Source organism: Daphnia carinata, chromosome 1 (genome assembly GCF_022539665.2).
Source record: "Daphnia carinata strain CSIRO-1 chromosome 1, CSIRO_AGI_Dcar_HiC_V3, whole genome shotgun sequence".
NCBI lineage: Eukaryota > Metazoa > Arthropoda > Branchiopoda > Diplostraca > Daphniidae > Daphnia > Daphnia carinata.
Genome location: NC_081331.1, coordinates 8,637,996 through 8,708,626, shown reverse-complemented (window position 1 = coordinate 8,708,626; position 70,631 = coordinate 8,637,996). Strand labels below are relative to the sequence as shown.

Genomic DNA, 70,631 nt, shown 5'->3' with positions numbered 1-70,631 from the left:
CAGCAATTCAAGGTTCGATGGCGGCCGCATTTCATGGAAGTCAACACATTGGTTGCTTTTTTCACTACTCTCAGGTATATTTATCTTTTGAATATGTTGCAGGCACTTTAATTAATTGAATTTTATTCAGGCTATCTGGAGAAGGATACAAAAGTATGGCCTGCAGTTTGCGTATAAGAACCGCGCTGTCATAGGGAAATACGTCAAGTAGCTTATCGCGCTAGCGCTTTTGCCGTCGGATGAAATTTTGGCCGGTTATCAAGTAAGAGCCTGACATTTTAAATTGAAATTTCGAAATTCTTACATATTTTTTTTTACAACAGAATATAAAAGCCTACTATCATGATGTTCTCCGCCGTGAAAGTGCAGCAATTCAGGCAGCAATAAAGCAACTGAACAACTATTTCCTTAGTTACTGGATTGGTGAAAAAATTATTCCGCAAGTCTTCAGTGTTTATGGCCTGGTGAACCGGACAAATAATTTGGTGGAATCGGGGCACAGGTGGCTGAATGACCGCATGGGAAAATCCCATCATAATGTGTGGGATTTCATCTGTAAGTGGGGCGTTAGAATATTTTTAAATGCATTTAATATGTACAATTCAGAAAGATAATTTAAACAATTCATATTTTTTAGATTTTATCAAGGAAGCCGAGGATTCTAAAGCTCGTGATTACCAAGCCGAGTCAGAAAATATTCGTACAACTCGACGACAACCCCTTTCGTAGCGAAAACGGAATGAGGTTATATAAAAAACGAAAAGGATTTTATTGAGGGCGTCATCTCTATGCGGGATTTTCTAAAAAAATCCAGGCATTTAACTGAGCCAGACGTAAGTTAGCATTTAATTTGTAACTTATAATTTATCTTAATGGCGTTGAATTATATTTTCAGCTGATTACACAAAACCAAGCCGACTCGACTGAAAGGACAACAATTTAACCCAGAAGGCGATTTTTGGCTAGAACTGTTAGAGCGCCTGCAGTTAACCACGCTTCTCCTACAGTCGAGCCAGCCGACAATGACAATGATCCTTTGGCTAAAGCCGAAATAACGCCTGTAACCAGTCGGCCACGTCTCATCGTTCACGTACCCCGTCACCTGTCAGCAGACGGTGATTCCCCAATTACGCCTCCCAGTCGACGATGTACCCGCAGAAGATAAAAATAAAACCTGTTTTACTTATTGTCTATCATATTGCCTATGGAAGGGGGGCTATTGTTACGTTGAATAGGGGGCATTAGTTAAGGGGGCATTAGTTAGGGGGGGCATTAGTTTTGGGGGGCAAAAGTCGGGGGGCAATTGTAGCAAAGCCGGGGGGCATTTGTCGAAGGGGGCAATCGTCGCTATCCCGACAGCGTTTGGGTGAACAGTCTCTCTTATGGGGAATGTGTGTAAAGCCGATCTGCTAATTTCGCACAAAAACCCTAGTTCATTGGAAATTTATGCTAACTCTGGAGAGGCTTATTTTTCAAAACTAATTCATTCATTCGATTCAGTTTTAATTCTGAATCGGATAGGTTAAGACGCTGAAGAGGGTGCAATAGTAAAATATAGTGAAATTAGGTTTTGAATAACCAAGACAATGAGCTGTCAAAACGAGACATCCTCTATTCAGGACTGGTAACTTGCGATCGAAACTCACCCCAAACATAAGATTTGATTTTTAAAATTGTATTATACACTTCTATCTTTAAGCAGCCAATAGGCCATAGTTTCCCCGGTAAAAAAACGAACAAGTAAATGGGATTGGAAATTTCGGGGGGAAAAAGTATTGAGATTCCCACAAACATGTCCGAAGTTGTAAACCGACAAAAATTGCTTTCAACTTATCCATTCCCAACCAATATCGCTGTAATGATGTTCGAGACTGTTCCTTAACAATGCATAAAATTTTTTACTACGGTAGAATGTATATATTGTATATTGTACATTGTACATATACTCATTTGTTGGGGTGGAGGGACAACAGTTTTCGATGAATTTCTCGTTTTGTACCTCGGAAGATGAAATAAAAAAAAAGAAATTACCTTTAAAAATGTAAAAAGTTTATTACCTTGGAAGTTACGAAAAAGGTGAAAGGATGTAAGTTCATTTTTAAAAAACCGCGCTGCTGAAGCCAGACTAGATTGTAAATCCCTGAAACATTTTTGTGCTACTTTTGACAAGTAATGCCAAAATCGTATAAATGTCCTACATCAATCGATTTATTTTTGCACTGTGCGTCGATTGATGTAAAAATATTGAAAAAAATCAAAAAATTTCAATAACCGTTTTCTCGGTATTGTAATTTGTTTTATAATTTGCTCTTTGGATAATTTGCGTAACCACCTTTTAGTTTATAATTCGCCTAACTGATGCCCTAATAGAACCCTTATCAGTTACCATTCGTAAAGCGAAAAAATGTATATTTTTTTGTCCCAAATTAGCAGGAACCGTGCCTATGTCCCAATTCGCTTTTTTACCCTGCACACGTACGGACATCAGAACGAAATTTCGCTAGTTGACCTCAGGCGAGATGCTTAAGGTAGATTGCTCACAGTTTTGTGTGAGTGTATCAATCAATGTAACATTAAATGAAATGAAATCTACAATTACTTACAGCGTATTGGAACATGTGAAAACGACGATTTTCAGTCCAGTACAGTATTCCATCGATTTTAAGAAAGATTTTCGTCTTATATCTGGATTGAACCACTGCAATACGTGTCTCAATCCGACATTGTAATGCTGAAAATTACTTCTTGAAACATTATGCTATAGTTACCTATCACCTTTATCAAATCTGAACCTGGTCTTTCCGCGCCGCAAACCGATACAAACCGCTTACGACTCATAAAGACTAAACGTTGCATCAGTATATAACAGTTTTTTTTTCATTCAGCCTCCATAAACTAAACGATTAGATAGATATCTACAATAATTTTTTATTTTAAGTAGTAGCTCAGCAGTATAGTGTTGGATTCAGACACGGATTGAAGTGTTTCGATTCCGATATGTGGCGAAAATTATTTCTAAGTGCTATAGAGTTGATCAAGACCAAAGTGGGCGATGGAGGGTGGCTATCTGTTTATTAGACATTTTTCATCTTAGCCGGGGGGGGGGGGAATCTGACAAAAAAAGAGTATACACTACTTTTTCCAGATACTTTTCATAACACCTGGGACATTGACAAAAAGGTGTCTATACTTAAATTACCCAACCCAACTTATAGGGGTTTTGCGCCAAACCCGCCATAACTCTATTTTAAAAGGTAAATAATTAATATATTTTGCCCACAGATGGCATTTCCAAAATTAATTGGGGTTTTCCTTTTTGCATCCATCAAGGCATCTCTCTTCACATCCCATGCATTAGCAATGCACTTTTGACCATCTGCTCACTTCTCGTAACTTTTCTTTTTTTCTATGACAACCTGGAATTCAAAAAGTTATCTTGCGATTAAGTTTTCTTCACAGATTATCTTCAATCTTTTATTCAAAGCATCAATTCCTATAGAAGTAAGATCTTTAAGGTACTATCTAACAATAATTCATGAATTTACATATTTACTAAAAGACCTAATTGATCCTCTTCGGTTTGTCTCAAGCCATGAAACAGATTAGGATGGTCCTCATTCTTAGCTTCACATAGGGTAACATTTTCTTCTGGAACACATGAAACAGACTTAGGAAACTGATTGGCAGATATTCCAGCACGGTTTTCCTTTTTCAATTGAAGAACTATTGTTTGAACACACCCCACTCTTTCTGTTTAAAAGACCATAAGTCCTTCCTCCCAATCCAGTACCAGGTTGTTGAGCTCTTTTCAATCTTTTCTTTAAATTCCTTCCTACCTGAAATTTCTTTCTTTCTTTTTTGTTTCTCTAACTACTGATCAGTTTTCCAATTATTCTTGGTTGAGTTCACAATAAGGGAAGCTTTTGGAAGTAATTTTAGGCCCATTTTGACATTTTAAATGATGCAGCCCTAGTAGCACATCGGCACCGTTTTGGCACCGTTTTGGTGCCGGGATTAGGTAGGTCAGGTACCGTTTTGGTGCCGGATTCCCATCGAATTCATTACGAATTCGCACACGATGTCCGCCCCCCCAAACACCGGAAAACCGGTACCGTTTTCACACACCATGTACGGCACCAAAACGGTGCCGTTATTGTAACCGAAATGACAGATTTTTAGGCAAATCGAAAAAAAGAAAAGGCTGTGGCTGGGATCGAACTCGGGTCTCCCGCATCACAACCGGATGTTCTTTCCACTAGACCCTTCTAATCTTATTATTACTACTATTTCCGAACTATATAACTTGGTAACCTAGAAAAATACTTAGTTTTTTTCAACAGGTCACAAAAAGAATTTAATAAGCGTAAAGATGAAGTCAAAATTAAGTTAAATTTAACTTAATATAAATAATTAATTATTAACTTATAATCAATAATTAGTTAAATTTAACTTAATTTCGGTTTAACTAATTTTAATTAATTTTTGAAATTAATTTTAATTAATTTTTGAAATTAATTTTAATTAATTTTTCTAATTAATTAACTTAATTTCGAGAACGAAAGTTAACTTTCGTTCCCTCATAAGTAATTAAACTAATTATGCTAAATTTTTTTTTATTTTCAAACTTAAGTTTGATTTGTTAATACTATTATTTTTAATACAAATTGTCTATACAACATAATACAATAGTTATATTTGGATTAATAAGAATTTTAAATTCTTTAAATATCCTAAAAAATATTATTTTTTAATGTAATTTTAGTTATATGAGTATTTTTTTTTATCAGATTCTTTTTCTAAGAATTGCATCATCTTTCCATTTCGCTAAGGTTTATAATTATACCCAAATAATATGTTTTAAATTTAATATACAATTAGTTGGCTCATTTACTAAATTTTTTTAAATGAGCACAATATTTAAATGGTACCATTTTGGTACCGTTTTGGTGCCCGAAAGGTGTGTCGGCTCTCTCCGTCATCTGCGGAACGTTTCGGGTGCCGGAATGGTACCCTTTTCATACCCGCCTTGAGGATGCCTTAGTATCCAAAAACGGGTCCCATTTTGGTGCCGTTTTGGTGCCTGAAATCGGTGCGGATGCCTTTCCGGTATGTGCGGCACCTTTCGGGTACCGAAACGGCACCGCGTGCTACTAGGGAGACGATGGTTGCAGAAGACACTTTGACAGCCGGGTTGTTGCCTTCTTCAGTGGCGGTGTGTACTGGTTGGTGAGCCAATCAAAACGCAGGAATCGTGTGCCGCTGGGAACCCGAACGGTCGAGTCAACTCGCGGAGACCATGTTGTTCTATAACCAGGTACCCGATCACAGTCATCTATGGTCTATTCATTCATTACCCAAACTTTGACGGTCTGCGAAAGCCGTATAGCACAACGGTAATGCTGTTCGCATTTACTTTTCATGCTTTCGAATTACTTTTCCGTCAATTATTCAATATCAATTATTCAATATATGCTTATTAAGCCAATTGAAGTAATATTTGTTTGCATGTTTTAAAGTGCATCCCATTGATTCCCGCCACCGAAACACGAATCTAGTTCAAAATACAGCCAACAGCGGCGCTGAAACATGGCAAGGGAAAAATTGGTTCGATAACCGTGCCGGTTCCATAGCTAGGCGTTTCTATAAGTGGACCGGCACTTTACCAACATATACTCTCTTGCGTGTAACAATTTGATTCATAAGGTTTGTTTTCCTGATGCATTTTGGTTGTATATAAAGAATCGTGGTCAATTGTCGTTTATGCCCGAAACTGGTGTATTATAGAATAAGCTTTATGTATATACAATACCCACAAAGATTTTACCAGGTAAAAAAAAAAACTCACTGTTCTGTTGAAATAAATAATAGTAGAGATTTTCTTCATTGTCTTCCGTTCCAAAGCCGGAATGTGGAGTAGATCTCAGACATGAATTAAAACTTTTTGATGTGCATGAGCATTTAGTAAATGGCCCTGGGAAAAATCTTATATAATTTTCGTATGTAACCTGTTCATGAACAATGAAAAGCTAGCTAAATTGGTTACTCATATACCAGGATCCAATTCAAGAGGCAGAATAAATGCACAATAATGTGTAGTAAAAGTACGCAAATCTCGTACATGAAACTGACAACCCTTTAATAGGTAAAAAATGCTATCGAGTGGGATCTAGGTAAGTTTCTAAGCGACTGTATATGTTATCGGTAATCTTCAAAGGATTGGTGAATTATAGAACTAAGAATGCAAATTACTTATTCTGTTTAGGTGCAAAAAGTAGGATTTTTGAAAGCAATGTGAGGCGATCCCCATTGGTACATTTCAATTGAAATTCGCCACAACTCGACGACCATCTCTTGACATTCATATGATTTTCAAACAAATAAGCCAATAGTTTTAAAAAAAGAATCTCAGATTATTTCACACCCGAGAATTTATGTGTAAATCTACGTACTTAAGTATAGAATGCAACTGCAAATCTTAAAGAAAATTTAGCCCTGGAGTGTTTCCCAATATTGAGAATGCTGCCGGTAGGTCAGCAAGTATGGAGAGCCTTAGATTTCAGGCAGCTGATGGTAGCTCAGGGTAGAGCTTAACAGCTTCGTGAGGAACGCAAGCTGGCCCGTCCAATGGCCAGTTGCAGGCTGTTATATAGTCATCGTATACAAGATGAACAGGGCATTTAAATATATGTACCGTATACTGACGAATCCAACGATCCCAGTAACATTCGTAAAACTTTTGACAATCAGATGGGTGACGGAAGAGACCGGCTCGAACACATACCTCCGACCCCAGTGTTTCGTTTCTTGCCGTCGCTTGGGCAATTGTAATCTTTTCCAAATACCTGTTACCATATTCGATTTCGGTGATGGCCCCCAAGCCATCGCTGGAAATTTTCTTCCCAGAAGACGACGTGATTGCAGTACTTGCCGATGTTTCGCCATTAGATTGAACAGTGATGCGTTGATTCTCCGTCTTAACGTTGACTCTGTTCTTGATCCCTTGTCTATTATTTAACTTCAAATCCTTGACTGAAGATTGTGGTTTAACTGATGCAGCATGCGCATAAGACTCGCTACCAACCGCCGGGCGGTTTGCTCCAACGCTGTCTGTTTTAGTGTTAAAAGCAGACGAAGAGGCAGTGGTCCATTTTTCCAAAATAGCTGCTTTGTTGGTTGACGGGACTTTAACCGTGATTTTTTTGTCGCTGTAAGATGTGTTGACTTCATCTGTTGTTGGTGGTGAAGACACTTTGTCGCGGTAAATAGAAACAGGGCGTGATGTCGTTGCATCTGACTGAGATTGGCGTGTTTGATAATCGACACCCGATGTCGCTTCCGCCTTCCGCTGTTCGTCATAACCACGGTCTGAACCTTTGTATTCAACATGACCAATCGCATCTGAAACGTCTTGTTGTTTGCTACTGGACTTTCCGTTTGCGATGCGACTGCCAGCGTAAGAAATTTTGCCGTTCGAAACTCTTCTGTTGGCGTCTGAATCTGCTTTCGGCCTCACACTTGCAGTGCGGGATTGGACCACGTCTAGTTGAGAAGCATTATATTTATTTTTAGTTTTTACATCCTCCTTCAACCCGAACGTATGATCTCCAAGCTGACCGGACGTCTCGTAATCATCCTGATACCTGGAAGTGGGTGAATTGGTGTTTTGGTTACTTTTTCCGTGTACTCCACCGCTTGAACCGTCCCATGCTGTGCTGTGCCCTGCAACGTTGTATCGTGTTGCACTCACTGCAGCAGGAGCTCCGTATGTCGTATCGCGTAGCCCGCTGGCTGATTTGTATCCTGCGGAACCTTGTGTTCTACTTCCAAGACCTCCTCGCCGAGTGTCATCGACGCCTCCTGACCCTCGCGTTCCACCGACTCCACCTGTACCCCTTGTTCCGTAGGTTCCACCTGTTCCCCTTGTTCCGCCAGTTCCACCTGTTCCTCGCGTTTCACCAGCAGATCCAGTAAGTCGAGATCCACTAACCTTGCCCATTTCTTGATATGCTTTCATCGGTTGTTTGACGTCGCGCATGGCATTGGTAAGTGATGAAGTTGGTCGTCTGCTGGGCGCTTTTGTCGTTTTTTCACTTGGAGAACCTCGATGGAAAAGATCCTCTATATCCCATTCCGTTTTTTTAATCGATGTTCCTTGGCTTTTCTCACTGCCGTTTTGTTGTACGGATAATGCCACGCCTGAAGAATAAGATGAAGTAGTTACTTTAGTCTCGCCTTTCACGTAACCATTTCCATAATCTTGATGGACTTGTTGCGTTTTGCTAGATTCAGCATTGGAAGCATACGAAGGAGTTGTGTTCGCAGTCGCTTCATTCGTCTTGCCCTGCTGTGCGCTGACACCTGCTCCGGAAACAGTCTGTTTACTGGTCGGTTCGTTGTAGCCATGAACAGCGACTGACGCGAAATTTTGTTTCCGATCATATCCCTTAGCATGGTTCTTAACTGTGTTAGCTGGATAGGATGGCTTCTGTTCATCTCCTGTCTCTTCCGCTTCAACGTAAGGGACAGTCAATGTCGAGGAATATCCATTTTTACTCTTGTCATCAGCTTGCTGAGAATCGTAAGCAGAAGGCCCTGATGGACGAGGTGTAGGCGGACCGTACGGTTTGTTCAATTCCATTGGAGTAGGATCTTCGTAGATCGGCGCTGACACGCTGTAATGAGATCCAGTGTCGGCTTTGACGGCAGGAGCGGGTTTTTCGTAAGTAGAAGGCTTAGCTTTATCGACAACCGTCTTCTCGTCGTGGATACGAATGTTGGATGTGTCAGTGCCGCTGAATGGAGTTGTATAAACGGACGTAGGGCTTTTGTAGGCGGGGGGTGAAACTTGATCCACTGTAACCGATGCTTTGTAGACGGAGGTAGATTCGTCGTAGATCGGGAAAGAGGTTTGGTGGACAGACGCTGTGGTTTTATAGCCGGATACCAGGGGTTTGTAGCTAGGGTCCGCAGCTTCGTAAGCTTGGCTAGGTGGAGTTGTGGACGTTGCTGGATAGTATGGAATAGATGCCTCTTTCACAGCTGTGGTGGTCCCGTGAACATGCACGCGAGTTTCATAGACAGGAGCAGGAGATTTGATGGCAGAAGAAGAAGCTTCGTAGGCGGGAGTAGAGGCTTCGTAAACAGGAGCGGGCGTTTGGTACACAGGAGCAGGCGCTTGGTACACGGGAGCAGGAGCTTGGTACACAGGAGCAGGAGCTTGGTACGCTGGAGCAGGAGCTTGGTACGCTGGAGCAGGAGCTTGGTACTCTGGAGTAGGAGCTTGGTACGCTGGAGCAGGAGCTTGGTACGCTGGAGCAGGAGCTTGGTACTCTGGAGCCGAAGCATGATACGCGGGAGCCGGAGCTTGGTACGCGGGAGCCGGAGCTTGGTATGCGGGAGCAGGAGCTTGATACGCGGGAGCCGGAGCTTGGTACGCGGGAGCCGGAGCTTGGTACGCGGGAGCCGGAGCTTGGTACGCGGGAGCCGGAGCTTGGTACGCGGGAGCCGGAGCTTGGTACGCGGGAGCCGGAGCTTGGTACGCGGGAGCCGGAGCTTGGTACGCGGGAGCCGGAGCTTGGTACGCGGGAGCCGGAGCTTGGTACGCGGGAGCAGGAGCTTCGTAGGCAAGAGTAGCGGTTTCGTATGCAGGAGCAGGAGGTTGGTAGACAGGGGCAGGAGCTTTGTAGACGGGAGAAGGAACTTCATAGACGGGAGCTTTATAGGCAGGCTCAGGAGCTTGGTAGACGGAGGCAGGAGCTTTGTAGGCGGGGGAAGCAGATTTGTAGCTGGAAGAAGGAGCTTCATAGGAAGGCGCAGGAGTTTTGTACACTGAAGCAGGAGCTTTGTAATCTGGAGAAGAAGATTCGTAGGCAGGAGCAGGAGCTTGGTAGGCTGGGGCAGGAGCTTTGTAGGCTGGGGCAGGAGCTTGGTAGGCTGGGGCAGGAGCTTGATAGGCTGGTGCAGGAGCCTCGTAGGCTGGAGCAGGAGCTTTGTAGGTGGGAGCAGGAGCTTGGTAGCTCGGCGCAGGAGCTTGATAGCTCGGAGCAGGAGCATGGTAGCTCGGAGCAGGAGCTTGATAGCTTGGAGCAGGAGCTTGATTGCTTGGAGCAGGAGCTTGGTAGCTCGGAGCAGGAGCTTGGTAGCTCGGAGCAGGAGCTTGGTAGGCTGGAGCAGTAGCTTTGTACGCGGGAGCAGGAGCTTCATAATAGGACGCAGTATCCTTATAGGCTTCAACAACAGTTTTGCTGGCAGAAGCAGGGGCGCCGTTGAAACCACCAGAAACATTTTCGGTAGAAACATGAATTGGATAGGGAGAATCTGGTTTCTTTTGAGCCACCGCAGGAGCCTGGTATTCCGATTTTTCTGGTTTGTGCGGCATGTACGACGCTTCTGTAGTGGGAACTTGATAGGCCGGTGCGCCGTCTTGGTATTGCGAATAACGTGAATTGTCTTTAGACGCATCTTGTGCCGTGGCTTTATACGAAGATGTGGAACCTTCAAACAAATTTTTAGAATACCCAATCGTCGCTTGAAAGTCAGGGAAACCTGGCTTACCTGCAGTATTGACCGAACCAGCATGTCCACCACCGGAATAACCGTCATATTGTCCGCGTTCGCCTTCTGAACCTAGACCACTAGAATACCCTGGAGATCCGTCTGGTACTTGTGCGCCATCTTTGCCTGTTTGGACTTGACAAGATTAGATTGTTAAACTTCGGCTGTAATGTACCACAATAATAATAATAATAATAATAGTTAAAATAATAATAAAAAAATAATAAAAAATAAATAATAAAATTAAAAGCGAGAGAAACAGTTTAAAGAAAAGAGCTTACCTAGATAACTAGAAGCGCCAGTGAGCCCAGCGCCCGTGTTGTAGCCAACGGTAGCATGCTGAGTTTGGGGAGAATAAATACCGGATCCCTGGGTGGGTGCAGCATATTTGCCAGTTGGATCAGAGTAGGCAGACGGAAGGCCACTGGCCTTAGACCAAGTTTCGCTGCGATAAATATCTGATACGCCTTTCCCGTATGACCCTTGTTGTTCAGCAGTTGCGCTAGCGCTAACTGACGTAGGACCACGGGGATAGCCTGATGTTTGCTCGTTTCCGTGATATACTGGTGAGTACGGGGCATACATATCTGAGGAAGCAGATAATTGGGAAGAACCGGAAGATTCGTAAGTACGCTGATTGGCAGGGGATCCGTGAGAGCCAGACGGACCATGTGAGCTGAGCCCGTAGCCCGTATTATATGCGGGTGTGGTAGTTGATGAGTATTTTTGTACGTAAGACGATGGGGTCGTGCTCACTAGGTATTGCTGCTCAGAGGAAGCTGGTGAAGCAACGATGATACGGACAGGAGTAGATTGGTCAGCAATCGTTGCGGCAGGTATAGCAAGTACAAGTTTGGCTTGTTTCGCGTTTGGCGATCCTGGATAAGTTTCATCTGATGGATCTCGGACAACTAGTCCGGCCGATTGGCAATCAATGCAACCTGTAGAAGCAACGATTTCCATGTACGGCGCCGGGCGTGGATCCTTGTAGAGACCTTCGCCAGTAACCAATTTTCCACTAAGATAACCAGGACTTCCAATGGCAATACTACCCTGTTGTGGCTTCGACTTGACAACGTCGACATTGCTGGTACTTCCGACAGCGTAGACTGTGCTGGCGCCTGAACACTGTGGTACGAGCCATGGCCAGTTACAAATCAAATTCTGTTCGTCGAAAAGAAGACCGAAGGGACAGCGAAATTCGTATTGAGTGAATGGAGAACCATCTTTGGCGTAGTCACGGCATGCGAAGAACCAGCGACAGTTCTCGGGATCGGCAAAGTAACCTTCCCCTGGACAAACGAACTTGTTCATCGGGACGGGTCGAATCTCACTGGAACCTCCACAAGGAGCTGCTTGCGAGGGCCATGTGCAGACTTCGTACCTTTCGTCGAATACTAACCCTTCTGGACAATCGTATTCGAAAACTGTGAAGTCATCGACGTACTGATCAAATTTAACGCAACGATAAAAACGGCCGCAATCCTCTGGATGGCGATAGTAGCCCTGGCGCGAGCACTGCAGGCTGCTCTCCAACGGTTGGCGAATGACGCTTGATTCTCCCGAACGGCTGACTATCCGAACGATACGATACGGTGAGGCCTTGACACGCTCGTTGTACAGTGGACTGGATAAGGCTGTCGCAATGGAAGAGACGTCCTCCTGGAGACTGTTAGCCAACTGGCGCCTTGTCCGTTCGCCGGATTCTTGGTAATGGAACAGGTCGTAGTAGATTTGGACGATTGATGGCTCTGTACTGTTGGAATTACAGCCGTGTGTCAGCTTGTCGTCCATGTTGGCTGGCATCATCGCCACACCGGCAACATCACGCAGAAGAAAATATTTTGCCTACAATTGCAAACGTGATTAAAACGTAAAATTTGTGACATTTTGGAATAAGCCTTTCAAATCTGAAGCTCACCTTAATCTGGGCAGCTATTTCGTCGTCGAAAGCGATCCAGTCTCCATCCTCTGAGTAGGCATAAGTACCTGTGAGATCATCATCTCTCTCGACGGTCCAATTTCCCTTGCTCAGCAATGAACACAACTATGGGCGCAGTTTAAGGAAATAAATAAATATTCTCGGATTTTTTTTTTTTACGACAGGCGTAGATTGATGAGACACAATAGAAGCTAGCATATCAACGGCCTAAAAAAAACATACCTGTTCCTTGCTAATATGAAGAGGGTCTCCGACTATGGCCGATCCCGGTAGATTTTGGTGTGCATCTCTCAGACGAAATTGGACGGCAAAGGTTGGAATAGCCGCCACCACTCGATCAGATGATACGCCGAGGCTTGCCACCAAATCCAATACAGAATCCTTCATTTAGATTCATTGAACGGTGAAACCAGTTTCATTTACATAAGTGACTACAAGCCACTTTATGCACAAAAGCAAATCGATTACCGTGTTCAAGATATCAGAGAGTCCCATTAGACGGCTGTGGTGATAGGTCACATTGTTCGCATCTGCCATATCGTGAGTAGCTACAACGAATAAGTCGGCAGTTCTAAAAAATGCCCACAAAAATTTAAAAAAAAATAAATATTAATTTTAAAAATTAAATGAAGTTGTCGACACAACTAAGTGTAAAGCCGTGTGTCTTGTTAACGCACCTTGCCAAGGGCTTTAGATCGAAGGCCTTGACCAACAATTCCGGTGTTGTCGGTAGACGAAGAAGAATCAATGGCCGGGTTGCATCAATGGCACCATTCTCTTCTACGTTTGTACTTTTGGATCACCAAGCAAATGAAAATAGTGTAAAATTTCGTGCACTCAAGAGAATCCATGCGTTTGCACGTCACCAATATCTACCTGTTCATGTCGCTAGTGGCATCCGTTTTGCTAGTGACGATTATTTTTTCCTGAAGAACCGCATGCAATTCCTGAACGGACACACGTAATTGCATAACAACAATTGTTTTAAGCAGTTGAGTTACAATCGAGGCTTCAATAACTGCCAACCGTTAAGTTCAGTCAAGACGTCAAAGAATCATTACCTTCATGAAAAGAACGAGGTTCGCTTTGTCTTTCTTTGAATTCTCGTCGATGCTAGGCTGGTGCCAGTGAATTTCTACGCCTTCGATGAGTAGGTCGTCAATCATTCCTGCTAGACTGGTGGCAATCGACTGAGCGGAAGAAATCGGCGAGAAATCTTCCGTTGACATGGTTAGCGAAAGTACGCGACGTAATCGGCCGCCATTCCGAGAGCCACTGGCTTTCAAGAACGCAACTAATTCTGTGAAAACCGCAAAATGAAAGGACATTAATGGTGCCATCACCTTCTCGCTCAAACCATATCCATCCCCCTTTATCGTCTACTTTCCACCTTGTCGGTTATGAACAATTCGTGAATCACCCGTTCTCCAAAATATCATCTTAATAGTGATGATGTAACATTGCAACAGGCTTCTGACACAGACGGCTGTACAGACTTGCTCAATTACCTTCATCTAACGTGACGCTAGCGTTGATTAGAGTATTTACGGCGAACGGCACGACTAGATGGGAGCAACGACACACATCTACGTGCGTTGGCAGCGATGTGGAGACATTCGCGTAGCACAGTATAAACTTGTTGGGCTCCTCAATTCCATTGCATTCTTTTTTTTGCGTGTGTAAAATAAGGAGAAAAAGAAGTGAATGTATTCTATTAAAACATGTTGGTTGACAAATGCTAATTCTTGAATAATTTAAAACTTACCTATAGACGATCCGGAAGCAAAGCCCAAGACAAGACATCCGACGAGAATGAGATACAGACGCCAGTTATCCATTCTTCGTCTGCGCCACTTTGGTTTGCGATGTTTTTAGCACAAGTAACCAAGTGTTTAACGTTGCCTGCAAATAAGAATTCTGGTGAATGTTAGAAGTTTAAAACAAGTTCCCATTCTGAATGTCACTTATACAAAAATAGGGCAATCCGATTTTTTTCTTTTTTTTGCAAGTTGCCTTCTAGTTTTCAAAAAGTGGAAAAACCCAAACGAAATTAAGTTCCCTATGAAAAAAGATGCACCATAAAAACTAACTATATTACCGGTACTGTCACGCCTACAGTTCGGTAAATCGTTCAATTGTTCTTAAAAAAGTAAACTATTGTTATGTTTTTAATACTTAGTTTTGATTTTCTGCAATTGAAAATTTTAATTTTTTTTTACTCGAACTAGCATTTCGCAATTCTCTTTTGATATCAACTACTTGACAATCGCAAGTGCACTGACAGCAAGAATAAAAGAAAAAATTTTTTTTTCACATATGACTATTTTGTTTTCCAAAAGCAATTTTAGAGCCACTTTTCTTGTTACGAATTGGCCCGAAAGTAATGCTCCGAAGTTAATGATTTTTCTTCGATTTTTGGAAATGTGAAACTTACAAATCCTTACCTTTATTCCACTATTCTAATCTGTTAGTATTTGATTAATCGTAACGCAATCTGATAGCTCAACAACATGTACTAGTCTAGTTGGCAGTCAAACAGACGGCTCGTTTGTCTCTAGACGGTCAACTCCGGTTTTCTACCTTTTTCTCGAATATTATGTATTGCTGTTTTCAGAACTGGAATTTTATCTGCATTCCGCTAGAAAAAGAGTTTCAATTTTTAACAGTGTGAGAATGACCCTAGCAAATCCTGTCGTTCAGTCTTTGCTGCAAGTGTGCCCTTCTCGAAAATGAAATTGAAAGTAGAAATTGTCCAGGCAATAACTTTAACAAGCAACTGTAGATGTTGTGCTGTGAGCTCATAAAGCAAAGCTGGATGGAAAAAAGGAGAAGTAGTTCACGTGAGTAAAACATATCAAACACTTTCTCGGCCAACCAACGTTATGTTCTCAGCTAATATGACCTTCACTTAATCGCAGACGCTTCCCTCCCTGCGAACCGCAAAACCGTGTCAGCTACGCCTACGCTTTATAACAAAAGAATTACCCGTCCTCGACAACCGAGCATTCTCTTGGTTTTCTCTTTGCATTTATTTTTTTAGAAAGGATAGAAGTTTATTTTATTATCTAAAAACTTGCATGCAGAACAAGATTAGGTTTCATAATTTTTTGAACCCCAAAAATGATTCAAGACGAAACTAATCTCATGGTGAATGCCGAACAGGGGGCAAAATTAGAAAAGGTGTCTGAGAACATCAAATCCCTAAAACTAAAGTCGTCAATAAAATGCTGCTCCCTGACGAGACCGTGTACCACCTTCACACAAGCTTGCAAAACGGAAAGCTCTTGAACGTGCATGAACGCTAAACACTTTCTAGGCAACATTCAACAAAAAAAAAAAAAAACCGTGAAGAGGAATTGCCCTTCGTGGATTTCAAAAATCATAGCCAATTTCGTACTGGTGGTATCCAGGTCAAAGAGTTCCAAGTATTGTCAATAGCTACTGAACGACGGGAAAACTTCTACGCCAAGGTCTATTATATCAGAAATTCACCTACTGAGAACAGCAAGCAAGCTTAGGGCAGATGATGGTAGCAGTGAAAACTGGTCCAAGGCTGCATGTTTCCAATTGCATAAGATGACTGTTAAAAGGGGAGAGGTCGACACGATCATATTCCAGTTTTCACTCGGAATTATCAGCCTATCTTTTCTTTTCAACATTTCTACAGGAATTTTTCGAATAAAAGAAAAGGTGGTTTCGAGTAACAAATGTTTTTGATTTCCCTTTTTTTTTGACGGGAGGGTCGGTGGAGAGACGGGGGGGGGATACGTTTAAAACGGGGTTTTCGATGACCCAACAGATAAAGAGAAGTTTAAGAACGAAATTTGCTTACCCGTACAAAGACGATGAGTGGCTGAAATTTAATAGATGAGGAGACTGGCAGAGTTTTGGTTAGGCCAAAATGTTGTGATACGCCTACACCACACGCTCACATGCGAGATGAACAGGAAATCAAAGATGAGTTGATATTTTGATTTCAGTTGCTTCTTCGGTATTGTTTGGGTTTCTCGTGGTTTTTTTTTCGTTTTTGGATTGTTTTTTCGGCAAACGGCTAGCGATCAAGGCTCTCCCCGCTTTAGAATATTAGGGGGCAATCCTTTTTGATCCAACCGGCGCCACGAAAGAACTACCTCAACAACGGACCAAGACGAGACACGAGCGCAAAATATACTGCCTCGTAAGAAGCGAAAGGGTTTCTGAGCATGATCGCGCTAACCGTGCCCTGGTTTAAAAGGTAGCGGCTTCGGTTCAAGCCCGGCCCCTTTTGTTGTTGAGTTTGTTGTCTCTTCAACAAGCCAAGTTCCAGTTTTTCACCTTCACTTTTCAAAGGCGAGGCAAGGCATCCAAGTTGCACAAGGCAATGTCATATTTTCCAGACTTTAATGCACAAGCCTAAGAAGAAAATCTTTTCTTTTAGCCCTGGACCTATCAATGAGGAGAATCTCTTCTTCAATTACAGAATCGAAAAAGACAAATCAATAAATAAATTACGTAAAATTATGTAACCTGAAATAACATAATGCAAATTAATAATAATAATGACAACCATAATAAGACGACAACAATGAAAAAGAACTAGGAATAGGCTACATTTTGCGTCCTTTTATTTTGTGCGTATTAGAGCCTTCCTCAGTGCCGGCATCTTTAAAATAATACCTTATTGTAATTTTTACGTGGACAAATTTTGCAGATTTCCCAAAGGGTGGTGATCTCAAGAACCAAGGCGACCAGCTTCGACCGTTCAATTATGTCTTCTGCATGTCATCCTGTGCATAGCAGTATGTTTTGCTTTTAATGCTGCGTATCGTGATGCCCCCCGCCCCTCCAAAAAAAAAAAGAACACGAGAGTATCCAAAGCATCATTAACGTAAACAATGTATATTTGGAAACTGTACTTTTTTTCCCCGTAAATTTTCAAATGTTCTACGTTCAAAGCGGATGGCAGTGTTGCTGGACAATATCAAATGAGACCGTTATTGCCTTGATCAGTACCCCATTACTGTGCATTAAGATAGAGAAACTCTGAATTGTAAAGTTGGCTAATATGTTAACCATTCGAACGAAGGTAAATGAAAGTTACCTTAGAACACGAAAACGTAATCCAGATTTTACTTTTGTATTGCGACATATCACTGCCATCGGCTGTAGGCAATCTGACAATACAGCGAACTTCTGGGTAAACTTTCGAGTTTTTTCGAACTGCTCGGAGCCTCTGTTCAATGCAGGTGACGGCGAGAGGCATAGCAAAGTAAAGTAACAAGTAGCTAAGCAACACCAGCCATGCGCCCACGTTTTCAATTTTATCGGCGACGGGACTAATTATAGCTTTGTAAAGCGACAACTTATAATGCCTTAATTTGGCTCCAAACGGAAAAAAAAACATTTATGAACTGTTGAAAAATTGCAATTTGAAAAGTTCAATAAAATAAAATCGACATAACTCCGATTGTGAGAAAGACAGCTGAAAGAAAAAAACATAATGCTCTTCACAAAAGAAACCACAGTCCCGAAAGAAACGTTCATTAGGCTGACTTCATCCAACTTAAGCGCTAAACGCGCAAGTATTTTCAAGGGGTAAATTTCGGAAAAAATTAGGCTTTCATTCAAGGAAACGCGAAAAATTTTATCCGACATACATACACGAAGAGCATAGTAAAGGCATCAGTTTTACCTACATTGGGTGTTCCTTTTAAATTTAGAGCAATTCTAAATTGAAGCACTCTTGTAACACAACGATGTAAGGTATCTTTGCATCTAGAAACAAAAAATCTGGAAAGCGGGTGCAGGCGCCAAAACCTGTAATAGTCGTTCTAGTGGAAAATCGAAAAACACCTTAAATCGTAATATTACAATATCGGTAAAACAAACAGCAATAGGGCAACATAGCTGTATAGTAGCGTGCTCCTATATGTATCCTCTCGAAATTAGGATCCGTTTGTCGATTTGAATAACGATTGACGGAAAACCAAAAATAAATAATTGCGCTACAGGTAAACACGAAACTTTATTTAAGTGAAACCTGAATTCCACCAATGTTTCGTTGTGGTTATTTAGCACATTCATCGATTTTTTTTATTTATTGTTTTTTTCTTCGTTTTTTCTCCGTTTTTTTCTCGCCCTTCATTTTTTGACTATACATTTTATTTCGTACTTTGTGTTAAGACGTGCTTGCTGACCGCTTGCACACGATAATTAGAGTGCTACAGAAAAATAGTGCTCTCACCACATTTAGGTTACCTTGACTATTTTGGCAAAGCATCAAGCTCGCCTTGTTGGATATCATATCTGTCTTTCATTTAACCTTTTGCTTTCCACCGATTTCCCCCAATGCCAATATATAATTTCGGCAAATATGAAACCTACGCCAGAAGCCTATAAGTTATTATTATTCCCACGGCGTATATTATTTGTGTAGGGCCGCTGAGATTTTCCATATGACTAATAAATGCTCAATTGGCGGAACAACTATGCGTGATTGTTATTGCCTAACGTAGCCGTTTTACTGCTGATTAAGGAGATTGGGCATATTATACAAGTCTAGGCGATTTTTAAAAAAAAGTAATTGATCGGATTTAAAATGACAACGATTTTTTTTAAATTGCGCACTAAAACTGTGATATTATATTTAATTTAATTTAGTATACCAAAATGGAGCCTGTGACAGCCAGAATTTGTCAAATGCTTCATCAAAAATTAAGCAAGAAAATAGCTACAAAAAGAGATAACATAACATAGATACAATAACACATAACTAGACACAAAAATAATAATCAACAAAAAATAAATAAATAAAAAATAGAAAACCATTAAAATAGAATGAAATAATACAACCAAACAGACAAACAGCCAAGCGCATCTATGACAAAGAAAAGGATTGCGTCATAGAAATTCCGAAGAGACACTTTTTGATTTCAAGTTTATCTGTACGTAACTAGGTTTCGTCAGTACCATGTTCACGGAATATGTAGATTTCATTGGCCTCGACCGACTCGTGATGGGCTAAATTTCCAAAGTGTATTGAGTTCACTAAAATGACTGGCTTTTTTGAACACTTTGATGAACTAAAGAACCAAAAATAGACATTATGAAAACACGTATATTTTCTTAGCTTAATAGCCAATTTTTCGAAATTAGAAATTCTCTTCTTCTGTGAATAGACACTTTTGTTGAGATGAAGCCGTGTAGTCTCCACTGCCGGGCCATTAAAAAATTTCAAGACACAACGAATATTGTGCCTACAGGATGGCGTTGGAACGATTCGAATTGAAAAAGAAAGGCAGACATCGGGGGATTCTCACCTGTTGACTTCTAGATTGCCAACAGTTTAGCACTTCACCAGTCGCATTGACATTGCCACTGGTCATTCCGAACCGAACTACGCGAAGAAGTAAGCCTACGGTTTATGAGTGTATCAAAGAAGACGCATTAAATGGTGAATGTTGGTTTTAGGTAAAGAGCAATCGCGTTAGGTAAAGGACTTCCCGGCGCGGTGGCAGCTGCGCCGGTAGCTGGGGTAGACAGACTGTGGCAGCGGGTTGTATGACTATGGGTAGCGCAGCATTACTTAAGCCGACCTAAAGCCTGGCGTTATAATTAATAAGAACGCCAAGTAGAATGACTATTGTTATCATACTACAGGACACACGTAACTTTGATTATGCTCCTTTTCCTCAATTCTGAACCCTAGGCCTAATTCACACATACTAATTGTAATTACGAAAGAGACTTCTGAAATTATAGATCCCCCTCTCTCCCTCTTTCCTGTCGTAATTATTATTTTTTTCATAAACCCCCTCTATATACACGTCCCGTAGTAGCCTATGGGGAGGTCGCTGATTGTGACGTCAGAGCTTCACGTGATTAAAAATAAAAAAACGCAATTTCTCCTCTAAGGCTTGTTTTCTAAGAAACATTTCAAAACACACACTTGAATCGGCGACGTCAAGAAATACCGAAAAGAATTGTTTTTAGTGAAATGAAATATGCCTGTGAGTGGAAAACGGCAATGTGATGGAAGAGCAAAAAAGAATCAAAATTTTTGCGAAAATCCAAAAGAATCCATAACAAGAAAGTGGAATGGGAATAAAGAAGACGAACCAAAGGGGCAATCGCAAGCAATTCTAGAATCATCACTCTCCAGTCATTGTGATGTCTTCAGTTCAGATATATTCATCCTTTGTTTATTAAAAGCAATGGTTTTACATTCGAGAAATAATAATCGCGTACACGGTGAACCACTTGTTTGCGTGGGAGGTCACAGTAAGCGTTTCATCCAACTAGAGAAACGAGAAACTGTAGTTATTGGACAGCTCCGTTAATGGGACAAAAAAGGCAAATAAATCGGTGGGATCAGATGACTTAAAATAAGATAAAGATAAGGCAGAAGGGAAGATGAAATAGCTTGGCAGCCAATCTCGTAGTTGCTGTTATTGCAACAATGATCTTCCTTCGCTTGCTGCAGGGTTCTATGAGATTAGGCAGCATGGCCTTCGAATCAAGCTCAAAAGTTCTCCATGAAATGTGAAAGAGTTGATAACTTTGTATATAAAGACAAGCAAAGGGGGTTAACTGCAGCCATAGATAACATTTTACAGACAAGGAATTTAATGAGCCCTGCATAGAGGCACAACAAGACGACCCCTCCCATGCACATCTCCTATAAAAGAACATTCAGTATGGCCTGTGCCATGCCCATACTTGCCAATTAACATGTGCTAGGTCGTCCGAAAGTGTTATTCATCAGTGTACTGTAGCAAACGAAACGGTATTCTTTTGTTTCGTTGCTCACATGTGCCTTTCTCTGCACCAGTTCGGCCTCCTACTATGGAAAGAATTAATACACGAGCCAAAAAATTTATAATAGCATGAAAAACGCATTCGTTAGTAATGTTGCTAACAGTGTCACCAGCACCACTGTACGTGCACCAAAAAGAATTGCTCCAATTAAGCGTTTTTTCTGCTTAGAATTGCCTATTGCCGATTAAAAACCGAACCAAAAGAAATGATGACCCGTCAAACAAGTGCAACGTTGAGAACGTTACATGGTGTCGTCATCAGTGCGGATATCGAAAAGACCCATGCTAATACAAGCGTGACATTCCTCGTCACACCAAGTGAATGTTGTTTTGTGTAAGGAGCCCTAAGGCTTGTTCATTATTTCATTTCGGTCTAACGCTTTGTCGAAAATGCGTTTTTTTGCTTTAGTTACTAGAAAGTCGGCTCGTGTTCAATCGGATATCAAGCGCACCCGTTCTTAATTCGTTGATTGGAAAATTGATAGATAAAACCTGTTGTAATTCATTAAGCGAAGATTCAATCAATGTAATACATAAATACATATGCTTACTTTCAAATTTTTTTAGCTACCGTGATTTCTAGTTTTGAGTCATTATTCAAGTAAGAAAGTGAACGAATGGTTACGGCGATATAACTGACAAAAACGGGAAAACTATATTGCTGGCCAAGTTTGTTTCGACAACGGTAGAGTTAAGGCGGCAGTTATTTGATAGGAAAATTGAAATAAGCAAAAACAAAACAAAAGGAAGAAAAAAGAAACAAAAAAAAACAGAAAGGAAAAATAAAAATAAAAACAAAAACAAAACAAAAAAAAGATGACTCCTCCTAAGGCGCACGGTACTAAAGCGTGCCGTATCAAGAGCGTGCGCAACTATCTCTAAGGTCATCGAATTTCAAAGGGCAGCACTCTGGCAAGCCAATACAAAACGTTACCGAATTTTAAGTATAACTCGTGCATTCGTGCCGAGAAGGAAAGTAGGATACATTACGAAGCATTTGCTATCTGACAACAATATTGGCTGCAGTTCTACCAACGACGATCGATCCAAGTTGGCATTTGCTCAACTAAATTTCTCTTTGTCTTTTTCCCTCTCTCTCTCTCCCTAGAGCATATCTATCTCAAGGGTGTTTCGATGCAACAACCGGCCTTTACATATTATATATTTTACCTGAATAAAGAAATGGACGCCTTTGGGGCTACCTGGTGCGCACGAACGCGGAGGTAAAGCGTGTGCGTACATGCCTTCCACTTGCTTGCAACTTGCACCAGGAAAAGTGAAAGTTGAGGGCTGGCAGAAAATCAAAATACCAAAAATGAATGTCGTTGCCAATTAATATTACGATTTAACTAACAGCACGGACGAATTGACAATTCCGCCAGCCACGGCCAGCACTTTGCCTGTTTATTTTGATTTCAATGTACCTACACCTAGTTACGTATGCAGCTGGATCTCTAAAGCTGTTGCTTCCAACTGAACCGATGCTTTTTTTTTCAGTCGTCACGATTCTTTAGAAGTTTTAAATTGATATTTGAAGGCTAGTATGTTAAGGTTGCGAAATAAGAATTGGTCTCCTAGACAACCCCCATGTTTCATAGGCGGCCTGAGACAATAATAGCCAAGCGAAGACTACCGGAATTTTGTGGTAGAGATGGTTAAAGCTATTTCCTTCCGTGGCTCATTCTAACAATTTGTCACAAGTAAACAGACAGACCACCGAGCCATATTGGTTCCACGTAATCGCATTCTTTCACTGGGCTATACACACACACACATACACACACCCACACACACACACTCACACGCACAAAAAAAACAACAAAAAACAACAAAAAAAAAGAAAAAAACAAAAAACAAAAATGAAACACCAACTATTTGGCTACGTCATCAAGGCCGTACGGGTGTTGATTGGCACAACCGGTACTGCTTTGACCTAGATAACACTGGTAAACTGCAAATGCTAGTTACTAGCATATGACTTTAGCAGTGGAGACCTCGAATGCTAAATAAAATCCTTTAATCTCATCATTTTTTTTTTTTTTGGCAGCTGTTGTTGTTGTCATACTTTTAGTTTTTACTGTATCAGAATAAGCCAGTTGTCGAGAAAAAAATCGATCCAAGAGTAAGTAAAGAGAAGTTTGTTATTCGTATTCAAACTGGTTTTTTACCGGCCTTCGCTCAGTTTACACTATTGCTGTAAAGGCCAATCTGTTGGGTCAATGTCACAGTTCTATCTCAGCTCGGCTCAAACTTGTTTAGAGAAACTTCAGTAGTTACCCAGTTAGGTCACTCTTAATAGCTTTTGTTCTATTTTTCATTACCAGCAGAATGTGAAAAAATGTCTCTGAGAGAGCCCTTAGCTGCACACTAAGTTCCGGAATATTTAATATCTTTTTACGGCTTACGCACACTTAGTAGAGCTTCCTCTCTGCTGTTAAACAGAAGCCGGCTTACTGTCAGCTAGTACGGACTTTGGATACTGCACAATGGTTGCCATGTGATGCAAGAGAAAAAATAAAGCCTGCCATGCGATTGCATTATTGTTATGTTGACTGCAATTCAGTTATGTCACATTCCCTGCGTTCATCTCTTTTTGGCCATGCGATATCACTTTGCATTTGTTAGAATTCACCTTACTATTCATTTTACATACATTCGGTAAATTAGTTTGGTTTAAATATTTCACGAAGCACTCTGTTGCAGTCATGCTTAGCTGTATGGGACAAGAATGAATATTTCTTCCACTTAAATTGTTTGTTAATTAAGCACCTGATTTCAATCCCTATACGATGTTGTCATGTGCGTCATTCATAGAAGACAAAGATGAGTACGCCGCTAAAAATGAAAATACTGAAGCACAGCATCTGCGTACTTAGTAAGAGTTGATTTTCTGGGTTGTAACGGGTTCTGCTCCCGATTGTAGCGGTGAGGTGTGAGTGTTCAAGTTTTCTGGATACGAGCCAAATTCTAATAACAAATGTGAGCCAAAATATTTCCTACGGTGCTCCGGGGTCTTATTCTTGGCTCACTTTTGAAAACACATCTAATTCTCCATGAAGACTGCTACGCCAGAAATCTGGGGCAGGCGGACGTAGCAGTTGCGTAAATTCGCCCTAAGAATTCGAAACTGGCCTTTTACCTTCGAATGCGGTCGTGTTTCAAGAAAGAGAGAGAGAGACAGAGAGAGATAGATATATATACAAAGAGAGAGAGAGAAAGAGAGAGAGCGAGAGTGGTACCTTGCAATAGAGGGCCCAGTAAAGAGAGGGGCGAGGTGACATCGGTGTCCGTTTCTAGGTGAATTGTGTCATGCTCGAGGCTCCGAAGGGAAGCAAAGTTATGCCACCAAACTTGCTTTATAAGGTTAAGTACTTCAAGCATCGGCGTCGGCATAGAACTCATGTAGAATGAGTCCCAAATGAGCTGAATTGCGCATCATTTCAATTACTGAACCTTACAGGCAAACTTAGAAACAGCTTTTAATAGAAAAATATTTTCACGAGTTTATAGTTTTCGCAAATTACGATCCGTAGCTGAACATTTTTATTTTTAAAGGGACGAATTGTTTAATATTAGGCTTTATACTTCCATTGCAGTCACCATTGAGTTAATAATTAATAAACCCTTTCTTTTCCAATCATTTAATTGCTTGAACCATCTTTAACATTCCTGCGACATTTTTTTTAGTTTGCCAATGGAAGACGTGTCACTGAATTTGTGATAAATGTAAAATTGAAGGTATTCACGTAACGAAGACGCACTTGACCACAGCTACGAGAAAATATTATATTCAGTTGGCATATCACGTTCGTAATTATCAATTTTACTGAATGACCAATGGAAGTTGAATATAGATTTCTTGACCTCTACTGCACGTTAACACAAGAAACAGTCAGTTAGTTGATGGCAAATGAGGAAGTACTATTTTCCTCCATTCTTCGTGCCAGCGGAGATTTTGATAGACTTTCAGATTTTGTCTGTAAAATTGTCGATTCTCCTCGTTATCTCGCGGAAAACCATGGAACCAATTCAGTAGTTGGTCAGCTAAGTCCCCTGCTCAAAAACATAATCGGTTTATTTGATAGGCATCAGAATCAAGGTAAAAATATCACCTGCTGTCTTAAAGATCATCCCGTTTTCTTTATCCGTAATCAGCTCATCTAAACTGAAAACGAAGAGACAATTTTATGAGCAAAACAACAATGCAAAAAAACAAAAGAACTTTTGTATGCCAAATCAGATCATTGTTAATTAACCAGTTGTATCCGACGGCGCAGACAGGCAAGCCGCATCCGAACATGTCGACCACTTTCATCGGTAAGTCAAAGCCAGATGAAGATGTATGAAGGCATACTCCAAGGTCAGCACTGGCTGAAACCATGACGGCATTAAAATAAGCCACAAAAAAAATTGAATAAATAAATAAATAAATAAATAAATAAATAAAAAACAACAACAAAAAATTGTTACAATTACTATTATTAGAATACATAAATATGTGTTTTCCATTTTAGTTTTACCGATGAGCTTTGGATAATCTTCTGGTTCGAGCCAAGGGGTGCAGATTTCTACATGCTGCCACTGCTTTGCTTGAATAATGTTGCTGTAGTAACTTTTTAGCGGTCCTTTTCCTGTTATAACACACATCAATGGCGGATAATCCGACGAATTGACCGATCGATTTAATTCGTATTCTGCACGAAAAAAATTGCAAGCTCTGAAAACTTCAATCATTTTTATTAAAAAATGTATATACCAACCATCCAGTGCATCGAGTAAAATAGAGAAATCCTCATCCTCCGTCCAAGATGTGCTTGATATAAGAAGACCAGGGCGATCTTCACGTAGTCGGACTTGGCCATCGGCGAATCGTTCTGTTAAAAGGGTGTCATCCGGTCGGCTGGAGGAGAATTCATGATAATCCTTTCCCAATTTGAGAAAAAGTTCATGCTTTTCTGGTAATGAGACAGGTTGGAAGATCTCGGCAGGCCGATCATACAGCGTAATGGCACTAGAAGAAAATTCTGGTAAAAATTACACAGCAAATTTACAACTGAAGGTCAAACTTATCACCTACCGAACTCCCCAGTTTTGCTGAAGATCATAACTCATAGCTTTTGTTACACAAAAATTTAAGTTAGCGAATCTTCCAAACAGAGCTTCAATATGATACGAAATTCTTGTGAGGATATGGTTTGGACCAATAACAAGTCCCATGATTGTGTATCCTAAGAACATCAATACAATAGCACTTGACATAATTTTCAATAAATTTTCGTGGTTTTCAAATACAATGTTTACTACTTCATAAGTACCATAATTGTGCCAATCAATTATAAGCTGAGATCTACGAAGTCTGGAAATCAACCAACAAATTGGTAATGTAGGAACTGACGGAGGGTTTTGGACAAGATAGAAATTTGGTTTCGGTATCCACAAGAGAATCCATGCCAAGAAACAGGTTTGCCAAATAACTTTGAGGAAGTAGGAGATGAACTTCGGTAGAACTAAAAAAAAATTACAAGTAAAAAATCTGATGGAACAAATAAACTCTATTACTGTAACTAAACACTGGAGGCTGCTTCATAAAATGAAATGAAATTCTAGAAGAAAACAAAACATCCGAATAAGGGGATGATCCGCTATATCCTACAACATCCACATCATATTCTTCTTTTGCTAGTGACAAGGCATGATACTGCATCCTTGGGCTCCTCCCTACATCTCCTAATACGATAACGCAAGCACGTTTCTTTGTCATTCTCGTTAAATTTCAGTACGATTCCTGTTTAAAGACGGATAATGAGATTATTCATGGATAACCACGAAACAGCACAAAATCTAGTTTTTTTTAACACATACTTCTTGTAAGCCATGTACCCAAATTTTTTGCTGTTAGATTAGTGTAATATCAGCTCACGTCATGTATTTTTGAGTTACTTACACAGACATGGACTTCTAGATAGAGAAAAGCCAAGTAAGATTACAATTATGCAAAGAAGTAGGAATGATTTTGCTAGTGTTGCTAAACGGACCTTGTAGCACAAACTTCGGGGCAGAGTAAAGTGCAGACGCGGACTAGGTAAACTGCGGATTTTTGGCTGCGGACTGGGCCAAAAATTTTTTTTCGATTTTTCGGGGATTAACGCGTAAAATGCGGGCTGTTTCATTAGTGCACTGTGGGAAAGGGCGGACCAGCAGGGTAAACTGCGGACTGCTTTTTCCGACGTGCATCATAATAACCAAGGATTCCAACTACCAAGAAATCCGCTATCGTTTACATCGGTATTCTATTTATCAAAAATTGTAAAACAAACTCAAATTTTCATTGAAAATTTACATGCTATATAGAAAGCACACAGTAATAGAAAAGAGCAATTTTTATCACAGGGCTAATTATTGATTGGGTAAAAATTTTGTACAATGAAACATAAAATTTAATCCAACGAACGGTACACTTTACGACAAATGGAACCCCCCCCCCTGCAGCGCAAAATGGACTGCATTCATTTTCCTCCAATAAATTTTTCAGATATTATTGTACATGATTTTTTTCTTAGTTTTATACATATCTGAACTTTAGTCAATATGGTCATTTTCCCTGAAATTCATTTTTTTGTTAGTTTGTTGAATTTAAATTTGAATTTGAACGTTAAAGACAATGTTGCAAGCTATTTTTTTTACTAAGCCAATTTTTTAAAAGTATATAATAATCCATATCAGACTTGCCGCGATCGCGATCAAAAATTGATCGCCGATCCGATCTCCGATCAAAAAATTGATCGCCGATCCGATCTTTTGAAAAAGATCGGAGATCGGATCGGCGATCCCAAAAAATTGATCGCGATCCGATCGTTTTTAGCGATCAAACTTTTCGCCATCTAGCTGTAGATTTTCAGCCGCAGGGTTCTATTTCACTGCTATTTATGCGAATGCCAATTGAAGGAAACTGTTTAGTGTTCACCCTCAATGGCCGCCAGTGACTGTCGCTGTGACAGCCAATGCTATTTTCGCGAAACAGTGTAAATTTTTACCGTTAGATGCTGCACAAAAATGATCGCTAAAAATGATCGGCAAAATTTGATCGCCGATCCGATCTTTCGCAGTTTGATCGGATCGCCCGATCCGATCAAACTCAAAAGATCGGATCGGAGATCGCGATCGGAAAATTGATCGGCGCGGCAAGTCTGATCCATATATAATATTATTAAATGTTTAATAATCAAAGGCCATGGCTAAAAAGTAAATAATAGTTTAATTGCAAATGACTTTAATCTCACGTAATTGTAATTATACTTTTCTTCTAAAATAACAATATCTAATCACCCGATAAACCGAGCAAAAATATCTGTACAGTAATCACAGTTAATTATCAATACTGTTTATTGAGTAAGAAGAAAAAGAAGTAAGGAAGAAAAAGAAAAAAAGGAGTCCAAACGCCGCTGGCATGGTAGTCCAATTGTCGCATAGTATAGGGCTGGCTTGGGGCGCATTTTGGCGTGTATGTTAGCTCAACTTTTCAACGCATTGTATTTTTGCGTCAACTGTCCGGTAAATGGCTGAACTAGCTGATCATTTTGGCGCCAAGTTCGTGGGAGGTTAGTTGAACTTTTTCGTTGTCGCGATCAAACGTCGGGAGCCAATAGTCCAAATGTCGCTACTCGCTGGACACATGTCCTACGGTCGCGAACAGCCCTTCCAAGTGTCCGGGTACAGAAGTCTAAGGGCAAATTTTGGCGTCAACCTTTTGTTGAACCTTTTTAGTTCAACTTTTAGTCAAAGTTGACGCCAAAATCGTAGTTCAGTGCTAGCTGAACCGAAGGGGAGGCATTGAAGTTCAGCTGAAGGTCAACGGTGGTCTGGACCACCGTTGAAAAAGTTCAACTTTTCCAGTTGAACCTCCCACTGGCGTTGTCGCCAAAAAGGTCATCTAGTTGAACCATTTACCGGACAGTTACCGACCGCAAAAATACGTTCACTAAAAAAGTTGAACAAAAAGTAGACGCCAAAAGCGCCCTAAGGGCGCATTTTGGCGTCCTTTCCGCGTCTGTCATGCAGATACTCTCGGGCAGTTCCTTGCTAATTAATTCCCTATCTTCCAGCAGTTCAGCTCTAAGGCCTCCGAGGGATTCGGCCCGGGATGAAGTGCGTAATGGCTCCGGCCACCTTATCGGGCTATTTTCCAGGGCGGGCATGCTGTCTTCCCGTAGTTCCCTTACTTCCTCTTTCGCCTTGTCTATTATCTCTTTTATTTCCCCTTCTACTGTTTTCACTATCGCCGGGATATGGTCTTCCCACGACAAGTTCTGTCTTGCTTGTTCGATTAGCTCCGCCGCTGAGTTTAACGCACCCGTACTGCGTTCGTCGATGGACTTGATCATCTCTGTCATTGATGACAACTGCTGTTCCATGTCTTAATAACCCGTAATCTTGTTTTCCAGTTGTGAAACCCCATTGGACATCAATTATAAGTTACCCTTTTCTCTATTTGTTCGACCTGCGAGTCGTTCGAGGACCCCGAGATTTCGGCGCAGGCTGCCGCCTGTCTCGTGTTTCTCGCCGGTGCTGACATGCTGATCTTCAAAAATAACTACAAGGTTTTTTTTACTATGTATTGTATCAGTTGAGGTACAGTGATGTATAGATATATTTTAAGCGGAGTAGGGGGACCGCAGGATTTCCTCTTCGTCGGACGAGGACAGTAGGCCCGTTCGTGCGAATTTCCTCGCCAGCTGTTTGTTGATTTTCTCCACCCCGACAATTCGCTTCTACTTGCTGGAAGTTTCAGTGGCGACCGACTTAGTCTTCCTGGGTGAGGTGCGGGTTGGTTCCTTGGAAGGACCGGGTTTTGGGTCTGTTAACCCCTTGATCTCTTCCACTAGATCTGCCGGTACTGGGGCTGGGACATGTAGGGCAAGTGACGCGGGGCCCAGCTCCTTGATCGCCTTGGATCTTTCCAGGGCTTGTTCCCTTCTCAGGAGTTCTTCTTTGTCCCACCTGAGCCGGATGGTTTCAAGCACGTATCGCGCGTGGTTTTCTGCTCCGCGTCCTTTTGGGCTGCTGATATAAGTAAGTGCGTTCATCTGTACACTAACACAACATGATTCACCAGATATTGAATCAAATTAACGTTAATCATCTTGCCGGAGCAATGTTCGTAGTTGGAGATCTCTCCTCTTCACTATGCGCAGCGACTTGGAGTACAGGTTCTCTCTGTTGAGGGCTTCGTCTGCTCTCAGCTGGTCTTCTTCTCCTCCAATCGATGTTCATTTTTTAGAACCGGTTGATGAAGTTTTCATGTTGTAGAAGATATTTCTCCTGAGTTTCGCCTACCAAAATAGGGATGAAAGTCTGGTAGTTCTTTTCCAGTCTTCTCATTCTATCTTCGGCTAGTTCAAAAGACATCTCTGCTTCTCGTAGTCTATCTTCTTCGCATGCTTCATCGTAGTTCTTCAGGTCCTTGTGAAGCTCCTTTTCTAAAACATCAATTGTTAACACGATGGCTGCCTGCGTCAACGATTTCATGGTAGCCATCTTGTTGTTTGAGTTTCAAGGCTGTCTGAAAAATGAATCTGAAAACAATTATTGTGGGATATCCCAAGGCGAGTTTTCTTTCTGAGAAAGCAACACGAGAATGGATTTAGGAAGGGAAAACGAAAGAATTGCATTTTGCGATATCGCACCAGTTTCACAACAAAGGCTAGCTGTCCTTTTCTTCTATCACAAAATCTTCTTGATTAAACAACTATAGAAGTTATACCATGAAACAAAAGAATTCTTAGTTGTCTTCAGGTAATTCCTCTTCTTCCTTAGTAGTCTCCCTTCCGCATTTGGAGCACGTACTCTTTTCCTACCTCCTTTTTCTTCAAAGTCACCACCTGGCCTTCTTCACGACATTCAATCTGTACCTTCACCTTTTCTTTCTTTTATTCTGGTACACCAGCTTTGTCAGAAAAAAAGTTGGCAACGACGACGTTCCTGACTGGTCGTATGGTGTGTGTTGGTTGAGGCACAGGAAATCGCGATGGATGAAATCTTCTTGTCGGCTGTAAGTGGAACTTTGGACCAAAGCTTGGTGTTGGATGTACGAAAGGTCCTGACGGAAGGCAAATATCTGGGTAAATTGTTTCCTCTGGAACTACAGGTGCTGGTTGTTGTAGATGACGTGGCTTGAGAGACTCCAGATATCTGGCCTGGTCAGTGTTTGACTGAATGTTGTGACTCCAATGGCGTCAAATCTTGGCAGATACCGGATTGCTACAGCGTAGAAACCTCTCTCGTAGTAGTCTAGTTTGTCATCTATTGTTACTCCAGGTGGGAGAGGTTGATATTCTCTCGTAGGAGTGGGGTGAAGAGGTGCAGGTCGTTCCCCAAACTTAATTTGCGCATGAAAGTCCCCAAGTCTTCTAATCTTAATTAGATACTGTTAAGAAAGGTTGGTGACGGGTTTTAAAGTGTAAATCTAAACTTAGTTTACGTTGAGACTTTGGGTATCAGCCCAAGTGAACGGCCCGTATTCTCTATTCATGGCAAGGTATAAGATTTCTTGAAAAATAGCTGTGGGGAATGAAATGGTTGTTAGTAAATGTAAAAGAAAAGCTTAAACCCTTACACTAGTTTAAGGTAGTGGCCAAAAAATTTCCTTAATCCGCGTTTCTTGCTCAACACGTGTGTGAGTGTAATACTCAAGCAGCCTAAACGTCTAATTTGGATGATTTCGTCAAATTCAATTGGTTCGAAGGACCATGTAACGTATTCTAGACCTAAGGGAAGCTTTAAATTAAATTATCACTTAATACCTTAGTAATACGTTGATAGGGAGAAAAACACTGATAGAGATTTCACTAGCACCTTATTTGAATTTTTAGAAACTTACGAAAGACGTCTGCTTGTGACAAGTGGAAAATTAAGAAGGGTCGGCCATTGCCGACATCGGCCACCAAGAAGGCTCTGTTAAACAGCGCCCCTAGCGGCATACACAAATAATATTAGAAATAATACAAGCTAAATATAAAAAACAGCAGGTCTTCGCACGGGCCTTCCGGATCTAGAAATGGCCTGGTTGCTCTTCTGTTCAGAATCCGCAACACGACCGTCGTATTGAGCTACGGCTGGAGATCGGTGACACACTAATGATCGACAGATCCGTTCCCTGAAACTTAACAAAAGATATAAAAATATGCAAGACGAATGCGAAAATATGCTTATGCAGCGGGAGCCGGGATGCGCGGGCAGGTACGGCAAGTCCAATGAGGTTGATGGCAGCGGTGTTCTAGGTGTCATGGCCGGACGGAAAGGCTGGACAGCGGGCGGCGAGTTAACGGCGGCTTCGGTGAACAGGCGGGCAGCGATACGATAGCCCAGCGAGATGGGCAAGACGGGCAACGTAACACTTTAAAGAAAGAAAAAAAGTTACTGAGTTAAGTTGACGCGATGATTCCCGGACTCGGTCCAAAATTGTGTGTGTATTACGTAGGCCTAATACCGGCCCTTCTATACCCATAGATCAAAACACAAGTTTAAACGTTGGCCCAGAGGTCACCGCTGATCTTCTTTCTTCTGGCCGTGGGAGGGTCCCTTCCTACTATACCCCAACCTTGCTATCCCGATGCTTGAAGGGTTTTCCCTGTGGTTACAACTTGTTTCCTACCATTGGTTTTTAACATCCGGTTAGCTCTTCTATCACTTGAGACCGTTCTACAGATATGTAGAAACAGTCACCATATTACAAGACCACTTCCCGGGCTACCGACCTTTTATTGTTCGTAATTTAGGCGGCTCAATCAACTTCCTTTCCCGGCAACATTTAACCCTGTGCCGTCTTACGACGTGTCTCTCCTACATCGCTGGTCTTGGCCTAATTCTCCCGCCTGGAGTTTTTGTCTCTTCTGTCGACGATTTCTCCGCTCTCTGGCCCGTTATCCTTGCTGTTTCTGTGGGCGTTCTTTTTCCTCCTTAGTCTATCGGTCTTCTCTGTCTTCTGACCGTTTCCTCTTCGCTTTCTCGCCGTTCCCTGACCGTGGGTCAGACGTCGGAATTTCCGACAAAGGGCGTGGTAAAAGACCCGGCATTTGTTGGCTGAATCATCGATACATAAAAGTCTGATTTATCGATAGTGTCTTGCATGTGTTTATTTCAGTTTTTACAATTGTTTTCTTTGCAGTTCCAGGTATGGGCATGATTTGCGGCTTTTATTGATCTAGGATCGATCTATGACCCGACCTGTGGACCGGGAACTAGTCGCTTCGATGTAGGAGCCTCTTTTACTACTTCTGTAGCAGCCTGGTGTGTGATCATTATTGCTGTCGGTGTCGGGGCATTGTCTAGTGCCTAGATTGGACGGCATTGCTAACATTAGGTTGGTCCAGCAGATTGTAGACAGCTTGTCCGCTCTTGTTTGGCTGGGGGAGTCTCTCATAGGCTCTTACAGGCTGTGTCGGGCGTTGAAGTCGCCGCCAATGATGGTGTTGTTCCTTTAATTTGATACAGCTGGTCTAGTTCCTCTACGTCGCATTTGTTCATTTTATATGTAGACTGATATTATGTCCAACATTTCTTTTTTCCCATCGTTTTCAGTTGCAGACCACACTTTTATTGCTTCTACTGTTTGAAAGTCTGGCTGCTGAAACACAGTGACTTGGAGAGATTTGTAGATCAGTATTGCGAAACCTCCACCCATTTCATTTTGAACGGTTTTTTATTCACAACATAATAATCATTGAATTAAACACAGAAAATGACCTTGTTTCTGATATAACTATTATCTGAGGCTTGTATTTGTGCAGATGTGCTTTGAACTCAATTAAAGTATTTTTATGGGGCATCCTGGATTGTATTTAATCACTTTAATAATTTTTGGGCAGTTTAGGCATTTTCCGGATTGTCTCAGTCTCTCAAACTGTCAGTTTCTTGTTCGTTGGAGGTGTTTCGTTTCTTACATGTTTGGCAGCGGCCTACCTCGAGCGAAGAGTTGATGACCCGATATCTACTTTCCATTTCATTATGTCTCGTCTGGTTCCCTACTCCATTGCTTTAGTGTTGATGCTGAGGAAGAGTTTTATCAGTACAGGGAGAGTTTCTCCAGCTTAGAATTGGATGCTAGTTGGCCTGCTTCGTGCGTTGATAGCGAGTATTCGACCTGATTGACTGTAGCTCCTCCATTCCATTCCTGGCCATCCTCTATTTCGGTGCTTGGAATTCGGAGAGCTGGGCATGGATTCCGTGGAACTTCCACGACCTTATATTTTTTTCATTTATGGTTCTCGTCTCAGAAAATAGGTTAGGGATCGCTTGCGGTAGTCTAGGGTCTCGTCTAGGGAAAGGGTATGAGAGATCTAACTTGGTGTGGATACGGTGCTATCGTGGCCAATTTTATCTTCTGAAGCCCTTGGTCTTGGGCATGACAGGGAGCTGTGGATGCTTCCTCTCACAGTTGATGCAACTGGACGGTGGTGTGCAATTGGTCATATTTTCTTGTTGCGTTCCACAGTTGTTACACCTTTTCTCTTCTCTACAGTAGGTGCTTGTATGGCTCAATCTCTAGAACTTTTTTAGCACTTTTGTACGCGAGGGATGTACAATATGTACCTTGCAATTAACATGATAATTAAATTGACATTGACGATTGGGGAACTATTTCGCACCCTCTAATGATGAAATTACGAATACATCACAAAAAGTTGTCAGTCTGACGTTAAAGATGTTACGTTTACTGGACTTCCATATAAATTACGTCACACTCTTACAATTACGTTATCACAGCAGACATCAATTACTGAGCAAGGAGATAATGATTTGAAATTGCTTTTATAGTGATGCATTAGTGATGTGGACTACTACCTGGTGATATGTATTTGAAACCCACGTAGTAGTTTTAGTTTTCTAATTGAAGTACAACTTATTCAATTGTCAATTTTAATCGAACAGATTATGAAATCAGACAATTAAATACTCATGGCAAAAATACAGATAGCCAGGACATGGCTACTACGCTGTTTCATTTTCTAATTTTTTCCTAAATTCTTCGCGTCACTTTGAATTGGCCTTAGAATTGGCTACGAATATGATATTAACGCGAAATCTTCTATCCCCGTCGCGCGATTTCAATTTCAGTTATTCTTTTTACGATATTCTTTTAACGTGCCTGGCAGACTTGCCGCGATCGCGATCAAAAATTGATCGCCGAGGGAAAGAATGCAAGGATGTACAGATGCCTATTGAAAGGTTGCAAAATGAAGTGGAAAAAAGATGGCACACCGAAACCCCTATTAGTTTTCAATGATACAAGATTTAATGCCAAGAGACACTACTTGGTATGTACTATGTAATCATTTAGCTATACCATTTTCATTCATTAATTTTTTATAATGTTGATAGTCTCACGATCCTGACAATTCACTTGGCCATATAGAGAAGTGGAGAGCTGCTGTGGACAAACTGCAGGGAAATTGTGAGACTCCAACTAAAAATAATAATCCAACTGTAAGACGTATTGCCACCCAAACTGACTTAGACAACTGGATTATGGTAATATGTATTATTAATTAAAAACCCAGACTTGTTAACTAATTATGGTTTTTTGTAAACGGAATTTTCTAATACAAGACATGTTACCCTTGCATATTGTTGAGAAAATTGGTTTTCAAACCCTTGTTTTGAGTTTGGCGCCGCATTTGCAATTACGTGGGCGAACATTTTTTACCAGTATGTTGGAAACAAAATACGAAGAAGAAAATTACAACTACAATCTGCTCTGTCACTGTGCACTGGCGCTAGTGTTATCATAGATGCCTGGACTTGTAGAAGACGGTCTTACCTTGGAGAGACAATACACTGGTTCAGTAGCCAAAGCTTAAAAAGAAAAAAATGTACGTCTTGCTACTCACCGTATTTTTGGCCGCCACACATTCGACGTTTTATCCAAAATGATTGAATCAATCCACGAAGAATATAAAGTGAAGGACAAGTTACGTGGCACAACAACAATTCCGGACTACGATTCATTAATTCAAGAAGAAGATGAATATCTAGGTATCGAATCGGATGTCGAAGAAATAATTTACTTTGAAATAGGAGAGATCCTTGATGATCCTGTGCTAAACCTGGATGGACTTACTTCTGGAAATATTACTCTTCCAGTGCACCATCGATTCGCTTGTCACCTTTTGAGCCTTGTTTCTAAAGTTGACGTACAGAAGATGCAAGATTATATGTTCCACCGACTGACGACAAGTTCCATGGAGAAGCTTCAGAAAATTTGGAATAAACAAAATTCCAGTTCCCTAAATTCAGATACAATTATTCATCACTTAGGTCGACTATTTATTCTTAAAAACGACACACGACGGAATTCAGAATACTCGGCCATATGCTGTTTCGTTCGCCCGATGAAAAACACGCGGGATGAAAAAATTATTTGAAGAGTTCAGCATTATCCCTCTTACTCCAAACGAAGAGCAATTTTTGAAAGAATGTGTTACCGTAATGAAGTCCGTCGCTGAAGCCCTTGATATTCTTCAAGCCGAAAAGAATATTGCCATGGGATTTTTATTACCAACTATTTCAGTTTTGAAAAACAACTTGAAATTGTTTAAGGATGATGCCTCTATCATTCACTGCCAGCCTTTAGTAACCAACCTGTTGGATTCAATTAACTTTCGGTATTTAATTTCTAAGCTTACTAATTGTTTATTATAATAACTGTTTATACTATCTTTAGGTTTGAGAAAATGTTTTCCGATAATGAGCTGCGATTGGCTACAGTCTCTAATCCGACGTTCAAACTATCGTGGCTTGAAAATGATATAGAAATGAAGCCAAATCATTATTAAAGTGCGAATATTGTCACACTGGACTTTACTTTAGAAAATGATTTGTATTGAACTAAAAGGGGAAAATACAAAACATAACAGAAAGGAAGAATAACTACGCTTTACTTAACTGAAACACAGGAACGTGAAGAGAAGTCAGGAAATTGAGAACTTGAAAAGAACTCAAGAACTTCAGAACTGACAAGAACTAACTTAGGGTAAAAAATGTGTGGGCTTTTATACCTTCGTGAAGGATATACGCCCCATCTCTAGGGTTACATAAATTCAAGGAATAACTAGCTTCTACCAAATAATTTGCGTGTTGCAACTTCTTTTCAAGAGAAGCTGCATTGTACGCCACTTGATCGTTGGTTGTCACGTCATTTTCAGAAATGACAACCACGTCACTATTTTCCCCTCGCGACAATATCAACGCTTACAGGGTGTTGCGGACACATCTGACTCGTAAGTAACTAAATACCTTTTGTGTAAATTTAATCCAAGTCGAATAAAATTTTATTTTCAAAATCTGATTTAGAGTTAGTTAGTAAGACATACATAAGAGTGCACTTGCGAATGACGAACTACGTCATAAGCTTGCAGAAGTCAAAGCGCTCTGTCATCCATTAGGCAGACAAAACGCCGAAACTAATATTGACATGGAAAAGCTGAACGGCTCAGTTCTTAAACGAAAATCTGATTGGTGGTTAAGCGAGCTAACTTAAAGCAATGAAATAAAAAACTAGGTTGGCTACAGACAGAAAACCACGGAATGTTAGAGAAAAATAGTCTGGTAAAGACTGGCCTTGAGACAGCCAATAAGGAAATGTACAATTTGCTTGAAACGATCGCCGCGAAAAAACAAAAAACTATCGAACTCCGCAAAGAGCGGAGAACAGTTGTATCCAATTGTAATCACTAAAGTTTATTGGAAACGTTTATTGGAACCGATCGTACGAGAGGGTGTAGAATAAAAAGATTCACCGACCACGTTGACTTGCTAACCGCTAACTGGCGCTGTATTTGTAGAGTAGTGGTAGAGATATAAGGGAAGAGCGGCAGAGCAGAGAACAGAATCGTTAGGGGATAGGAAGGGAAATATTTTAGACGTAAAAATTTTCCGTTTTAAATTCATAATTACAGTGATTTTCCATAGGGTATGATATGCAAAATCACATGTTTGATTATAGTGTAAACTATGCTTTTTTTAGCCCTAATGCGTCCCCATAGCCCTATTTATCATCCCGTGCAGGAGAACTAGCCCCATTTACTAAAAAAAAGCTACTAAAATAGCCCCACCCTCCTCTGGCGAAGGATTAAAATTTAAAAAATGAAAAATCTAAAAGTGGAGCAATTCCAGTAGAGATATCGTGGTAGAGATAAGAAATCGACCATAGAACAAAAATAATAATAAGAAAAAAGAAAAAAAAAAATACACGGAATACGTCGGAAAAGGCGAAACTCATACAACTGTCCAAATATTTCACTGACGAGAAATTCTACACTCTTGTCTCTTCTTGACCCTATTTTTGAGGCGAACAATTTGCGAGTTATGTGAGCCGATATTCCAAATCATCAAAGACGTCGAAGAAGCAGGCAACTTTTTAAACGAAAAGCACTGAAGAGCAATTGCTAGGGGCGAGGTGGTTATTACTAGTGTTGGGGATACTGATACCGATACAGCGATGCATCTGTATTTTCAGATACTCGATACCGATTCGATTCAGACGTATCGGTGTATCGATTCAACGCCATCTACCGGTGGGAATAGAAGTACAATGAGCCACTGAATTTGAAATGGGGAAACGGGGCTTGGTTGTTTGTAATTAAACGACCTGTTTCGAGTAAAACATTACGTCTATTTGGTCCTGTGTTATTTATGAATAAATACATTTATATTTGATACTCCAACCCACATTTTATTGCCGTGGGATTACAGCATTCTTGTTGTCTGGAAACGATCTCCAACGATAAATTCTCAATATCACGACAAAAATTCGTGTTAAACATCTGAAACCTCAAAAACATTTTATAAAAATAATTTCTGGAAATCATTACCGATACCAATTTTGGTCATTTCATAAACGTCTTGTTTCTTGTGTTTTACACTTTTGTCTGTTAAAATTTCTTTGATATTGTTTTAGGTAAAGATCATCGATATGGTTTAATACAAAAAATTATATGTGATAAATAAAACAAAAAACAAAACAAGAAAAAAATCCATGTTTCGAACCCTACTTTTACGATCTGGTAGCCAGACGTTATACCAATACACACATGATACCATGGTTGTTTTAGTGTTACAGAAAACAGAATGTTTCTGTAATGAAACTAAGCGATGCCGATTTTTCACAACATAATTTATAATTTTGATATGTGTCCTATATAAAGGGTTCTTAATTTTTTTTATATGGCATCTATATTTCCGATTACAAAATATTTCCGAGACGTTTCTTGGAATAGAACCTTCGTCTACGAATTACAATGCCATCACCTTGCCACTATGCCATTCTTCATGGATATATGAAAAAAATTACAAAATACATGAATTAAAGTCATCCGATACATTCCGATACGAAGAAACAATATTAGAAAAAAAAGGTTTTCGAAAAATATCTCTGTCGTAAACTTATCTTTTTCATAAATTCTTTTTAATTTTTTTATGAAACCATGACTAATGAAACAGAATTCGATGTTTTGGAATTCGAACACCAACCACGAAGTTCTCATGCGCATCCCATATCATTGTTGCATCCATTCTGCAGCTATTGTAAAATCTTAAAAAGAAATAACTGAATTTAAATATAGCGATTCGATTCGATACAAGAAAAATATTTGAAAAAAGAACGATAGGAAAAGTTTCTATCTACAAAAAGTAATACATAAAATCGGATTTGACCCCACGTTAATACCGAAATTTAAAATCATTCAAAAATTACAGTTGTCGCCATTTGCATTAAACATTTTTCAACTTATTAAAAAAATTTTTCAAACTAAAAAATAAAAAACCAAGAATTGAGCTCTGTACCACGAGTCAAATTAATGTCTAGCATACCCACTTGCATGGATCCTCGCCAAAGAAAACGGGAGCGAAAAAGAAAAAAAATCCATGGGCCTCAACAAATTTAGCCTTAGGGCAACGAAAAGTTTTCAGGTGGAAAAGCAATGATGCATAAGCTAATTGGAGAGGCTTTGCCATATCGGCCTGACCATCCTAATCTTAGACGATGAAACCGAAAGAGAATGGGGTTCTACTGTCAAGACGGATAGCAGTCTATCTTCTGGTGTATAGTGCCGTCCACTTATAGAACCGCCTAGCTATGGAACCGGCTCGGTTATCGAACCGATTTTTTTTGCCGTGTTTCAGCGCCGCCTTTGGCTGTATTGTGAACTAAATCTGTTTCTTGGTGGGAATGAACAGGTTACGCACTTTAAAACGCACAAATACATGTTACTCGAATTGATTTTAGCAATTTTTGACAATAGTACAAATTGGATTAAATTGACCCTACGTAAAATAATTGCCTTTCAAACGAATTCAGACGGGAAATAATAGAACAAAATGAATTATTGTGCTACTTTTCTTTGCTTTATAATGTAAACAAAATTTTTTAAGAACTGTATTACAAAACGACACTTTTCGTGTTGTTCTGTTTTGTTCCATTTATTAATTATGGGCGGTGAAACACGGCAAAGAAAAATCGGTTCGATAACCGAGCGGGTTCCATAGCTAGGGGTTTTTATAAGTGGACCGGCACTGTATCTAATATAATGGCCAATCGCTGATAGGGCATTCTCTTTGTGGTAGAACCCTCTTGTTGGAAAAAAAAATGCGGAAATTGTTAAGATATTAAGGGGTAATATGATAACCCTCACTATTCCGGGTAGTTGCATAGACATCAGCATTATCCCTGTGCTACTCGCTTTTAGATGCTCATACTGTCAAAACCTGAGCGATAAATGCATCGGCGATAGTTGGCTCTGAAATCGGCTGCTCGGTTATAGAACCATTCAGTTATAGAACCGCGCACAGGCTGGTTCTATAACTGGACCTGCACTGTATATACTTCTGGTTTATTTTTCTTCTTAAATTTCTTTTTGTTTTTGTTTGTTCCTTTTTTTTATCTTTTTATACATTTTCTTTATAGTTGTGGTTACTATTTCTTGGTCTTGTTTTTCAAGGATCATGCGGATTTATGGCCTGTTAAACATACGGATAATTACAAATAAAAAAACAGCAGGTTCGCCCGAGATGGATTCGGAAGAGGGTGTTGACTAATTGCCCACCACCTCCTTTCACCTCTCCATAACCTAATGGCTATGTATCAATCAATCTGTTGGGAGTCAAGCCTGCATACTCATGTCATGCTTTTAATGCTGGGGATCGATTCGACCATTAATCCCATGCCACTTCTATGGTGGCGTACGGAGGTGCTGAAAGTAAATGCTATATAAGGGTTAGAGGTCGCGTAACACCTAAGTGGATGGCCACACAATTCATGGTCGTCCAGTGCAGGCGTAGTTGGAAGAAACCGAATTGGATGACGGAGTGAACGAGGTTGATTGTGAAGATGACGACGCTGAGGTGGTTGCCGCTGAGCCATTTGCACCGTGGTGGTTCGGTACCGCTTCGAATTCAAACCAACGATGAGAAATAAATGGTGATTAAGGCGATAATGAATGCTTTTACCTGGACGATTCAGGCTAAGCGTACTTCCGGTGATGCTGTCAGAGTCTTCATCTCCATACGTTTCACGGGGAGGTTCAGCAATGGCTAATGCACTGCATAATAGTCATTTCATTCACATTAGCAAACAGAGTCGTAAACTTAAAACCAAAAACAGAAACGAAAATGTGAAAACCTGAAGCCGAGTCTCATGGATTCGTTGTCTTAACGTTCTAATTCTCTGGCCTAATTTTCGTGAAGCAGACGGATCCGGTCGAAGCGTTCACGTAAGACTTCTCGCGTTTATTCTTCCACCTAGCGGTATTTTGAAAATTATAATTATCAACATACTAAACTGGAGCAGCTTCAAAGCTAATAAACTGCTACGCCATATAGGAAACCAGATGCATTAGATTTTTTTTGTGCACATAAGACGTGAGGAAAAGATTGTTTTCATTTTTCTTTATATATGAAATTGCTAACCACTTGTTCCAGTAGGGCACGGCGCACGGACACCATTTACTCCAATTCTGATCTCTCTCTATTGCGCTATGCTTCTGCTGTCATTTTACTTTTTGACTGGTAAGCCATAAGAATTTCCAACTCTCGTTGCAACTTGTCCCGCATTACTTGGGCTTCCACTTCTTGCGATTCGTCTAGGCGTATCTAGATGATGCAAAAGCAAAGGCAATTAGCATCTAGAGTGAAACATTTAATTGACAAGTACAATTTACAGTTGGGGATTTTATTGGTTGTACAAGCAAATCTACCTCACAACCCTTTCCTATTCTTAACGCCCAGCATTCGGTTTAATGGTTAGGCTTCCATGCTAATTTACCTTGTCTGCCTCAGACAACAGACGTTACATTTTGTAGAACGGAATTTCATTTGCGGATCGCAAAGAAAGGTTGTCTTAAACTATGTCGCCGATCTAAGAATGGAAAAGTAGTTCGGTTCCGACTCGTGCGGCCAAACAGTTGCCTATAAACCCCATAAATCGGACTGTGCAACAATGAGCTTTAATACCTCAACACGCCTTACCAGATTTCTCAATTTTATTCAGTGAAAATTCATCCTATTTCCACATAAAGCCAAAATACCATTAGAAAGGTATTGTATCTATATCACTGCCAATGCACCATAGATTTGACATTCGAAAACAGGGCAAATTTCTGACTGACCCGAAGTAAGCGCAATAACATTGCGGAAAATTATTTTGTTATGAGCGCTTGCTGTAATTTTACGTGGACAGCGAGATAGTCTTTGGCAGCCAATGGAAATCTAGTCTACGGTGTATACCGCAAACAAATTGTTTAACACAACTTACTAGTTGCGACTTCACATTGGCTGATTGACACGTTTTCGTTAGTGGGAATCAGTACCATTTCCAAGAGATTACATAAATTTCACTGTGAGGTAACTGCGTAAAATTTCAAATGAGTAAGCGGTATGATACTACAATGTGCCGTCTCATCACTGGAAGTTGCTGAAAATGCAACGTTTTTGTTAGTATTAACGGGCTGCTACTGATTCTCTTAACCCATCACTTCCTTTTCTTTACTATTGAAGCATAGTTTTAGAATTGTACATTAGCTAAGAGATCCATTGGGTAAACTTGGGACCGATTTGCGATCGCAGATATCTAACACGGCTTCTTAAACACTGTTTTTTGTTTTTCCGTTCGTTCTTTACAGTTAACTGATGCTTCCTCAAATATTCTGAAGCCATTTAGGGGCTACTGGGCGAAATGGCAGATTAACCAAAAACCAAAAGCAGAGAGAAATACATACCGACTGTTTCTGTAGCATTTCGGCGATACTTTGCTCGTACTGTTCACCAAGAAGAGTCAATTTGCGTCACTGATTTTCTTTCAGTTTCTTATTCACACTTTTTTGTTGGTCTCGTGGTGTCGAGGCCAGCGGGCCTTGAGCGCTTTATATTGGCGTGTTTGAATTTTAACCGTCTCCCGGAATTGCTTACGGATAAAAATTTTTTTTGTTTCGAACTTTTTGGGCTGTTGCTTCAACTCGACGGCGTGTTTTTTGCGTAGTTCACGCAATGCACGCTGGGTGTACTCATGCAGATTGGAAAATTCCGTCTGATGCTGTCGCCTAAGCTGTTCCTCGCGCTGCATGTGAACTGCACGTTGCTGCCGATATTCCAGCTCCTGCGTCAGCTTATGGTGGAGAAGCAACAAGGCGTGGGATGTTTCCAATTGAGCTTGCCTTCCATTGAACTCTTCACACAACAGCTCACGTTTCAGTCGGTGATAAGACAGGAGTTTTGCACGCCGTAACCTGCGTACCTCTAATTCCAAATAGTCCTTCTAACTCTTCGTCAATCGTTCTTCCTCACGCGCTTCGATTGCCTTCAAGGAATCTTTGTAATTCCTAGAAAAAAATTATTGTTGATCAGAACACAAGAACTTCATTAATTTTTTCCTCTATAAAAACAAACATACTGTAGAGATGCATCTCGTTGGCGTTTTGTTGTGCTCGCATCACTGCTGAGTTCCTGCTTCCACCTTTCTTTAGTTTGCTTGTATTCACGACGCACCTAAATTTCAAAATTTTTGCGCTCGAGCAAATGTCGCGCGTTGATTTCTTCGGTCAGCTTTTTCTCGCCGGATAAATTCTGCTTCACATTCAGTTTGGAAAATGTACAGTTAATGGTGGTAACACCAAAAGAGCTTTAAGGGATTTTCTACCTTGCGTTCAAGTTCTTGTTGATGTTTCACATGAAGCTTTTCCAGTTCTTTACGGAATGATGTTAATAACGTTTCGTACTCTTTGTCTAACATTTGCTTATGACCCTCCATTTCTACTCTATATCTCTCTGCCAGCTGTTAAATAGACAATGGGAATGAACGTGGCGAGTTTGAATCATGGGTACCACAAATAAAACAAATAAAATGAAATGAAACAAAGTAATACTGCTTTACTATCTTGATCAGAGAACTCTGGTGTTCTCGGTGCATGTGTTTGTAGCCAGACATTTGCTCGTGCATTTCTTCTTGCATATGCTCTTTTTGCTGTTTAGAAATGATCGACGTAGTTCTAATGGTAGCGAAGTGATTGGTATTCAGGCTGTTTGTTGCGTTGGTGCTAAATGATAGACAGTCGCACGCAGCCAACAAGTTGTTGGCGTGCAGCGACTTTTATTTGGGTAATAATCACAGAAAATAAAAAAAATACAAATATTGAAGCTCATGGAACAAAACGAATGCTTGCAAAATGAATAATTTTACTGAAATTGATTTTTTTAAAATTATTTTTCGCAACGAACGCTTTACCTTTGTTCGATTTCGAACCGACATGGGATATATCGAGCTGTTTTCTGGATTCGCTGTGCGTGGCGGAATGCTGCTCGTAGAGCTACTTTGTGAACTAGCGCTAATGCCGGCTAATTGAGTATTTTGTTCGGACGTTATTAAATTACTTTTACTACTGTCACCGCCTTGTTCTTCTTCGCCTAAAGAAGACAAGTTTCGTTAGTATTCATACCTACAAAGATGATGAGAAGTATGCGCGATCGATCACCTTATTGCTTTCCGCTTCACCAACATTGCTTTCCGTTTCACAAGAATCAACCATCAAGATTTTCTTCATTTTACGGTAGTTTAAATTGTCCAGATCACGAACAGCAGCTTTAGTGTGATGTATCAGATCAATTATTACAGTCCCAGGTGGACGTGTAATAACTTGATGCTACTGTATTATAATGAAGAATGTTAATTACCAGTTCAAAAGTTCTGGTCAATTCGTAATTATACGCATATGTGTATAAGAAGACCACTAGTGGTTCTGCCAGATGGATTCTTTTGAAGACAAGAGTCCAATTCTAATTTTAGTCAGAAGAATATTGCCAGCCTTGACATCATGGTGGATGTGATGTCACTTTTGAATAAGGACTTAAAGGATATCTTCCGGCAGTTTTATCATGGTCAAAGAGGTCTGCTACCTCTGGATCCTTCAAACTGCATGCCCTATATTGAGTATTTGTACTAAACGTTACTTAACTGAACAGAAAAATATTTATTAAAAAGAGATGTGTCTGGAATTCAAGATTTACAAAACGATGGTCAGCAAGTGGATGTTATTCATCCACAATAATTTGGCTAAGCATAATGTATAGCAAAGCTGTGTAATATTACCTTGGCACAGTAGGCATAGTTCGGCTGTTGATGAGTCACAGCCTCTATTACAGAGAATACACTGAAGTTTACAGTATCACTCCAGTTCCCATGACACACTATAAATGAAAATTCTTTTAGGACACTCTGCACAGTGTTCTGGCATTGATCATAACACTCTCCTCATTCATGATTTGACGAAATTAAAGAAAAAGATACTTGTCTCTCACTGAATCTGGAAAATGTTCGATAAATTTTACGATTTTGTTGATAGTTTAGAGATCGTCAAGATTGATTTAATAATTTAATTTTGATTAATTTAAACTTCAAATTTAATTTTTAATTTATATAAATATTTATATACGTCTTTACCATACGTAATTTTTCATTTGTAGTACGCTGGGAAAAATGTGAAAATCCCATATTATTATATTTTTCAACATTTGCATGTCCCAACCAACCTGCCGCAACGCCATCTGTGGAGCTCACCACGATTCTGCATCGCAGCTGATAGTATGCCTGCCTTCCTTATTCATGTTCATCCTTATTCGTGCAATCCCTATGCAAAAGTACACAAATTCTCTACAAAATTATTTCCATAATTACATCGACATTTACAATTTTAAGTTTAATGCATGTATAAATTTTAGGGAACTATGATTGTAAAAATATTGAGAAACCTTTTATAACAATCACGATATGTTACAAATAGTACAAATATTAACTAAGTACGAAAAATAAGCCCTTAGTTGAGGTGAGGGTTTACCAAAATTTTCCTAAAAGCATAAGCAGGCGCTTAGGTTATTCTATTTATCGATATTCATTTCAGTTTACAGCTACTAATTCAAAAATGTGCGACGTAATTGCTGGAGTTGTCGGATTTCTTTTTTGGATGTTGCATGCTTTCATGTATTGTGGGATCAACCAATCCTACCTAGATCACACACCAGAAAACGAATCGAGATCTGTAACCACAATAACCCAAGTACCAGAACGAGAAGGGTTACCCGGACACAACCAGGAAATATCCATAGTCTCTCAACCAGAAAGCCAACCTGTTTCAGATTGTCCTCCTTCATGTAACAATCCTGAAAACATGAAACTCCATCATTCCATGGCGACCGATAATGGAATCGAAAACTATGTTGAAATGCTCGAAGAAGAACACGGAGAAATGCGTAAAGAGATTTTCAATTTCCAGCAAAAATTTCAACAATTAAGTTTCATCGTAACGAGCCTGGAGGAGATGCAGTACGGAAATGAAGAACTCAAACAAGAAGTAGCTTCAATGCGGACTAGTGTATTTGAGCAGGAACAGCAACGTCAACTCATCGAAACACAGCTTCAGAATGAGATTAGTGACCTGCAAAGAAGCTTAGAGGCCGCGGAGAGCGAAAATAAGAACCTTCTTTGTAAGCTTTCAGTATTTGAACAAACTGAAACGCAAATTCTTGATTCTAACCTGCAAACCACTAATGAGGTTCTCCAAAGCACGCCAGTTGGCATTTACCAGCAACGAAACGAACAACCTGATGCACAACAAAATGATCATAGCACATTGAAATGTTCACCTCTTGTCAATAATAGAGCAACAGAGAATCGATCATCTTTGCGCGCGACTGCCATGAAATGGCAATCGGATTGTGAATCAGTTAAATTTGACCTAATTAAGGAGAATGTAGATTTAACGACGAAACTGGTGACTTTACAAGGAGAATACCAGAACGATCTTGACTTAAAAACCGCTGAAGTTAAGCGCATCACTGACGATAACCGATCGCTCAAATCAACTCTAGATTTAGCGATCGAAACACTCAACGTAAAACTGTATCATCTGGATGAGGTGAAGGCCGAGTTATACGATTTGAAAAGTAAGCAACAAGAAGAATCTTCCGTCCGCGAGGAAAATGAAAGTCTTAAACAACAGGTTGCTTCTTTGCGGGAAACGGAGTTAAAGCTGATGGATGACAAGGAGAATTTGAAAACAAGGCTGAATTCCTTGTATTCAAAAAATCGCAAGATCCTGGATGCAAAGCAAGCGGCAGAGCGAGCTGCAGATCAAGAGAGATCTGTGGTTGAAGAACACCTCTCAACTATAGCTTCGCTAAAATCTGATTTAGAGTTAGCCAGTAAGATCATGCATGAGAAGACACTTGCGGATGACGAACTACGCCATGAGCTTGCAGAAGTCAAAACGCTCTGTGATCAACTAGACAAACAAAACGAAGAAATCAAAATCGACATGGAAAGGCTGAACGCCTCCGTTCGTAAACGAAAGTCTGATTGGCGATCAAGCGAGCTAAAACTGAGCGAAAGCAACGAAGACTTAAAGAAGAAATTAGGTCGGCTACAGACAGAAAATCACCGATTGTTAGAGAAAAATAGCCTGGTAAAGACTGACCTTGAGATAGCCAATAAGGTCCTGAACAATTTGCGTGAAACGACCGCTGCGAAAGAACACGAGACTATCGAACTCCGTAAAGAGCTTGAAGGTCTGCGCACAGAAAGCGAGAGGATGATGAACAGCTGCAAAGCTGCCTCCCTTTTTGACCAACTTACACCAGACTTAGTCAGAACCAACGGACTACTGGAAACGCAGACAGATTTAAGCATCCCAGAAAGTTCTGCTCGACGCCCATCATCCCAATCGGAATCCGATGTCGATGTTAGCCACCAACCATGTGCAGAAATGCAGGAATTACAAACAAAACTACAAGTCCTTGAGGCTGAAAACCAGAACTTTACGACGACGATTGCAGTGATGCAACAGGCGGAAGAAGATGCTCAAAGAACTATACAAGATCTGATGATGCAATACCGGCTAGCTACAGAAAAGAACGAGGCTGTAATCCAGGCCAACCGTACAGCAATACAAGCGGCTGAAGAGCAAGCGGACGCGCTCTCTGAGGCCCTCACTGCTTTACGCGAAACCGCAACGGAAGGCGGTAGCATCGTTGGGGCAGAGAAGATTGACGAGATGGGCAGTACGGACATCACACAAAAGGACACGGATATTAGCAAGAAGAAGAAAGAGTCTAAGTTCAAACGATGGCTAAAGAGGAGTGAATTTCGTAAGCCTAAAGTCTCGCAAAACAACGCTGTTATTAAGCTGATGCAAAATGCTGAAAGGTCATTGAGTCAAAAAGCTAATAATCTCAAAGAAAGGGCCCAAAATCTTCTTAAAAAGCGTCAAGACCTGCGAAAGTAGGATGAAAATGTGACTAAAATAATTTCGTTTTTTTTCAAAAAAAATCCGACTCTCTTTTCTCATTGAATAATTTTGCTTTGTTCCTGGGTAATGCAATCCTGGCTACATTCTTGTTTCAAATTTCAGAAATAATCAAATTGCGCCGTTTAGACGCACCCGTGTTCCGAAGAAGCAAGGCACCCAAACTAATGCTCTCATTTTAACTAGCGCTCTCTGTAATCAGAAAAAATGTATGGCAGTGGAAAGATGAAGCGGTAAAACCTTGCTTTTAACCGCCATCGCTTCTCTACTCCCTACATTTTGAACGTTATAGGGGACACACCGAGACGATTGGAGTATCAACCTGCACAAAACGCAGTTTTGGTGACTCGATCGTCTTGTTTATATTGGAGAGAGTGTTGCGGACGTTGTTTTGTCCCTGGAAGAACGCATGTAGTCTGTCAGAACGGGGTTAATTTTGATTAGGACTGAAATAGAGATAAGAATGGAGGCCTGGAGCCATTAGCTGGGAAAACGATTCGATGTAATACAAAAATTTAAAAATGAAAATGTGGTAAAATTAATCATTTAAATTTATTAGCATCAAACAAAGTCAAGTTTTAGATGGAAAAACGGGCTATTAATAGTCCAAGTTCCACTCTGTTCTATAAAATTTACTCAATTAACTATGATTTCAAAGGATTGTTCCGAGCCAAGACGAAGACTGATAAGGTGAACGTAGAGAACAATTGTATCGAATTGTAATCACTAAAGCTTATTGGGTGATACAAGGAACTCGAATGGGAGAGCGTAAAACAAAGAGATGCGCCGACATACACGTTGACTTGCTAACTGTTAACTGGCGCTATATTTGTAGAGTAGTCATAGAGAAATAAGGGGAGAACGCTAGAGGGAAGAAGAGATTCGTTAGGAGGAGGAGGGAGTATAGGGAAAGCAAAAGCGGACACGGAAGTGTCAAATAAAAACATAAAATAATTATTGTAGTGTAATCTATACATAACAATGAATCACCGTGATGGTGAGCAAAGGATAAGCTAACCTCAACTCCATCATCCGCTTCTCACCTCTTTCTAGCCTATTTTCCTGATTTTACCCCAAAATATAATTTTATTTAATTTTTTCTAATTAAAATTTTATTTATTTATACGCAAATTTTATGAAAATTTTGAACCGCTGATATAGTAGTTGAAAAAAAGGGCGACATGATGATGGTAAAATAATGATGGTAAAATCATGGTGTAAAAGGATGGTGAAACAACTCTTCGTTATAACAGCCTATCTCGGCTGAAGGCTATTTGGGGTCTAGGTTACCTATAGTGAGAGACGCTTAGTGGCCGATATTGAAGTAAAAAGTAAAGGCTGCGCCTACTTGAAAAATTTTCTAAGTCCAAACAAGGTGACATGTCCCATTAATAGAATGTGGAAAAAGTGGAAAAAAATCTTATTTATACTTGTCGCTTCTTAACAAAATAAAAATCAACAAAACTTTAGCCATTTTACATTAGGAAAGGAGAAAAAAGAAAATTTTATACTGGATTCGAACTCGAGACTCCCGTGTAATAATGGAATGCTTTGTCCACTAGACCATTGCACTTGCAGATGTTTCGCTAACGCGACACTAGTATATCTCCTCCTTTGCCATTCAGTGGTTGGCGAAGTTCCTAAGTAGTTCCGATGGTGGCGTTGGCTATAAGTCTCCTCAGTTAGGCCACGCCCACCCCTCTGAAAACAGGCTTCATTGGAGATAGGCCTTAAAATGGAGAGTTGTTTCACCATCCTTTTACACCATGGTAAAATCATCATATTAAAACGGTTGCGGCAACGTTGCAAAAAGCGGCAAAATTAGTTCTTTTATTTGTTTTCAATATCCTGCCCTGTAGAAGCACGAAGGAGGAAAGGAGGAGAAGCTGCTCCCTTAAGGCCATTTTGAAAATCTTGTGCCGACAGTGCCTCGGCAGAGAATTAGTTCTTTTTTCTGCCACCAGATGCGAAGAATATCCAGTTGTTAAAAGTTTTGACTTCTGTTGCCATCGTTATGGTTTTCGTCGGTTACGCGTTTATCAGCGAAAAGTTTCAACGTTCCATGGTAGCTGACAACTGAAAATGTCTTGCTGCTGTGTCCTGGTTGCAGAACTGTATAAAAACCAACCAAAAACTATCGAATCCAACAAAGCCTAGTATGTATTATAGTAGGCCATGGTTCTTCCACAGCTGAAATAGTAATCACAAAACACTTGTAATCGCGGTCACATTGCCAGATTTTCTTTTTTACCTCCTATTTTAAACCATTGCATCTCTGCGCTCTGTCTGGCCACAGCGCTCGGCATTGCATATCACAATAGCGCGGGCAGCTGATGGGAAACAGATTTTAGCATTTGATCTTCTCATAAACCCCAGCTTAGCCCAGTGTAGTGTTTAATTCTGACGTCGGAGGATACTTACTACTACAGAAATTTTATTCCAATATCGGCCATTTCTTTTATATTTTAAGTTTTAGGTTCGTTGACCTATTAACAAATCGTGGGACGTCTGGGTGTGGCGCTTTACCGTGTTGTGATGACAAGTGAATCGAACGCAAATATCTTCTGGAAACCATGTCGAATCAGCTCATTAGTTTGATCATGTTATATACAATGCAGTTCTATTATTCAACCCAAGGTTTTCCCATGTTCATGGAATTAAATTAGTAGAAAATGCAAACTAAACTTGATGCATTTATCATAGCATTGCAGGGAGAGTATGTAGGCTGCTACCTATATTCATCATTAGTGGGTAGCAGTGCAACAGACTCATCATTTGTTGTAAATAACCCATCAGCAACAGATTCGTCAAGCAATTGTTTGGCTCAATGCAGACTACTGCAGTACAAGTAAAAAAGAAGGCAAATATGGTCTCTAAGTTAAGTTAAAAATCTATTTTTTCCTGCAGGTATTCAGGCATAAATGGTGGAATGCAGTGTGTCTGTGCAAGCTCGCTTGCCACTCAACCTGCCAATGAGACTTGTTCGTTAAATTGCGGTTCAGATAGTTCAAAACCATGTGAAGGGCCAAACTCTATGAGTGTGTATGAAACTGGATTCATAGGTGAAATTTATAGATCTACTAATCCTATCTGTGTTTACCAATTGCAATAAGGTAACTCTTTATTTTGATTTTCCTTTTAAGTATCTGGCCCACCTAGAACACTATCACAGCAGAGCAAACAGGAAAATATGATGAAAATTGTTTGGGAGCATCCAATAGTTTCCAATGGTGTCATTCTGGAGTATCATGTTGCCGCTATTCCAGTGTCATCCTATTCAGTTAGCACAGCTGGGGTTCCTATGGAGTGGGTTTTTTCCAATGTAACAAAGACAACAGATTTACTAGGACTTCAGCCTGGTACCCAATATAATGTCAGTGTGAGAGCTAAAACCACAGATGGCTATGGTATATCAATATCAAATGCTTTCAGTACTGAGATTGGAGGTAAAATAATGCTAAAGAAGAACATGAAACCTGTAAGCAAATTTATTTGTATCTAGCCCCAGATAAACCAGAGCACCCTGTAGTGATGAAATCTGCCAATAGTACAGCCACCATACAGTTGAAACCAATTCTACCTCACCATGGACCCATAACAGCCTACAGAATTATAGTTGTAAATGAAGATGCAGCTTCCATAGGAGTACATGAGGATAGCCCATTAAAGAACTGGGCAGAAGCAAATAAAGAGAATTTACCATTTTATATAGCAGCCGAATTGAAGCCTGAGGTTTAATCCAATTATTTGCAAGTTTTTATACTTTAATTTTGACATTTTTAACACTCCTAAAGTTCTTCAAACAAGAATTTGTGGTCGGAAATGGGGAACACTATGGGGGATTCTATAATCCACCTTTACCTGACGATCGAGAAGTACTGTTCATCTTGGGGGTTGTCTCTACCTACGAAGGAGTATCTAAATATGCCTTCTCAGAACCAAGCAATCCTATAGGAGTTGATCCCCCGGACATTGGGCCCAATTCTGTTGAAGGCGTAGCCGAGTCATTGCCGCCCAGCCAACCAACACCTGTAACAGTTGTGGAAGACGATCCTAGTACCAGTGGCAGTAGTATTACCAAGTTACTTGAAGAAACGGATTTAATTGAAAAAATTCCTGCCCGTAAGACTAAACCCATTACTAGTGGCCGAAGTGTCACTCGACGGCAACGACTGCCGTATGGAAGAGATCCACCAGCCCTCGTTGTGGGCTTGTCCGCTGCTATCGGAGTTCTAGGTTTCTTGCTTCTTATTTCCATAGTTGTCTATTTTTATCTACGCCACAAAGTTCATCGCAATGATGCAAATCGTCGTAATCGATCTAGAAAACGGTCAGATAGGCAAAGCCTGACGCGCGGTGGTTCTACGTCCACGATTGAACTGGTTTGTTTTTCTTTACGCAAAATGTTATTAGATTAAAGACGAAAAAATGAATAGTGAAAAAATTTCTGTTTACAGGACAGTGGCTATGTGCACTCTTCGTTTGTGGCTGGTACCGAAGAAACTGCTATTGATCATTATGATTCATTAATGCAGCGTCTGTGGAGCATTCCGTCCGAAAGTGTTATAAAATCCTCAGATTCGGTTGGAACCGGAAACTTCGGGAAAGTATTGAAAGGCTCCGTTCAGCGAGGTGAATCTAAAACTGAAGCAGCGATACACATAATTGAAGGTATCCTTAGTTAGGAACATCCAAATGAAGCATCGATATAGTCATACAAATCCGTTAATGATGAAATTTAGACAAAACTTTGGCAAAAGGAGAACGAAATGCCATGCTGAAAGATCTTGGAATCCTGGCAAAAGTTGGAAAACATGTTAATATAGCTGGAATTATAGGAGTATGCGAAGAACCAGGTAACTTTGCAAATAGTATCACAAAGATATAGGATGTAACAGACTTCTATTCTTAAAACTATAGAAACAATGTTGGTCGCTATGGAACATTATGGAATGAACCTGAAAGAGTTTTTACTCAACAGTCGCGCGTTGAACAACTATCCATCCTATGCTACAAAGGAGCAGAGATTTTCAACTTTACATGAAGCACAAGCAATAGATATAGCTCTTGGCATTGCAAAAGGGATGGCTTACCTTCAGTCGTTATCGGTTCGTTGGAAATCGCTAAATGTCTTATCAACATTTAAAATTAAACATTGACTAGGTTCCTCACAAAAGGTTATCTTCAAGGACAATCTTCATATGTAGCAGTGACGGAACTGTTCCTAAGATCTCAGGGTTTGGAATCGATTACTACCAACCACTTGGACAGGTTAAATGCATCCTCAAAAGAGAAACTTTAGAATTTCGTTATATTCTTATCCAATGACAGACTATGGATTTTAAGCGCTGGATGGCTCCAGAAGCGTTATTGAGCCCCCAACATGCACCAAAGTGTGAAATTTGGTCGTATGGCATTGTCCTTTGGGAAATAGTAACGCTTGGTAAGTTTCACTTAATCTTTCTATAAGTTAACTATTTTTGTTTCTTTTTATTTATTCCATTTCTTGTTATTAAATTGAATCCCAAATAAAACCAGGTGCTACTCCTTATGTCGACATCCGAGCAAGTAAAGAACTTGTTCAACGTGTACAACGGGGTTTAAGGTTGAAACAACCTGGCAATATTGGGCTTGCTCTATATCAAATTATGGTAAGCTGTTGGCAAATTGACCTGGACGAACGTCCCGCCTTCCAAGAATTGGTTGAAGTTCTTCAACAAGCATTCAATCAAGCGCTCGATTATCTGAGCTTTAATCTCTTCCCCGAGTTTACCTATGAAAGGTATGACCCAACTGTCGAAGTTAGTCGATAGTTGTTCTGTGCAATTTGACCAAGTATGGCACTGATAGAATGCGTTTTCTGTGTAATACCAAATGATTTCTTGATTATGTACCATTTTGAAACCGATCCGTCCAAAATTATACCAACGAATTTCTTAATTCAGTGGTTTCCATTTGTTTTCCTTCCAATAGCGAAGGTTTTTATAATGATCTTCGTGTCACCGTCCCTGGATTAAACGTTGCGCGAAGTTTATGTTGCATTTTACAAATACATTGATTTTGTATGAGCCGTTTTGCCCCGCAGCACTCTTTTACACCAAAAAAATCATTTACTAAACCTGATCGGCCATTAACTACGAACACCTTGTGACCTTGAAACTGGTCCAAAATTGAGCCACACCAAGTGTAACAATGAAAAAAACTAAATTTATAAAATAGAAAAGCCGTCATGCTTTTAGGGAGGCAATCTAGCATCTAAATTAGCTTTCGTGCTATACATCACCGTCCTATCTGTCCACCTTTTTGCGCGAATCATCTTTATGTAACTAATTGGCGCACGATTTCTTCATACTGGGCGATTGAAAGGTTCTTTGGGCGTATATTCCTTTCCTGTACCGAAAAGGTGTTTACATCTCAGGTCCATTTAAATATGTAACGACCACCTAGTACAAATAATTGTCTTTTTTTGCAGTGGAACAATAGTGTACTGAAAGTTCTCCCGCATAGTACTGCTCAGTTTCACTGAAATATGAGGGGGGGGGGGCACTTTTTGAATTCCAAAGCGATCGAAGTTGTCAGAGATAAAAGGACGTTTTACCTTGCTAGATGGCTGTACCGTCGATGTATATAGAAGTTTTCATTTACGTCTCATCACTTGCAGTTGCAGAATAATTGTAATGGGACAATTTTGTTATCTTCTGGAAGACCATCAACAACAAAAAACTAATTTTAGGCAAGTGTTGCTGAAACTCTGTGATACGGATTTTTCGGCACAGTTTGCATGGTATTACAGATAAAACATCAAAGCTTCAATTTTTGAAAGTTATTGTTAGTTGTTAGAGCTACTTTAGTTTATAGTTGATTGCAAGATGACTGAACTTCATCAGTTTGTTCTTCACTGTTGATTTATTCTTTATTTGCTTTGTTTTTTAGTGGTAGGTGAAGTATGCCACGAGACAATCTTCTTTTTGGAGTAGGTCTATTCCCGAATGGCCTTTTTAATAACAACATCCCTAGAAACAACATGAATGGTGCAGGTCCTACTCTGCTCAATAACAACAATCCAAATTATGTGAATGCTAACCAATTAGCCACTGTGAGAGACAGAATGTTTCATGCCATTTTTCATAGAATGGCTGTGGCTTATGCCCGAACATTTCCAAAACCCATCAGAAGACTTTTGGAGTGGCTCTTTCTTTTGAAGGTAAAAAAATAAAATTATCATCATTCTTGTTTACTTATTGAGAAACCTTATAGGCTTTAGCTGCTTTCCTAATGCTCCTGTACATACACATAATTTTTTCACGATCCCCCATTACCTGTCTGGATCACATTAAAGCTGACTGGCCACGAGATGGCATTGTAAGAATTGACATTACCCGAAGTGGAGATTATAATCATCCAGATAGAGAGGATTACTCATTACATCATTCTTATGCAAAAGAGCAAAGGATACATCAAAGAGAACAATTTGAATATCAAGCCATGTTTGGGTTCTGGACTGGGCCACAGAGGTTAGGACATTGTTGCCCAAACTTATTTGGTGCATGTGCTCATTCTTGTGTTTGTAGTTCCTCATCTGAATCCATAGAAACCGAACCAGCACTTGAAGAGACGGAATCAACGTCAACAGAAATTTACTATAATGAAACTTTAAAGAGCAATATCACGAATTTGGAAAACGAACAAATCGAAACAGTGCTCCCCACAGAAGTGACGGAGCTCGACAAAATCATAAGAGCAAGTAAATTAAACCTTACGAAACTTACGAGTTTCTTATTTTGTTTATTTAGTTATTGAATTTTATTCATTTTTTCTTTTTCCATTTCTTATTTCACTTTAATTGTTTTTCCAACTAGCAGTGTGGCCACCGGAAGAGTATATAGTCGAATTTTCTTTGGAATACGGGTTTTTGCGTTTAAGTCCTGCCACGCGACGGAAATTGAATATAACTATTTTGCTGGTAACACTGGACCCTGTTAATAATAGTTGCTTCGGTGACAGTTTTGGCCGGTTTTTACTTGACGAATTCCTCGGTTACAACGACTTCATCATGGGGGCGGTCAAGGCTTTGGCTGAAGCAGAGGACAGCCAGGGTTATTTGAGGTATTATACTGTACATCCATTAAATACCAAGCCCTAGGTCACGTTTCTAATCTGGAAGTTTTTTTATGAAGAAACGTAGTGACGGGTGAACATTATCGTTTTGTCAATATGTGGATGGCTCGTACATCGTATATTGCGTCCGCCTTTGCCATGGTGATCTTTGTAAGTCGATATTTTTCTGTATTTCAAAGCATAAATTATATATATCGACAATTTATATTGTTTCCCGTTTGTGTTTTTTGCTCATTCACATTTTCTAGACCCTGTCAATATCGATGTTGTTGCGGTATTCACGGAATCAGATCTTCATTTTTATTGGTAACCATCCTTTACTATTTAATATCGAATAGTCCCATTTAAGATTACGTCATTAGTTTTTTGTTTTGTTTTTGCGCCCGTTGAAATTGTTTTACTTCGTATGCCTTCCTTATCGCGGTTCGTTGCTTTGGTTGTGCTTACATGTTCACTTTTGTTGCCCGCCACGGAACATTAGTTTACGCCAGACGAAATTTTGAATCTGGGAAAACGAGGTGAACCTAAAAGAGCGTAACGGGGGACGGATGGGGAAAGAATGGCGAGGCGGGGAAAGGAAATAAAAGAGCTTCGCATCGCCGTAGGTAGCAATGGACAGTTTGGATTTACACTTATAGACCTCCGCATATCCATTAGGAGATTGTGTCAGTAGTAGGATGTTGGCCGATCAAGTATGATTTTAACCTACATTCAGAAAGTGCTTTAAAGAGAAACGAACGAAGAACGTATTACGTTAAACTTATTGTGTTACAGTAAACAATTTTAGATGCAGATTCATTCGGATATTTACCACAGTTCTCGTCAAGTTTGTCTGACTAAAATTTCAAAACCATACCCCTGTCATTTTAAGGAATAGACAAGAGGAAGTTTTATTGTATTATTATCATGATATTTTTTAAACTCATTTATTTTTTGTTTTTGGCTCTTTCTGGCATTCGGTTTTCGCTTCTCTTCGGCTAGCGTTAGGGGAAGAAAAAGCTATTCTCCTGATACCAAATTCAAAGTAAAGGCAAGCTGCGCCAAAGGCATGTTTGTTCTGAGTTGATCCCGTTGACGAGAAACCTAGCCAAACCAGCGAAATTAAATAATTGAACGTTCGCGCACGAAAGTTGAAATGGCACAACAACAACAAAGTTAGAAGCCAACCTTTTTTCCCTTTTTTTTTTTACTCATAGCTCTCGGCTACATTTCGTTTCGTCTTTTGTTTTTCTCTTGTATTTTTTTCTTTGTATCTCATCGTGTATTTTATTTTTCTTACGTTAACATGGTAGAATCAGTATCGGTCCGCTCCCTCAAATAGAAGGCTGCCTTTCAGCGATCCGTCGAATAGTTGGAACTCAACGAAAGGGGGGGGGGAGCAAGATGATAAGAGTAGGGAAAGAGTTGGGTGTACATCGATTAACAGGAGAGACGAGAAGAGGGAGAAAACATTGGGCGAAGATGTCGATCTCCTATTCTCCTATTGGCTCAATTCCTTCGCCGAAATTTTGCATTATCTTCATTTCCCTCACCTCATCTCATTTTTTGACGTAGCTTTGCGCTCCATAGGAAAGCTTTCTGGACTTGGTCGGTTAAGTTTGTTTTAATTGATTTATTATTTTATTACTTATTTTATTTTTTTTGCTGCTTTTTAATTCCGTATGGTCTATGCGAATTCGCGCTAGTACAGCAATGTTCGGCAGTGGTTGAGGGGTAATTAGATTAATAAGTGATTCTTTTTAAATCGTACTGTTAATCGTTTTCCGCTTGAATCGGGCATATTTTATACATTCGTTAACGTTTGAAATTGGATCGAAAACCACGTCGACATTTCCTAGTCGCACATGCGGAGAGCACATGTCAAACCACTAGTTCACCATTCGTACATACCTGATATTATTCCAAACAAACAAATAGTAATGACACCTTCAAACTCAGTTGAACACCATCTTTCCGCCTAATAAAGGTTTTGGTCTCTGATTGGTGTAAGTGGCCAACATTCTAGTCCCACAGCCTGTATTTTGTTATGTAACCCTGTTCAGTGACAGGTTAAATTGAATTTTGTGTCGAAGAAGGGTGATTCTTTGCTAGCATAGTTTGTGACGTTACGTCGCCGATGGGTGCAATCTGATAAATTTTAAAAATTGACAGTCGACTTGCTGCAGATGCTGGAGTTCAACGTGAACGTCACATTTCCGGTAGCTTCCTTTTTCACCGTCATCCTGGCACTAGTTGGCAAGTTTGTTTCTACTAGTATTTTGGAAGCCTCGTTTACTAACATTTTTACGGCCTTAAAATTAAAGGAAAAAAAAAATCAAATCTTTGAACAAAAAATCTTATTTTCCTTCTGCCAGTTCGATTACTCTGACACTAACATTTTAAAATGAAAAATTGCAGATGATTTAATTTTGGCATGTTAAAATCTTCTTTAGAAAATGTTCTCAGTCAGCGGCACAAAAAACTGTAGTTTAAAATAGGCTTAACTGAACACCTGCCACTCCTACTAAAAATATCTCTCGTTCAGGGATGGAAGCTATCATGGCGGAATTCTTCAACGATAGTTCGACCGCCTTTTACGTCATCATCTTCGTTTGGGTGGCAGATCAGTACGACGCTGTTTGCTGTCACACTGCTGTTACAAAACGTCACTGGCTTAGGTAAAAAAAAAAAATCCTTTATCTTTGGTTGGGGTTAAGGTGATAATAGATAGAATGGTGACAGAATCGCTAAAAAAAATCTACGTTAACCCCATATAAGAAACGAGAACGTGCCGCATTTTATTTATTTTTCTTCTCCTCCTCTCTCTCTCTCTCTCTCTCTAATTCTCCCCTCGTCTTTTTTATGATAAGAGTTGAACCCTTTGACTTGTCGGCTTCGAGACCTCACAGGTTACTAGGCAAAAAAAAGGCAAAAAAAAAAAAAAACAAGCAAAACATCCATTGAATATATTCCGAGTGTATAGATTGGTCGCTCGAGTCCTACCCAGTTAAGTCAACCCACATGTAAAATGCCGGAAAACAAAAAGTTGGAGATGAGAATCTTTTTGCCACCTGATGCCAGCGAATTTTTGTTTTCTTTCTTTGTTTTTCCTTTCCTTTTTGTAGACTAAATCTAACCCAACGAGTCATAGACCTGGGGCCGTTGCACAGCCGCGACTCAATCCGCGCCGCGTTATCGTATCATTTCATAGAACCGTAAATGTTTTCACGACGGCGAACGTGCAGCCAAAAGTGGCATTGGTGCATGGTAATCTTTTGCCGCAATTATTTCCTTACTTTTGTATGGGATTCGATGGAATCGGCAACGGCAAGTTAGTAGCCATAACAACGGCAGCAGGCCTTGTGCATTCACCCTCCTCTGTGCATAATGGAAATTTAACGACAAAACTTGTTTGGACGAGTTTTTGCTTTCCTTTTTCTTTTTTTTTCCTTTTTTTTTTTCAAGATAAAAGGAGCGGTTGAAAGATTAGGGCCGTGTGATTTTATGTTTCACTCTCCGACTTCCCGTGCGACTCGCTAGACCGTGAAATGGAATGTCATCCGACATTTCTGATCGCCCATCAAAAACTCCGTGATTAAAGCTCTTTCTGTTTTATAATTTTCGTTTGCTCCGCAAATCTGACTTCTTTCATCTCCACCCCCGCAACAGTTGTTGTTTTCCCATCAGATTTATCGACGTGCAGCCCGTTTTTTTTTTTTTTTCCTCTCCACGTATGCTAAATACGACTCCCAATACATATCAGGACGCGTATTTTCTTCTCTCGTCATCCCCTTGTTGCAGGAAATTCGGCCTCTTTATCCTCCTGTCACAACTACACACCGTCATATTGAAGCCATTTTGTTGGCGTTAAAACGAACGAACTTCATTTCTTTTCACTTTTTTTTCCACCAAGAGGATCTTGAAGCTCACAACCTGTTACTTTCTGGTCTGCCTAGCGCAATTCGTTTCGGGTGAACAAAACAGAAAAAAAAATCCCATTATTATTATAATAATAATTTTTTTTTTTATCGAAGCGTCAAGGCTGTACGGGTGCGTCTAGTCGACCGGAAGCACTTAAGCAGTGCGTTTTGGGTTATTTCGCGATAGGACTGTGGCAAAGAGTTTGCTTAAATAAATGATTTTTTAGCCAGAGACTTTTGCGGCCTACAGCTGGCGTTGAGTTGAGCGCAGCCAAAAGAGAACGAAAATCCGCCGTAAATAAACGGAATCGAAGAGATAATGCCACAAGGGGGGGGGGGGGGTGAGGTAGAGGAATGCCACGCGTACCGCTGATGCGTGTCATTTTGTGTGCATACAAACGAAGTCTATCCATCAAACGATATGCAATCGAGGAGCGCGCTAATCATATCCAATCGTCGGTTGGATTATCTCGGAAGGTCGATGTTGAATAGACGTTGATTGAGCCAAAGTGGACTCTTCTGTACCGAGTGCCGCTGCTTCATTGCCCTCCGCGATTCTCACACGAGGGCACGCGGGATTCGAAAAGTAGAGGACGCAAAAGTCAAAGTGGGGGGGGGGGGGAGGGGATGAGTGGTTGAACTCGTCAATTCCTCATTGACCGCCTGTAGAGTGGGTCTAATCAACAAGCTGTTTTTATGGGTGCCACCGCACGGTAGATGCTCGCTGAGGCATCTCTTCCTCGTCTCCTCCCCCCCTTGCGTCTATAGATGTATGTGCGCGTCTCTGCGTTTCGAGCACACTAGCGTGTAATCGAACGTCCGTGTATAGCCGCTCAACTGGTGCACTTGAACATGGCCCACCGCGGCTGCTGATAGTCGCCAACCCAAACAGCCGAATGCTCATAAAAGTTAGAGACACATGATTGCTTGCGTGGTAGGAGGATCGAATTGAAGGCTGATTGACGACCTGCTGGTTGTCTCATTGGCTGGCGGATAAAAGAGATGAAGCATCATTCATGAAATTCAATAGCGCAATCTAGATAAAAATGAGTTTGTAACGAGAATGGCAAGTTATATAGACGTAGTCAAAGTACAATCGTACGCTACCGCAGCGAAGAAAAGAGAGAAATCATGTACGTGGAAGATGAAATTTTCCCTTTACTTTTCTTAAGTACCCCGGTATTTTTTCGACTTTCCTTGTCGTTCTGGGAAAGAAAGTTTTCTAAGGATTGATGAGCTCGCATTCATCTCTTGCGGTGCAGTGAACAAGTTGAGGACTACATCTATGTAATGGCTGCACTGTTTTTTCCGTCATTGCGTTAGTCTGAAGACGAAGCCAAGATCCTCTTTTAGATATCCAATTGCGTGTGTAGGTGCATGTCAAGACGGGCCAAAGTCGCACTTGTAGCGCCAGGCGGCAATAACCTCTTACCTTTGATTAATTGAGACGGATCACATGGGTCCCCCTTACTCCCCAATCGGGTTAAACATAAACCAGCCGTAAGGTTCTGCGAAGCAACCGAAGAGTGTACGCATCGACGTACACTGTCCTACACCAGGAGGGCATATGTGAGAGTTCGGGGGGAGGTTGAGGCAAAGGACAGGAGAGAGGAAACGGGCAAGTCGGCGCTCATGTTGCTTAGTGTCATAGCCGGTTGCCGGGTGACGAAATCTGAAGCGGATCGTTGAGCTCAGGGGCTTCGTTCTGATTTGGAAGAAATGCGAAAGATGTATCGATGCGACTCGATGTGCACGACAGATGAGAAAGAGACGCTTGTTGACGCCAAGTGGCTGTGCTACAAGCCACTGACCGATCGGTTTGCCAGATGGAAGAGCTCAGCTTGAAAAGCATCGCTTCTTAGTTCGTCGGCTCAGCGACATAGATTTCATCGATTATCTGCTAGATAACAAATACTACTAAAAGAAGAACTCATTTTTATTTGATTTTTTTTTACCCGATTTTCCGCTTAACTCTTTTATTCTTGAATGTTTTCGTTGTTTATTTAATCATTCGTTTTTTTTAATATGTGAGGCTTAGCACACGGACGGTGATTTGAAAGTGACGTTTATTTTTCCTTGATTTTGCGCTATTCCTTGAAATGCGTGAAAATGCAAGCAGAACCATTTGACCAGTCGTTTACAAACACTTTGCGGCATTGATGCAAGTTCAGTCGACGTAGCGACGTGCTACCCTGCCACCTACAGCATTGCGGACTTGCCAGCCCAGGGCTTGGGTATGGTGGCGAAAAATAGAGGGACATCATTTTATGGCTCGGTTGTGTAGTTCAAGCTAATGACCACGAAATTAGAGTGTGAGGAACTAGTCGGTTTCCTTAGGAACGTGTTCATTAATAGCCGAAAGAACCCCGAAGTTGCTGAAACGGGTGGAAGAGGTTGCAACTTTGGCGTGTGCCACAAGATAGGCAAGATGTTTCGTACAGGCATTGACAAGTATGGTGTAACCAACAGAGACAAATCCAATATTGGAAACTCTGCATCGCATCGTTGGGCTTATGGTCGACTTAGCTTGCCAGTTGCCGACTGTTGCGCGCTCTCTCCTTCCGACGTCTACGATCGATTAGCGTGCCAGTCTTGAGCGGAGGTTATATCGATCCTCTTGGCTCTGCTGAACAACAGCCTGTAAACCGATGGGGTCGCGTTCACATCCTTCGATCGCACGTTGTTTCTTCCCTTTCCGTTTTATACTTTCGTTTTTTTTCCCGACCGATTTATTCGTCCTCTGTGTCATGGTGAATCCGTCTTGATAGATATACCGGCATTGATGTGAGCCTCTCGTAATCCCTCTTTTCTCTCCAGTTCTTTCATTCCGCTAGCCCGTCGAACGCTAAAGGTTCCGTAGCGACTAGACGTACATACTACGGTTGTATATGCATTATGTAGAGTATGTCCTGCTCAAAAGGGAAAACACGGCCAGATAGAAAAGCAGCCGTTTACGCACGGCGCCCGATGACGAACGCGCAGATAAGGGAAAAAGAAAGCATTATCAATACATAGTGCTTGCGTATAATCCTCGACAGAGCAGGAAGACAATAAATGGATCGTCCGACGAAGCTCCTGAAGTTGTAAACGTTCACCTTCGTCAATGATCGATGACAAGACGTCGGCCGTTGCACTAGCTATTTTCGTCTTACTTATTATTAACTATTTGTGTTGTTTGTTTCTTTGTTTTGTATTTTTTTTTTGTCTCGTACTCGCCCCTTACTGTGTGCTTCCATTTTGTTATCGACATGCTAACCTAACGGATGCATTATTTGATTGGCAGGTTTTTCTACCTGTATCACTACGCCTTTTACGCGTACCACTACCGCTTCAATGGACAATACAGCGGCTTGGCTTTGGTGACTTCGTGGCTCTTCACACAGGTATCGTACTCATATTCTTATGCAGCATTCTGGATAAGAACGTCACTTTCAAAGAAATCATCATTGACAACTTAATGCGTCACAGATTCCAATGCAGTGAGGAAAGTGAAATATTTTTCTAACGGAAAGAAATATGGGTAACGTTGAAACTCATTTGGCTAGCGAGAGGGCAATGACAGCAATAGCTTTTTATTGTTTTTTTTTTTGGGGGGGGGGATGTGTGTATGTGCGCGCTCGTGGGTGGGGGAGAGGGGGGGTTGTGAGGGTAAAATGGGACCAGAGATGGACGTGCACTTTGCAATGCTGATGGCTGTTGTGTGCCTTACAACCCTGTATGCTGCAAAGTATGACAATTGAAGCGGGCCAAAAACACCCAATCTATTTCCTATGCGAACGTTACGACACCGTGCCGCCTCTGGCGAGCAATAACATTAGACAAACAGCAAAAAGAGAGATCGATTGTTGTTCAATCATTGGACTACAAACACTGGAAATCGACAGCGCAATTGCGGTCCCACAAGCTCTATAATTGATTGGTTTACTTCTCTGTTATTTTCTACTCATCCGCCATAGCCCTAGTAGTAGTAGTAGTAGTAACGGACGTATAAACTCGTAAATCTGCTGACAACTGATCGCTAGCCATCAACTCGTTCGCTTTTCATTATTAATTGGCTTTCTTATCGTCCATGAACCGCCTTCTTAGCGACGTGCGTTGATGTATCGTGCTTTTTCTCCTTAATAATAATAATAATTTTTTCATATCATCTTTTATTTTTATTTATATACATATAGCTTTATCAATTACTATTGAATTTAATTCAATAATTCATCTGTCTTGATTGTGATTCGACGTATTTCAGCATTCAATGCTCTACTTCTTTCATCACTACGAGTTGCCGCTGATCCTGCGCCAGGTCCAACTGCAAAACATGTTGATCCGGACTAGCAACAGCTCGTCCCCTAGCGGTTCTTCGAGTACGGCAACAGCCGCCTCGGCTCCAACAGTTGACGGCGTCATGGAACGGAACGCTGAAAGCATATCGGAAGTGGACAGTGAGGCTGCGGTCGATTTTGAGACGATCGACCGCGATTCAGACTCGCCAGCACCCGAAACCCCCTCTGACGATTCGGAAATGGAATCCATTGTAGATGGAGCGCCCGCGGATGTCGATCCCCCGTCCAGCAGTGGAGATGGCATTAGTAGCAGCAGCAGCAGCAGTAGTAGTAGTAGTATCACCACCGCCACAACTACGACGACAGCCACGGGCACCACCACCGGTGGCGTAGAAACACTGCCAACGACCCCACATCCGTTAGATTCGCCTGATGCCCGACATCCTCTACGTGATCTATCGTTTTCACTGCTGCGATAAATCTATTTTTTAGCTAATAAAATACCCATCTTATTGAACATAACCGAGAATGGTTGTATGCGAATGAACTATTGTACAAGCCTGTCCTTACTTTTATTTTCCTTTTTTTTTGTTTTTTTTTCTTTTGTTTTTTTTGTTTTTTGTTTGGCAGTCAAATTTTTTTTTCCTCTTTTCAGTCGTCTGTGATTGGCAGGTGGTGGTTTCTCAGCAGCTCACTCACTAGCCAATAAAAAAATATATCTATCAAAAATGGAAAAGATGTGCTGATACTAAGTAGTCCGTTTGTAAAGACAAAACTACGTGAGAGACTCTTCATTAAAATCCTATAGCCGAATTGACCGCTAGCCTCATACGACCTATAATGTTGGTGTCCGTGTCATGAGTAACCATCACTTGTTTCCATGCGAACGAATTCCCAGTTGATATAGCTATCAGTCCCCGGCAATATCCAGCTATTAATTCCGTGGTTTTCTTTTTTTTTGTAGTATCATTCGTATCAAAAGTAAGGTCACGTGGTGATACGGAAATAAGATTCCTATAAAGTTATCATGATTCTTCATTCACTATCTGAGGTTACAATTCCTTTTCTTTTTTTTTAAATGAAACTATGTACAGCATTCGAAGGGGAAAAAGAAAAGACGTATGGCTAATGAAAAATTGATCGGGTATGTTGTGTGATCTAGTTGTTGTTTCTTGTTTTATTATTATTATCATTATTTTGTATTTTTACGCCTAAAATCTATGACTGTAGGTATTAGTTATCTATGCGATACCTATGGTGGGAGTACAACTATGTAGGAACGAGCAAAAAAAAAAAAAGGAAACAAAACAAAAGGAGAAACTTCCGAGTGGTCTCCCTTCAAAAAATATTGGCTTAATCGAAAGTCTCATCTGTGTGCTAGTCTGAACGTGGGCAGGAGAAAGGAATTCTGTGTCTCAAGCGTGTCGAGAAGTATTGATCCCTCATCTCACTCTTCTTTCTTTCTTTCCCCCCCCCTTTTTTTTTTTTTTTTCTTTTTTCTTCCGTTGTTGGCGTAGAATTCGGTAGCAGGCATATGCAGGCTTACTCACACGGGGCTTCTTTCACAGCCACGTTCCATCTGCGACCCTGTTTCGCTGTCGCTTCGACTACGGTGTTCATTCTATTGGCAACACCGAGATACCTTTTTCATTGCCGGGCGCTTTCGGCAACAATAAGAAATGTACGAACGAGCAACTGAATATGAGGAAGCATTCATAGCTTTTGTATAGACCCAATGAAAGACGTCCGATATGCATAGGATTTCTCTTGGCTTTAAGTACCACATTTATTTTCGCATACAAAAAGAAAGAGGGAGTTTTTTTTTTTACATCTCGCATTAACGTGGATATTTTTGAAATAAAAGTTTTAATGTACTGAATGGGGTACAATCAGTGTCTGGTAAAAAATCGAAACTAAGAAATTATTAAAAGGTTAGGCAGCAATGTGCTTTCCTTCACCAACAACTTCCCAATTTGGATATTTGCTGTTCATTAACTTAAAACAATTGGAACAAACCCATTCGAGTAACAATTAATGTAAAAAAGAAACAAAAAAAAAATCATTCATTACCAGCGGCAATGTTTGGTCTTTTGCTATGTGGGGAAACCAAACAAGTGAAAGCATTTTTTGTGTACGTGTAATTGTCGAGTTGAAATTTCATGGCGTTGTGGCTCAGTAGATGTAAGGCGTCTTTGTTTAAAAAGACATACACCGAGTTAGGGTTTCATTTGCACTTGATCTGCCGCCTAAAACTTCGGCAATTAAACGCAGGTCGTTTATCGCAAATCCAAATGCGTGTAGCATTTTTAAGGGTTTTTCAGGAATCCCATTTCTCGAATTTTACAAGCAGAGCTATATCATGGAGGGGAAATAAATCTGATGGGATTTCTAGCGCTTCCGGCACTTAATTAACAATGGCGTTTTTTTACATCTCAGCCGACTGGGCACTCTGGGTCTCACAATATACAACAGAATGAGTCGTATCGATCGTAACTATCAGGCAATTAAAAATATAACTATTGCATAGAAAGCCAGGAACTAGATACCGGAGACACCGCTGTGCTCTTACGTAGCATACAATTCTCTCCTCTTTTACTTTTTATTATTTATTTATTTTTTCAGTTTTTTTTCAATTTTTCTCCCTTGGTTTTGGATTTCAGTTAATTTCTTATGGCCACTCGCCCGAAGCACGACTGAAAAAAGGAAGGTTGAAAGACGAGTACGGCGTCGTAAGCCATAACTCGTGAGGGCGAGCGCACATTATAGCTGAGCACTGGAGAGAAACTGATGGCTGGTTCACAGGTGCTGTTTCGCGCTGTATGGGACAGGATTGGACACAAAGAGCGAAACAAATTCTCATCAAGGATGGCGCTCTTTTGGGCTAAGGCATTTGCCTGGATATAAAAATGGTCGCATTCGTTGTGGGAAAACTGTCGGAATAAGAGAGTGAGACAAAAATGGAAGAGACTCAAAGATGAAAGGATGAAAAAGCAGAATAGCATTGAAACAAGAAAAGAGGATAGGGATTCAGGGATTGTATCGTCGTTGGGTCGCAAGAGGTCGTCGCACACGGGGCAAAAGGGGGCTACGAAAAGCATCGCATGTACAGCCATCAGGTGATGTTGGATGTACATACAAAGTTGGCATGACAATCATAGGAAGAACAAAGAGACAGAAAAAGAAAACGAGAGAAAATAGGAGAAAGACGAGAAGGGAAACGGGGAGAAAGAGAAAAACGAGACGGGCTAAATAAAGAACGGCTTTTCCTCCGCTTACACAGAGGCATCGCGGCTGTGTGCCTTACCTTGGCTCTCTTGTCTCCTGCTTCTTTTTCCCTCCGTGACTCTTTATTTTGCCATACGCACCCATACTCACGGCTGTTCCTCCCTCTCTCCCAGCGAAGTGGCTTCCTAACCAATGCCGTTTCTGCCTTTTGCTCTAATGGAACCGCCACTGAACTGCCGGTTGCCTAGACACAAATAATTCGATCCCATGGTTACTTGAACGATGATTTTCTTTTCTTTCTCCTTTCTTGTTCCTTCTTGTTTGTTTTTTTAAGTTTTTTGCTCTTATTCATTTGCTCCTATTTTCTTTTTTTTTCTCTTTCTACCTTACCTTTTTCTTTTTGTTTGTTCGTTTGACGTTCGATTTTTGTGCGTCTCTTCGTTCGTTACCCTCAAAGGTATACGTATGACTTGCAACTCTTTTATTTATTTGTTTTTTTCCTGGTTGGTGCGCTCATTTGTTTTTGCCTCTCTCCGCAGTTGTTCTCTCAATTTAGAGAGTGTCGTCTCTTTAAGATGCTCTTCCTTTGGACGTTCGTTTCCGATTCATTTTTGCTTCCTGAACGCCAAGGGCAGTATTCTCACTCCTCCAACCGGAGAATAGTGCACAACAGAAAAGTGTCGAAATTGATTTCGTTTATTTGATCTTTGTAATGCCATTTGTTTCTGCTTTCCCTCTTTCTCCGTTTTCATTTGATCCTCTACGAAAGCGTGCAGCTATTTTTTGATCAGCCAGTGCCTTTTACCCGTTCTTCCTAATCGCGAAGCATTGTTTGAATTGATCAAGCGCCTGTCTGAATTGGCTTGCTTGTCGAACAAGGAAACGCAAAAGGGTAGATAAATTGAGCAGAAGGAGACATGTCAGAACTGTGTGGTTGTTCGCGTTTTATTTATTGGGCCGTGTTAACTATTCGCAGAGCAATGGCGCCCTACATTCGAGCCATCGAGTATATTCCAATCACCCATATGCTACGGAGTTTCTTGCCTTTAATATTTTGATTGGATTCTAGTAGCCATAACGTACAACGTCAGTCTGCAATCACTGCGCACAAATGTACATATCGGCTGTAGAGGGTTGTTCCGCAATGGTGATAAAATCCAAGAGGGAGAAAATAATGTAAAGGAAGGAACTGAAAATGAAGGCAAAAGTAGAATGAAGAAGGCATAGAGAAACTCCATCAGCCGGACAGGAGCAGAGGCTTTGCATTCTTTACTTGCCGTTGCCTCCATCGCTGTTAACACCATCTGTATGCATGTAACGATGTGTCATTGTCTGAAAGAGTCTGAAAAAAAGTTGCGTTTTTCTTCGCTTATCTTTTTTTTTTTTACTTTTTGTGCCGTATGAACTTTGTAGCTCTTTTGGCAATTAGAAAGCATTAACTTGTAAATGATATGCGGAAGGAAGAAAAGGAACAAGTAAGTCATGTTTCAAAATCTTTGCCTCCAAGAAAGAAATCAAAGATGAACGAATGTTGGCAGAACTATTTTTTGAACAAGGCTACCGTGAATTGTACGTATGTGTCTGACCACCTGAATTAATTGTGTTGGAATAGGATATACACGACGAAACCGAATACTCTTGTATATTCCGGCGCAAAACATTTGCCACAAAATAGAAACGCATAACTTGATATGAGAACAGGGGTCGATTGATTTTTATGTTTCTTTCGACTTTGCAATTCGGTTAAAAATAGGCTGATCGCACAGCGCGTAGTTTTACCGCCTGGAAAACATCCGCCTTCCCTTGAAACTGCTAAATCCACATAAAATGCGTGATTGCTGCCTTAATGGGTCCCCTCGTCCCCAAGATACCCTGACGATTTAATTCCCACTGGTGTGGGGTGGCTAGCCATCTGCGATGAACTCTTGGTGTCTTTAACGCACAACACGCAATATTTTTACATCACATTCGCAAGCTTTGCCGAA

At 40.6% G+C, this 70,631-nt stretch overlaps 5 protein-coding genes and 1 pseudogene across 5 annotated transcripts; 3 read left to right on the top strand and 3 right to left on the bottom strand.

Moving 5' to 3' along the window:
- Positions 1-5,757: 5,757 nt before the first annotated feature.
- LOC130693540 (uncharacterized) lies at positions 5,758-16,655 on the bottom strand. The gene is made up of 12 exons (XM_057516710.2): positions 16,329-16,655; positions 14,262-14,398; positions 14,005-14,160; positions 13,558-13,796; positions 13,373-13,443; positions 13,174-13,287; positions 12,965-13,067; positions 12,719-12,877; positions 12,476-12,601; positions 10,836-12,402; positions 10,555-10,689; positions 5,758-10,494 (listed from the first exon to the last, which is right to left on the bottom strand). The coding sequence occupies exons 2-12, from the start codon at positions 14,332-14,334 to the stop codon at positions 6,557-6,559; spliced, it is 6,681 nt and encodes a 2,226-aa protein (XP_057372693.1). The 5' UTR covers positions 14,335-14,398; positions 16,329-16,655; the 3' UTR covers positions 5,758-6,556.
- An 8,408-nt stretch (positions 16,656-25,063) lies between these two features.
- On the bottom strand, positions 25,064-27,262 carry LOC130693597 (chitobiosyldiphosphodolichol beta-mannosyltransferase-like). Its single transcript, XM_057516769.1, has 9 exons — positions 27,154-27,262; positions 26,851-27,076; positions 26,607-26,798; positions 26,369-26,519; positions 26,052-26,302; positions 25,812-25,985; positions 25,548-25,662; positions 25,404-25,456; positions 25,064-25,344 (listed from the first exon to the last, which is right to left on the bottom strand). Exons 2-9 carry the CDS (start codon positions 27,050-27,052, stop codon positions 25,184-25,186), a joined length of 1,299 nt encoding a protein of 432 aa, XP_057372752.1. The 5' UTR covers positions 27,053-27,076; positions 27,154-27,262; the 3' UTR covers positions 25,064-25,183.
- Positions 27,263-40,020: 12,758 nt separating this feature from the next.
- LOC130693586 (serine/threonine-protein kinase Tao-like) lies at positions 40,021-46,132 on the bottom strand (annotated as a pseudogene).
- Positions 46,133-46,748: 616 nt separating this feature from the next.
- LOC130695984 (uncharacterized) lies at positions 46,749-49,106 on the top strand. Its single transcript, XM_057519053.1, has one exon. It carries the CDS (start codon positions 46,749-46,751, stop codon positions 49,104-49,106), a length of 2,358 nt encoding a protein of 785 aa, XP_057375036.1.
- A 2,020-nt stretch (positions 49,107-51,126) lies between these two features.
- LOC130693551 (putative inactive tyrosine-protein kinase Wsck) lies at positions 51,127-55,065 on the top strand. Its single transcript, XM_057516722.2, has 13 exons — positions 51,127-51,283; positions 51,598-51,764; positions 51,831-51,975; positions 52,035-52,189; positions 52,271-52,573; positions 52,630-52,859; positions 52,922-53,509; positions 53,585-53,798; positions 53,870-53,983; positions 54,048-54,235; positions 54,291-54,398; positions 54,459-54,570; positions 54,666-55,065. Exons 2-13 carry the CDS (start codon positions 51,701-51,703, stop codon positions 54,938-54,940), a joined length of 2,496 nt encoding a protein of 831 aa, XP_057372705.1. The 5' UTR covers positions 51,127-51,283; positions 51,598-51,700; the 3' UTR covers positions 54,941-55,065.
- Positions 55,066-55,748: 683 nt separating this feature from the next.
- On the top strand, positions 55,749-65,968 carry LOC130693558 (membralin-like). Its single transcript, XM_059497317.1, has 11 exons — positions 55,749-55,911; positions 56,061-56,331; positions 56,385-56,641; positions 56,699-56,871; positions 56,987-57,233; positions 57,305-57,395; positions 57,494-57,551; positions 59,397-59,480; positions 59,770-59,902; positions 64,428-64,527; positions 65,388-65,968. Exons 2-11 carry the CDS (start codon positions 56,074-56,076, stop codon positions 65,898-65,900), a joined length of 1,914 nt encoding a protein of 637 aa, XP_059353300.1. The 5' UTR covers positions 55,749-55,911; positions 56,061-56,073; the 3' UTR covers positions 65,901-65,968.
- The last annotated feature ends 4,663 nt before the right edge of the window (positions 65,969-70,631 follow it).

Bases quoted from the DNA above. Each gene is read 5' to 3' on its own strand.
- LOC130693540 (XM_057516710.2), bottom strand. From the start codon at position 14,334: ATGGATAACTGGCGTCTGTATCTCATTCTCGTCGGATGTCTTGTCTTG. The intron at 12,403-12,475 runs GTGAGCTTCAGA...TTGCAATTGTAG, and splicing joins AAATAGCTGCCCAGATTAAG to GCAAAATATTTTCTTCTGCG. The intron at 10,690-10,835 runs GTAAGCTCTTTT...AATCTTGTCAAG, and splicing joins TGGCGCTTCTAGTTATCTAG to TCCAAACAGGCAAAGATGGC.
- LOC130693597 (XM_057516769.1), bottom strand. From the start codon at position 27,052: ATGACAAAGAAACGTGCTTGCGTTATCGTATTAGGAGATGTAGGGAGG. The intron at 25,986-26,051 runs GTTGGTATATAC...TTTTTCGTGCAG, and splicing joins TTTACTCGATGCACTGGATG to AATACGAATTAAATCGATCG. The intron at 25,663-25,811 runs GTAAAACTAAAA...TCATGGTTTCAG, and splicing joins AGATTATCCAAAGCTCATCG to CCAGTGCTGACCTTGGAGTA.
- LOC130695984 (XM_057519053.1), top strand. From the start codon at position 46,749: ATGTGCGACGTAATTGCTGGAGTTGTCGGATTTCTTTTTTGGATGTTG.
- LOC130693551 (XM_057516722.2), top strand. From the start codon at position 51,701: ATGTCGAATCAGCTCATTAGTTTGATCATGTTATATACAATGCAGTTC. The intron at 53,510-53,584 runs GTTTGTTTTTCT...TTCTGTTTACAG, and splicing joins CTACGTCCACGATTGAACTG to GACAGTGGCTATGTGCACTC. The intron at 54,571-54,665 runs GTAAGTTTCACT...AAATAAAACCAG, and splicing joins TTGGGAAATAGTAACGCTTG to GTGCTACTCCTTATGTCGAC.
- LOC130693558 (XM_059497317.1), top strand. From the start codon at position 56,074: ATGCCACGAGACAATCTTCTTTTTGGAGTAGGTCTATTCCCGAATGGC. The intron at 57,396-57,493 runs GTAAGTCGATAT...CACATTTTCTAG, and splicing joins CCTTTGCCATGGTGATCTTT to ACCCTGTCAATATCGATGTT. The intron at 57,552-59,396 runs GTAACCATCCTT...AAAAATTGACAG, and splicing joins TCAGATCTTCATTTTTATTG to TCGACTTGCTGCAGATGCTG.